The 72089-nt window shown below is 44.5% G+C and overlaps 1 protein-coding gene across 1 annotated transcript; it reads right to left on the reverse strand.

The window, feature by feature from the left end:
* Positions 1 to 21281: 21281 nt before the first annotated feature.
* LOC125509131 (3-ketoacyl-CoA synthase 17-like) lies at positions 21282 to 25177 on the reverse strand. Its single transcript, XM_048674020.1, has 2 exons — positions 24130 to 25177; positions 21282 to 21977 (listed from the first exon to the last, which is right to left on the reverse strand). Exons 1-2 carry the CDS (start codon positions 25077 to 25079, stop codon positions 21491 to 21493), a joined length of 1437 nt encoding a protein of 478 aa, XP_048529977.1. The 5' UTR covers positions 25080 to 25177; the 3' UTR covers positions 21282 to 21490.
* Between the last annotated feature and the right edge of the window lie 46912 nt (positions 25178 to 72089).

Genomic DNA, 72089 nt, shown 5'->3' on the forward strand with positions numbered 1-72089 from the left:
GCGGGTCAGACGATGCTATGGAGATGTCGTCGCCCGCGACGTCGCGACGAGCCGGCGTCCGCGGTACCGGATGGGGAAGAGGTGAATGCATCGTGGTCGCGGCGCCGCCGGCTTTTCCGCCACTGGTCCGCGGGACTCCATCGGAGCGTCGACCCGGGGGCCCCACCGGACTTGGTTCGTCTTTGTTGGCCACCGCAACAAGGCTTCGGATAGTGGCTCTCCATTCGTCGAGTTTCCCCGTAGTGGGAGGAAAGTCGAGGAGCAACTGCGCGCGCGCCAGGGCCTCTGCTGGCGTCGGTGGCAGCGAAACCTGCACGGATCGCGACGCGCTTCGACTTCTGACCATTTCAGAAGGAGCTCTATCATGACCCCGTGGTCGCATGCCGTTTTCACCAGTGCCTCGGTGAGTGGGCATGTCTTCTACGTCCCGGGAGTGGCGCTCGGGGCTCTTCCCGCGGCGACGCCCGGGATCTTCAGCATGATTACGCCGTTCGTCGCGCGCTGCCTGGGAGGAGCGCGCTGTTGGTGCCGGCGTGGGAGTCTTGGAGGCCCTTGCGTCACCTTCGGGCGGGGCGGCGATGACCCTGGAAGGCCCCGCTCCACCCGCGAAGGGCTTGGCTCCGCCTTTGGATTTGGCGACGTGTGGCCCGTTACCAGGCGCACAAACATCGCTGCCTCCCAAACTCCAGCTGCTGGGATGGTGTTGGTGTTCGCGATCAGCGCCCCGGGTCCTTTCTTCGACCGGTCCACTGCTCGCCCGCGTCGGGACGGGCTATCCGGCTTCCGACTGGCCAACCGCCACCGTCGTCTTCTTCTTGGGCGCCATGATGATGAAGAAGCGCCGAACTAACTGCTAAAGCCGATTCTCACAACTGCGCCCCCTACCTGGCGCACCAAAGATGTCGGTGGGAACGACACCTATGGGATCACAAGAATCCCTACTGTGGTTAGCGGGGCATGGGGTCGTGAGAAGAGCGGATCAAACAGATAGCACACGGTTCGTTTATCCAGGTTCGGGCCGCGAGGATGCGTAAAACCCTACTCCTGCTTTGGTGGATTGTATATATGTGTTCGTGAGCTAGCTATGGGGCGTGAGGAGCTCCAAAAAGCTGAATCCTTCCTCTGGTCGCCTCGGGCCTCCTTTTATAGAAAAAAGGGGTTGCCATAGTGGCACACAGGAGGTGGAAAGGGTACAGTGCTGCGAGGTTATCCCTCGCATCACATGACAAGGCGCATTTAATGCGTCTTGCTTAGGTGTCCTTGCTTTATCGGGGACAGGGGAGAAACCTGTCTCATCCGTCGCCGCTCCTTCTTGTGTCGAAACGGGCCCTGGCCAACGACGCCTACGATGCCATGTAGGTAGGCAGGCAGCTGAGGTGGCGCAGTGGTGGGTCTTCACGAAGATCTGCATGCCGCCACGCGGGTGCCTGCCCAACTGGTTGGGTCGGCAGCTGCATGTATGCGGTGGTGGAGGTTTAGTCGGTGTGGGCCTGATGGTGGCCCTGTGGGTGTCCTCGGCAAGGGTCTTGCCGAGGCGCCTAGTGTCATCCCCGACAAGGCGCTTGCCGGGGGTCTTGTGCTCTTCCTCGGCTGGGATCCCGCCAAGGGTTGTCGTCTCCTTAGTGCGTATCTGATCTCGAATGTCTTCACAAAGATCTGCCTGCCGCCACGGGGATGTCTCCCGAATCCTTGCCCTTTGGGGGCAGTGGACTCAAGGGTGATTTGCTCCGTAGGCGCGGGACGAGTCACCGCAGCAAGGGTCTTGCCGGGGCTGCTAGAACTGTCTCCCGGCAAGGATCTTGCCGGGGGAGTCCGCTTCGTCCCCTTTGCTCTTCGTGGTCTTGGCCTTGGCGTCGTTCTAGTTCTCTTGAGCTTCGGTCTTACCCTGGCTCACCTCCCTTGCCTTGCTTGGTGTGGTGGTATCCGCGGCTCAGACTGCCCGTGCACAGTTATAGGGGTACAAAAAGTGTACCCCTCTGTTGTACACCGATAGTCCCCTATTGAAAGGGTTCAACTTCTTCCCTGAGCTTCCATTGCCATTTCCATTCTGGGATTCAGGACATTCATTGGCATAATGTCCGGTCCTCTGGCACTTAAAGCAAGTGACTTGGCTCAGGTCCCTCTTGGCTGGGGTTGATGGGTTGGTACGGTTCTGGCCGTTGCTTCCTCCATTCCCATTACCATTCTTGAGGCCATTATGATTGTGCGAGCTTCCTCCTTCATGAGTATGCTGAAAAGGTCCTCCCGGTTTAGGGGTAAAACACGGCTTCTGCTGCGCTCCAGAATTGTACTTCCCTTGCCCATACTTTCTCTTACGGTTCTCAATCTGCTGTTGCTTCCCTTCAATCATAAGAGCACGATCTACCAACTCCTGGTAGTTGTTGAAGCTTGCTACCATCAACTGCATGCTCAACTCATCATTCAGTCCTTCCAGAAACTTATCCTGCTTAGCTGCATCCGTAGCAACATCATTTGGGGCATAACGTGCTAGCTTACTAAAGTCATCCACATACTGGCCAACTGTCCGTCCTCCTTGGCGCAAGTTGCGAAACTCACGCTTCTTCATGGCCATAGCTCCTGCTGAAACATGGGCAGTACGTAAAGCCTGCTGAAACTGGTCCCACGTGACAGTGTCGATAGGGTAAGTGGCCGTGAAATTCTCCCACCATGATGTTGCAGGTCCATCCAACTGATGTGCGGCAAATTTCACCTTTTCCGCATCCGTGCATCCTGTCGTGGTCAACTCCCTTGCTGTCTTGCGAAGCCAATCATCTGCTACTATAGGCTCGGTGCTACTAGAGAACACCGGCGGATTCAGCCTAAGAAAACGGGTTAAGTGATCAACATGTGGTGGTGGTGGGTTATTGTTGTTGTTGTTCCCTTGATTTTGATTCTGGACTAGCAACTGCATCAATGTATTCTACTGCTGGATCAACTGAGTGAGCTCCGGTGGGAAGGTAAATCCGGGGTCATGTCTCGGAGGCATCTGATGGGTTTAGAAAAGATGAGATTTAAGAATAGAGAGAGGTCTAGAGAGAAAACACTACCCATATGCACATGAGGCAATTGCAAACAATTCACTTCATTCAATCAAACAAGGGCATACAATCGGTCTAACTATCGCAAAAGTGCTCGGACTACTCTATTTACATGGTGGAATACTACTATTGATGGGCTGGTCTACTAGAAATATTCTTCGGTTGCAGACTCCATGATATCTGCTCCAGCTTCATCAACATAGTCATCATCGCTATCGTCTGGGTCCGAGTCGGTGTCGTCCATGATGATGTAGTCTTCCGGGTGAATCTCCTTGGGTTCTTCTCCTTCTTCTACTGGTGTAGGGCCTCCCATGAATATTCCGATCTTCTTAATCAGGTCGTCATTCTTCTCCACTACTACTTCGATTTCCTCCATATAATCTTCACGTGTATCCTTGAGTTCTTCCTCCAGTTCCGTGATTCTTGTCCTCGCCTTCTTCAGATCTATCATGTCTGCGCACATCTGGTTCTCCTGACGTCGAATGTGCTGGTTTAACTCCTGGACGAAAGTTGCAATTGATCTATCCTTCTTGGTGCTCATCATCTCCCAGTGCTCATCTCGGCGCCCACAAATCTGGTAGATAGTATCCTTGAGATCATTGCGGTAAATTTCTCCAATACGTCCCCTAGCGATGTGAGCTGCCATGCTCTTTCCTAGACTCCGGGTTGGTGCATCAAAGGAAAACTCTATGGGCTCAGTGACTGGCATGAACGTCCTTCCTGGAACTTGAACTTGAATCATCCAGCGCTCCTCTTCAGGTAAAGTGGCGTTGTAGGTTCTGGTGAAGATTGGTACTCCGATGTTCAGGTATCTAGTGACTTCCTTCAAGTGACGTCCAAAAGGTGTACCTTCATCTGGTTGCGTGAACTTGTTCCTTGCATCCGCCATCCTAAAAGAGTAGAAAAGATGAGAAGTCAGAAATGAGAAGAGTGAGTAGTGATCTAGGGCTTTAGCTTAGTGGTCATGTCCTACAGTCAGCGTGTGCTCTGATACCATCTTGTAGCGACCAGACCTCAAACAGTCTGATCTCTGCGCTTCAGTGTCATCCCTAGATCAGTAATGCTGACACGCATAGTACTTGAATGGATTTATAACAGAGTAGTAATCACACACTTAGTACATCGAATGTCTCAAAAAAGAACTTATTACAATAAAAATGGCTTAAGGCCATCTAATGACCATAAAAGTGGAAAGCTTCGAAGATAAGTGAGTCCATCAACTCCAACGGCATCACTGAGTATAGAACCATGACCTAAAGGCACCTTACTCGTCGTCTGAAAAGTCTGCAACATGAACGTTGCAGCCCGAAACGGGTCAGCACATGGAATATGGTGGCAATGTAACACATAGAGCGTAATGAAGGGATAAGGCTATACTACATGCATTTTTGGCTGGTGGAAAGCTCTATGGTTACAGTTTTGCGTAAAGCCAATTTTTCCCTACTGCAAAAGAATAAATTTTATTCAACTATCATGGTAGTTGTTAAACATTGAGAGTGTAGACACCCTCTCAATCCCAATTAAGCATCAACTTTAAAACCCAACAATATTAATTAGAGTAACATGATGAGATTCACATGATAATCCAAGTACTAGATACTCAAGTTGTCCATAATCAGGGACACGGCTAACCATGATTAGTTTATACACTCTGCAGAGGTTTGTGCACTTTTCCCCACAAGACTCGATCTCCTCCGTTGGGATTCTCACACTACCTGGTGTTTGAGAAACGGATGACCGAGACATAGTCTTTCAGAAGTGCTAGCACCTTACGAACGGGTAGACCGTTACACCTACTTTCCCCTACATCTGCTAGTCTGCCACTGTAAGAGTTCGCACGACTTAATCAACTATGCTAGAGCCCATAGTAGCTTGTGGCTGCACATGGAAGTTTCTAGTATGAATAATCTCAGGATCCCTTTGAGCCTGGGTGGCGGTCCATAAAGAAAAACATGCAATCGCTGGAATACCCAGGTGCCTCAATCCACCCAGATGTGTGTTTAAGTTGCCACCTTAAATAAACCATTAATTTAACAATCTCACATCTGTCATGGATACACTCACCCAATCCACGTCTACTAGCATAGCATGGCAATATAAGCAAACGTAGAAGTAACTCCCAAAGGTTTGATAATAAAACAGGTAATAGGTACTACCTCATCTACTTCTCAACCCACAATTTAATTAGATCCTAATCATGCAATGTTTGAGGATTGATCTAATGCAATAAAAACTGGGTAGTAGGAGGTATGATCAAAGTGTTACTTGCCTTGCTGATGATCCGCGAAACCTAGCGATTCGAAGTAGCAAGCGGCGCACTCCGGGTACTCTATCGCAAACAAACAAGCATACAATAAGTACTCATCTAATGCATGGGTAAAACTCAAATAAGAGATCTAACCAGAAAGTTCAACTTAAGAACTCCGGTTTGCAAAAAGAATCAAATCGAACGAAGCAACGAAAGTCAAACGGCGAAAGAAACAAGCTCCATTTACTAATCTGGATCTCAGCCAAATTTTACAGATGCAAAAACTTGTTTGAGTTGGTTAAACTGAAAGAGGGTTTCGAGACGAAACTCCAGGCGCTTGAATCGCCTGATTGCTATAAACGAGCGAAAAGTTATACTAGAACGAAAATCGGGTCAGGAATCGCGATCAGAAATAATCGCAGAAAATCCGAGATAAAGAAAAACGACGAACAGATTAACGAACAAACGATCGTTATCTAGAACTAAACGATGAACGTGTTCGTTAAAACAAACGAACGAGTGAACGCTCGCTAAATAAACTAACCCGAAAAAACCGATCTATCTAAAAAACGGATCAAAAAAACCGATCGAAAACCAGCAAAAACCGAACGGTTTTCTAGGAAAAACCGGCGGCGGCGGCGGAGTTAACCTCGGCGACGGCGGCGGGGTCAGCGGGCGGCGGCGGCGGCTCCGGCGGCGGGGTCAGCGGGCGGCGGCGTCGGGGCGGCGGCAAGGCGACGGGGCGACTCCGGGCGACGGCGGCATGTGGCGGCGGCGTCCGGCGGCGGCGGCGGCTGGGCGGCGGGGTTAGGGTTTTGGCGGGGGGCGGCGGCTTGGGCTAACGGGCTCGGGGTCGGCGCTATTTAAAGGCCCGGCCGGAGGAGTCCTGGCCGAACACAGCCCAAAGTCGGTTTCGTTTTTTTAAATAATTACGCGTAGAAAAACAAATAAAATAAATACTAAACGGACTCCAAAAATCCCGAAATAAATTTTCCCCGACTTCTAAAATCAAGCCGAACCGGATGAACATTTATTTGGGGCCTAAATGCAATTTTGAAAAATGCGCATTTTTCCTAAATTCAAATAAAATAGCAAATAACTCCAGAATAAAATCTTATTTGATTTTATTATTAAATCCTCAATATTTCTTTATTTTGGGAAAGTCATTTTATTCCCTCTCTCATATTTTTGAAATAGAAATAATTGAAGATAAAATATATAAATCAAATAATCCTATTTTCAAAATTTGAGAAAACTCAAATATGAAAATCATGAAATCCCCAACTCTCTCCGAGGGTCCTTGAGTTGCGTAGAATTCTAGGATCAAGCCAGAAGCAAAATAAAAATATGATATGCACGAATGATCTAATGTATAACATTTCAAATTTAAAATTTGGGATGTTACAGTATCCCTCCCAAATGATGTTGCTCCTATTACTCATTGTGATGATGATAATTGCTATACTATTGGTTCTATCCATACTATTAATGATGAGAATGATTATACTTATGATATGAAAAGGCTCAAGCTTGGGGATGCTATGTTTGATGAAGATGATGTTTTCAAGAATATATTTTCTGCAATTAATGTTTGTCCCAAGCTTGGGGATGCTACGTTTAATGAGGATGATATTTTTAGTCTCCCAAGTTTTGATATGCAAATTTATAATGATAAATTTATAATGATGATAGCATGCCTCCTACTTATGATGATTATATTGATAAAAGTGGGTTTGGAAGAGTTTCAACTTTAGGAAGAAATGATCCCACTATTTTGGAGGATGTTGAATCTTATTATGATAATTATGAAAGTGGATTTGGAGAGGTCATGACTTTATTTAGTGGTGATTCCACTATCTTGGAAGAGGTTTCAATCGATTATGATGAGAACAAAGTTGCTACTTATGATAATTATTGTGATGATACATATGCTATAAAAAGTAGTGATGATTATATTTATAAAACTTGTCATGATTATGATTACCCTTTCTGAACATTACTCTTTTAATGTGGAAACAATTTATAGTATTTGAGTTTCTTATGATACTCCCACTATTCCGAATGAGAGGAATTTTGCTTATGTGGAGAGTAATAAATTTTCTATGCTTGTAGATCATGATAAGAATGCTCTATGTGATGGTTATATTGTTGAATTCATTCATGATGCTACTGAAAATTATTATGAAGGAGGAATATATACTTGTCGGAAATGCAATAATATCAAGTTTCCTCTTTATGTGCTTAAAGTTTTGAAGTTATGCTTGTTTTGTCTTCCTATGCTAGTTGATTATTGTTCCTATAAGTTGTTTGCTCACAAAATCCCTATGAATAGGAAGTGGGTTAGACTTAAATGTGCTATTCATATTGTTCATGATGCTCTCTTTATGTTTCAATTCTTATCTTTTATGTGAGCATCATCGAAATCATCATGCCTAGCTAGGGGCGTTAAACGATAGCGCTTGTTGGGAGGCAACCCAACTTTATTTTTGTCCCTTGATTTTTACTCATGTTTAGTAATAAATAATTTATCTAGCCTCTGTTTAGATGTGGTTTTATGCTTTTAATTAGTGTTTGTGCCAAGTAGAACCTTTGGGAAGACTTGGGGAAAGTCTTTGCGATCATGCTGTAAAAAACAGAAACTTTAGCGCTCACGAGATTTGCTGCAAGTTTTTATTGGAGAGTGCTATTTAGTTAATTATTTTTGCAGATGATTAATAGACAAATTCCTCACGTCCACCAATTTATTTTAGAATTTTTGGGGTTCTAGAAGTTTGCGTTAGTTACAGATTACTACAGACTGTTCTGTTTTTGACAGATTCTGTTTTCTATGTGTTGTTTGCTTATTTTGATGAATCTACGTGTAGTATCGGAGGGTATGAACCATAGATAAGTCGGAATACAGTATATATTACACCAATATGAATTTAAAATGAGTTCACAACAGTACCTAAGTGGTGATTTATTTTCTTATACTAACGGAGCTCACGAGTTTTTTGTTAAGTTTTGTGTTGTGAAGTTTTCAAGTTTTGGGTAAAGATTCGATGGACTACGGAATAAGGAGTGGCAAGAGCCTAAGCTTGGGGATACCCAAGGCACGCCAAGGCAATATTCAAGGACAACCAAGAGCCTAAGCTTGGGGATGCCCCAGAAGGCATCCCCTCTTTCGTCTTCGTTCATCGGTAACTTTACTTGGAGCTATATTTTTATTTACCACATGATAAGTGTTTTGCTTGGAGCGTCATTTTATTTTATTTAGTTTTTCTTGATGCTTTAATAAAATACCAAGATCTGAAATTCTTAAATGTTAGAGAGTCTTCATATAGTTTCATAATTATTCAACTACTGATCTTCACTTATATCTTTCAGAGTAGTTTGTCATTTGCTCTAGTGCTTCACTTATATCTTTTTAAGAGCACGGTGGTGGTTTTATTTTATAGAAATAATTGATCTCTCATGCTTCACTTATATCATTTTTAGAGTCTTTAGAACAGCATGGTAGTTTGCTTTGGTTATGAAACAAGTCCTAATATGATGGGCATCCAAGAGGGATATAATAAAAACTTTCATATAAAGTGCATTAATACTAAGAGAAGTTTGATACTTGATAATTGTTTTGAGATATGGAGATGGTGATATTAGAGTCATACTAGTTGAGTAGTCGTGAATTTGAGAGATACTTGTGTTAAAGTTTGTGATTCCCATAGCATGCACGTATGGTGAACCGTTATGTGATGAAGTCGGAGCATGATTTATTTATTGATTGTCTTCCTTATGAGTGGCGGTCGGGGACGAGCGATGGTCTTTTCCTACCAATCTATCCCCCTAGGAGCTTGCGCGTAGTACTTTGTTTCTATAACTAATATATTTTTGCAATAATTATGTGAGTTCTATATGACTAATGTTGAGTCCATGGATTATACGCACTCTTACCCTTCCACCATTGCTAGCCTCTCTAGTACCGCGTAACTTTCGCCGGTACCATAAACCCACCACATATATTCCTAAAAACAGCCACCATACCTACCTATTATGGCATTTCCATAGCCATTCGAAGATATATTGCCATGCAACTTTCCACCGTTCCGTTTATTATGACACGCTCCATCATTGTCATATTGCTTTGCATGATCATGTAGTTGACATCATATTTGTGGCAAAGCCACCGTTCATAATTCTTTCATACATGTCACTCATGAGTCATTGCACGTCCCGTTACACCGCCGGAGGCATTCATATAGAGTCATATCTTGTTCTAAGTATCGAGTTGTAATCCTTGAGTTGTAAGTAAATAAAAGTGTGATGATCATCATTATTAGAGCATTGTCCGAGTGAGGAAAGGATGATGGAGACTATGATTCCCCCATAAGTCGGGATGAGACTCCGGATGAAAAAAAGAGGCCATAAAAAGAGAGAGAAAAGGCCCAAATAAAAAAATGAGAGAAAAAGAGAAAAGGGGCAATGCTACTATCCTTTTACCACACTTGTGCTTCAAAGTAGCACCATGATCTTCATGATAGAGAGTCTCCTATGTTGTCACTTTTATATACTACTGGGAATCTTTCATTATAGAACTTGGCTTGTATATTCCAATGGCGGGCTTCCTCAAAATGCCCTAGGTCTTCATGAGCAAGCGAGTTGGATGCACACCCACTAGTTTCTTTTGTTGAGCTTTCATACATTTATAGCTCTAGCGCATCCGTTGCATGGCAATCCCTACTGACTCACATTGATATCTATTCATGGGCATCTCCATAGCCCGTTGATATGCCTAGTTGATGTGAGACTATCTTCTCCTTTTTGTCTTCTCCACAACCACCATTCTATTCCACCTATAGTGCTATGTCCATGGCTCACACTCATGTATTGCGTGAAGATTGAAAAAGTTTGAGAACATCAAAAGTATGAAACAATTGCTTGGCTTTTCATCAGGCTTGTGCATGATTTAAATACTTTGTGTGATGAAGATGGAGCATAGCCAGACTATGTGATTTTGTAGGGATAACTTTCTTTAGCCATGTTATTTTGAGAAGACATGATTGCTTAGTTAGTATGCTTGAAGTACTATTATTTTTATGTCAATATTAAACTTTTGTCTTGAATCTTATGGATCTGAATATTCTTTCCATAATAAAGAGAACTACATGGATAAATATGTTAGGTAGCATTCCACATCAAAAATTCTGTTTTTATCATTTACCTACTCGAGGACGAGCAGGAATTAAGCTTGGGGATGTTGATACGTCTCCAACGTATCTATAATTTTTATTGTTCCATGCTATTATATTATCTGTTTTGGATGTTTATGGGCTTTATTATGCACTTTTATATTATTTTTGGGACTAACCTATTAACCCAGAGCTCAGTGCCAGTTTTTATTTTTTCCTTGTTTTAGAGTATCGCGGAAAAGGAAAATCAAACGGAGTCCAATTGACCTGAAACTTCACGGAAATTATTTTTGGATCAGAAGAAGCCCATGGAGTATCGGAGATGGATCAGGAGAGTCCCGGGCTGCCCACAAGGGTGGGGGCGTGCCCACCCCCCTAGGCGTGCCTCCCTGCCTCGTGGACAGCCCGGAGATCCACCGACGTACTTCTTCCTCCCATATATACCCATATACCCTAAAAACATTGGGGAGCACAATAGATCGGGAGTTCCGCCGCCAGAAGCCTCCGTAGCCACCGAAAACCAATCTAGACCTGTTTCGGCACCCTGCCGGAGGGGGAATCCTTCTCCGGTGGCCATCTTCATCATCTCGGTGCTCTCCATGACGAGGAGGGAGTAGTTCCCCCTCGGGGCTGAGGGTATGTACCAGTAGCTATGTGTTTGATCTCTCTCTCTCTCTCTCGTGTTCTTGAGGTGGTACGATGTTGATGTATCGCGAGCTTTGCTATTATAGTTGGATCTTATAATGTTTCTCCCCCTCTACTCTCTTGTAATGGATTGAGTTTTCCCTTTCAAGTTATCTTATCAGATTGAGTCTTTAAGGATTTGAGAACACTTGATGTATGTCTTGCGTGGGATACAAGTGGTGACAATGGGGTATTCTATTGATCCACTTGATGTATGTTTTGGTGGTCAACTTGCGGGTTCCGCCCATGAACCTATGCATAGGGGTTGGCACACGCTTTCATCTTGACTCTCCGGTAGAATCTTTGGGGCACTCTTTGAAGTATTTTGTGTTGGTTTGAATAGATGAATCTGAGATTGTGTGATTATCTAGGTGACATTAGGGTTTTGGTTGATTTGTGTCTTAAGGTGTTATTCTAGTACGAACTCTATGATAGATCGAACGGAAAGAATAGCTTCATATTATTTTACTACAAACTCTTGAATAGATCGATCAAAAAGGATAACTTTGAGGTGGTTTCGTACCCTACCATAATCTCTTCGTTTGTTCTCTGCTATTAGTGACTTTGGAGTGACTCTTTGTTGCATGTTGAGGGATAGTTATATGATCCAATTATGTTATTATTGTTGAGAGAACTTGCACTAGTGAAAGTATGGACCCTAGGCCTTGTTTCAACGCATTGCAATACCGTTTGTGCTCACTTTTATCATTAGTTACCTTGCTGTTTTTATATTTTCAGATTACAAAAACCTTTATCTACCATCCATATACCACTTGTATCACCATCTCTTCGCCGAACTAGTGCACCTATACAATTTACCATTGTATTGGGTGTGTTAGGGACACAAGAGACTCTTTGTTATTTGGTTGCAGGGTTGCTTGAGAGAGACCATCTTCATCCTACGCCTCCCACAGATTGATAAACCTTAAGTCACCCACTTGAGGGAAATTTGCTACTGTCCTACAAACCTCTGCACTTGGAGGCCCAACAACGTCTACAAGAAGAAGGTTGTGTAGTAGACATCAGTGTACTTGAGCCGGAGATGGTGTAGTCGGAGTGTTGACTTGAGCGGCTCCGTCTTGATGAGGATGAAGTGGAAGAAGAGCGATTGAGCAACAAAGCACGAATCTCATCCATTCTTGCATCATTCTCTTGCTTGTGGTCATCGAGCTTATTGTCGAAATAGTCTCTTGTACGTTGCTCGGAGAGTCGCAAGTTGGTGGCGAGGTTGTCCATGCGTTCGCCCATTGCTTGTTGCTCTTGATGCAAAGCACGTTGTGCACCAAAGAGGTGGTTCTTTGTGATGTAGGAGGACATATCGTCGTCTTGCTCGATGAGGAGTGGGTTGGTAGAAGTACTTGGCCTATCCATCATTCCAAACAAATATGTGAGTGGGAGAAAAAAAGAACTTATACCAAATGTACCTTGACCGATGTTGAAGATGGATCAATGATCACTCAATGTGGAACAAGGAAATAGCACAATTGGTACCAATTCTTGTCGATTTCTCGCACCTACACAAGTAAAAGCTTATGGTGGAGCTCGGTTAGGATGGTGGCACAAAATTTGATGCAATTGTTGTTGAGCTTCAATAATGTTGGAAAAGATTCACAAATTTGCAATGCAACAAGTGGACCAATAGCAAAATATGGTACATGGAAACTCACACACGGAGAGATAAATGGGGTCATGCAAGCAAGGATGAGTCAAAATGTGGAATCCACAAAAATGCTCTTGTTGCACAACACTAGAGAGACGCTAGCACGATTGCACAATAGGCGGATACGACGACTTGTGTACAACCTACTAAGCAAAAATGCAACGAATTCTATCCCAGGTATGCTCTATGTATGGTGTTCCGATGATATGATCCAAGATGATTTAGTATGACAATCTTAATGTTGTATGATGCTATGGTTCTTGCTTGCTTATCTTTCCCTTTTGCTTAAAAGCTTGTTTGGCTCTTTTTCTTTTGAGCTCTTTTCTCATGCAATATTTCACGAACCAATATAGCAAATGTGTATACGATGACAACTTTGTGACACAAGAGATGCTACCAAGATACGCAGCAATGATATGTATGTATGCTATGGGAAGTATGATCACTAATGTGCACAAGTGACGTTGCCGGCAATACTCAAAGGCTAGTCTCGATGGGTAAGATACGCAAAATTGGGCTATGTTGGCTATCAATGTAATGGCAAGAATGAATATATCACGATACCAAGATGAGGTTACCGATTGATGTTGGTTGTTTGTAAGCAAGAAACGGTTGACGGTGTCAAAAATGGTGAAGTAGTGGTTGTCAATGACGAATCCGTGGCAAAGATGAGCGGCGGTGATGTCGATGTCGAACCGTACCTAAATAGCCGAAACACAATAGGATACGGAACCACAACTCAAATTCTCAAGGCAAAATCCGGCAAAAATGTGTCGGAGTGTGAAGTGAGTCAGCGTAAGGTGGTTGCGGAAAGTGGTGGTGGTATGGAAATGCGTATGCGGAAGTGGGGCGGTGGCTGAAAATTTTCGGGGGGAGAAAAATTCAGTTTCGTCAGGGAATTACGGACGTCCGGGGAATTGCGGTCGTCCGGTCGTTGGACATCCGGAGGCTGTCGGACGTCCGGTGCCTGTGCGAGTTAGGGCACGGGATGAACTGCTAGGGTGCATCGAGGAGAGGTCGAAATCCGTCGAATCTGGGCGAGTTTGTGGATGAAAAAGGTGGAGACGAAGGGGAAAAGCTAGATCCACCCAAGGCAAAGCAAATCCATGGATCAAACCCAACAAAATTTCATCACACCAAAAAATTTGCGGCTATTTTTGTGGAGAATTTTCGAATTTAGGACTAAATCAACAAAAGAAGGCTAGAAAACACAACGGGGAGGCTCCGAAATCGTGATCAACGTGGCTCTAGATACCAAGATGATGTATGGTGGAACCCTATACGACCGATCTTTCACGAAAGGAGCGGATCCCAACGAGGAACACGAAGAACCCGAGGGAAAACACAAGAGGAAACAGGAGGGGAAACACGAGAGAATCACTCAAACCAACAAGAACGATCACACATATGCTAGATCCAAGTACACATAGAGATCACACGATCCAAAGTTGACACGGGACGATACATAGGGTAACCGGTCTTCTCCAAAGGAGGTCTTGATGGGGCCACCCAAAAGGGGGTCTTGAATCCAAGGGGATCTTCTCCGTAGAGGGGCCGCGGTCTCTCTCAAGGAGTAGATCCGTATGGATAAGCGGGGCTCTATCTCACAAATGAGTTATCACAACGCTACCCTAGCTAGGAGGAGGGAAAGGTCTATTTATAGTCGTAGTACAAAAGGGGGTAAAGTGAAGGGGTACATGGGCCTCAGCCCGCAATTGGACATAGCCAGGGGCCGGACGTCCGTAAGGCGTCGATCGTCCGGAGGCTCGTGGAGGTCCGGACGCCCGTAGATCTTCGGACTTCCGTAGTTTACGTTCTGTCATGGAGGTAGCGGACGTCCGTGGGAGTCCGGTCATCCGATCGCCGGTCGTATGGTCTTCCTCGGATTTCCGCTGTTTTCGTTCAGTTGCAGGGGTGCCGGTCGTCCGGAGATGGTTGGTCGTCCGGAGCCTGGGAGGTGTCGGACGTCTGGTCCTGGACGTTCGTCCGGCCACTGTAGACTCCGAAGGCCTGGTTTTCTTGGGCTGGTGTGGCCTTCAGGGGCCGGACGTCCGGTCTGGACCGGTCGTCCAGTGGCTGTAGTTTCCGTGGCAGCTCTTCTTCTTGTCCTTTGCACTTGGTGTCCTCGTCGTCTTGCCCGTTGGATGTAGCTGCTCCTTGGCCTTCTTCCAAGTACCCGATCACACATAGTGTTTCCGCTTGAGGTAGCAACCATGTCTCATGCATAGAAAGTGGTAGTTCGGAAAGGAGCGAGTTCACCTTATCGTCCATAGCCTTTGCTCGTGCTCTTGTCATTGGTCCAAGTGGTGTCGTGGGAGACGTAGGTAGGTCCATGGGGATGACCTCGGGATGCTCCGCATCACAACCCTTTGGTTATGGAGGCCTTAGCAGTGCGTGATGGTGTACACATGGCGACCGAAAGAGGCATCACTCGAGTTCATGTGGAAACATATGCTCAATGGGTGGTGGAGATATGGAATTGTTTGGAGTTTCAAAGATCCAAAATTGGAGGGATTCTGAGTGAGGTCAAGGAGATGAGTGCTAATTTCTCCTTGTTTAATCTGAGCTTTAATTTATAGGAAGGGATGCTAGCACGGCGGCTCATTGCTGTGATAAGCGACTAGTGAAGCTAGACGTAGATATTTATGGCTAAACTATGTGCCCCCTTTTCTTGTTGAGAGTCTTCAACATGATTTTAATCCTATGGAGTAATCAATAAATCTCTATGATTTGGAAAAAGATGCAACAAGAATGTTGTTAGGGGAAAATATCTTGTGCTACGGGAGCACCTAAACTTGGGTGCTCCAGCATGATCTCAGCCATGGATGTGAGATCCAGCAGCCAGAAACACACAAGTGAATAGTGGTATTTTATCTTTTGTATTTTTGTGACACTATTCATGGTGAGTTTGTCTTTTTGTCTCTTCTTGTTGTTTCAAATTTTGGTTTGAATTTTTTATAGTTTGAAGATACATATCTTGTGAACACTCTCAAGTTTTTTCGAAATTGTTTGGAACATTTAAATGTGTTCTAAAAAATGGTAGCATGATAGCATTTAACGTGTGGTAGCACATGATATTCTTCCATGTTGTTAGATGCAAAAGAAAATTGAAGAATCTGATTTGTACTACCAAGTAGCAATGTCTGCATCATATTTTTCATATTTATGGAGGAGAGGATGTATATATTAGAGTATGCTGAAAAACAAGCCTATGATTGGTTTGTGTAGTGGTTACTGTTAGCGCATGAGTATGAACTTTGAGTATCTCTTGGGTACATTAAAAACAATATTGTCTCCATTTTGCACTATTTTCATGTATAAAAAGCTTGTGAATCCATGGTTGTTTCTTCTCCATAGTCTTGGGAAGGAACACAATTTCTTGGACAACTATTTAAGTAACGGTTCTGGGATAATTATTTTATAAGGATTATTAATTGATACAAAAGCTCAAATAAATTATAATCTCCATATGCTGACATGTTACCACTGTATTACATATTTTGACTTTATGATGAACCATTGAATACAAAATAATAACATAGTGCAAACAAACATTGTGGTACAAGCTTTATCAATGGTATGATACATGGGCACGACAGAGCGCGCCAACCCTTCAAGTGCAAACTAACTTATGCAATTTTGCACTATCAGCTTGTCCATGCTAAGTGGATGGCTTATGGTCCAAGTAAACATTCCAGCCTGAACCGACCAGTCCATTACAAAATATCATATGAGACAGCTGCAACACCATTTCTTTCAGTCTCCCCCACACTAGTAGTTCCATCTACCCAAAATTTCACAACATTAATTCTTTTGCCTTCCATCTCACCATATCCCTTGCGGTCCTCGAGTAGCATGGGTGGAAGGTAACCAATTAGAGTCGAACCGGAACCCCCATTCCCCCCTGTACACCTGGACGGACAACATGGTCCATGCATAAAAACGCCACCCAACCGGACCCCCCATACCTAGTCCACCCGTCTGAGTTGCCCGACAACCCTCATACCCAGCCCATATATGGAGCAGATTTGGGGCTGCCCGGGCGCGCCTACCATGTTGGATCCGACAGGTCGGTCCCCCAACATCACTGCCCGCACTCCCTGCTCACCTTTCCCAACCAGGTGTTGGCTAGAGAAGAGCTCCGCGGCGGTCACATTTCCGCCGAGCATTTTTTTGCCACCATCCCTTCCACGAACCGTTGGTGCTCTCCGGCATCTTCGCTAACCATCTGACTATCCGATATGTGGTCTTCTCCGATCCGCAACCCTCATCTCCACGCACCGCCTCTACTATATGACCCGCCGCCTTCCACACTCTATCGTCGCTGTCGTCCACCATGGTCTCCTGAGTAGGGATGCAAGCGGACATGTCCGGAAGCAAAAAACTAAGCTAATCACTGCTACTTTAATAACTGTGCTAATGCAAAACTGATGAATGCGGACGCTCAGAGGCTTCGTGGGCGCGTTTGCCTGCATACCTACTCTTGGGACACCAATGGTTTACCTTGGCGGCAATAGGAACACCACCTCCTAAGAATCCGACACTATATGATTTCTCCTAAGGTTTGCTTTATTTCGCGAAATTATGCTGAATTGATTTGACTTAGACATTGTTATCTAGGATTCAATATATGACTGCAGTGTTGGGGGGGGGGGCTATGAAAATGGAGTTGAATAATTTTCTCAAATAAAAAATGTTTATTTTGGAAGATTGGAATGCACCATTGACGAAATGAAGAAGGTTGAAGAAAAGTTAGCACTAGATCAAGAGGCAGACCAGAAGATGGAGGAAGTAATGAAGAAGATTCAAGAAGGCAAGAAAGGATAGAAGAAGATAAGAAGAGTATTAAAAAAGATGGAGATGGAGTTGCATATTGCCCACGTCGTCAATGATCACAAGACCAAGATGGATGCAACTCGGTTGAAGAAGTGAAAGATCAAGACATTTTCCGCCGACAAGGAGATTTGCCTCTAATATGCATTTGGAGCTATTATTATCTTAGTCATGGCTAGCAAAAAGGCCCGTGCATTGCAACGGAAGAAAAAAAATGCATGCGCCCTCCTACGAGGCTTGAGAATGAGACTCTCCTTTCTCAATGGAAGACTCATTCATGGTGAATGGAAAAGTGTTTTCCGAGGTGGATGCACGATGTTCAAATCATAGCATGTTTATAAACACAAAAAATAACTTATTCTGGATTTATTTTGTGTTTTTTGAATTAGAATTATACAAAATACAGCAATGCACTTGTAAATATCTGAATACATATCAGTATACCACATTCGAGAAAAATGTTTGGAAATTTAAAAAACAAATGATACTCATGTGTGCTTGCATATTTGACATAGATGGTTGAATCTACCACACACAAATTCATTTATCAATTATCACTTACGATGTTTATAGGCTGTAAACATTTTTGCACGTACCAAACTCAAAATCTATTTCAACATTACAAATGTTATAGCTGACTCTGAACGAATATCATAACAACTATTAAGGCATCTCCAACCGCAACCCGCAAATTTCCTCCGCGACGACTTCGGCTTCAAGTGGCCTTCGCGGTTGCTGGACTAGAAGAAGAGAAACACGACGGCAACAAAATCGACTAGAACTCAATCTAATAAACTGGAAGCAAAAGACTTCCACAACCATACCAAAAACAGAAGCCACATGCCTATTGTTTAATTGCCGCACATGAGTCCGTGCCACCAGCACTAGCATGCTGCCAAAGCTCACACCAAGCCCAACAGAAACAGAAATGCTCCAATCCAAGCACAAGCAACCCCACCTGCGCATCTCTCCCCAGGCCTCATTGAAGGCCGGCCGCCAGCAACGCATGCAATATGCCATGCCGTGTCGGCCGGCCGATCTGTGGGAGCCGTCCATTCGTCCATGATCAATTGCATGCGCGCGGCCACATGCAGTGCATTACTACTACGTCTCGCAGATCCTCGCCGTTGCGACGCCATCAATGGCCTTCATCGATCCTACTTTAGGTACTACGCCGTTTATTTGAGCAACCTAACCATCGCTGTTGATGTAGGGTACATGCATTGCATTCGCTCCTCACTCTTTCGGTAGTAAGTGGAGAGCACAGTGCTCATATGATATGGTGCAGTAGCAGTACCGGACCTACATCTTTGTCTCTGATTGGACGGACGTGTGCCGCGGATCTAGCGATAGGGTTCGTGGACCATCTTCTTCTGCCTCGGCCGTACGTAGATCAACAAGATTCAAGAGGGCCAACTAACAGTCTGACAAATCGAAATTAGCTGGATGTCAGTCGCCTGAATCTGAAATTTAGGTCATTTAATTTTTTTTGGGAAGGAAGCAGCAGCCGCGCGGAGCACCGAGGCTGCCGACAACGGCGCCGGGGCAAGCGACAGCAAGGCCCGGGGACTCTGGCAAGGCCTCCGCCAGGAATGAGCCGTAGTCGGTGTCAGCCGACGGAAGCGAGTATGAAACTTGACGCTTCCGGGGTGGGGGTGTAGGGCTCACCGGAAAAATCTTGTGCTTCACTGGTTTAGAAAGATGCCCGCGGGGCTGGACGGCGAGGCTGGCGCAAGAGCGCCGGCGGCCGCGGGTGGCGGAAGTTGGCGGTTCGGTCGGTGGTACATGGGGCGGTTTGGGCAAGAAGAAAGGGAAGGCAGGCGGTTGAAGAAGGCCATCTGGCCGTTGGTTTTGCATCCGAGGGCTGAAAATGAATAGAATGACCCAAAATCAGTTTCCAGTCAACTGATCAGTGGTCAATCCCTTACTAAATCAGGTTGCCTCTCATTTGTTCGTAAATTTTAAGGGGCGTGTTACATGCCGGACGGCTAAACTTTTTCAAAGATCTGCCAAGTCGCGGCCTGCCTGATCGGGAGATGCTCACCATACAATTGTATCTGTGCGCTCATTTTCTCTATTTCGCTCATTGCAAGAAGACGCTTGTTGCAATTGCAACAAGACCCTCGTTGCAAAAAAGCATCATCTTCTCGCGGCCGTCAACATCGCCATTGCCAAAGGTTTGATATTTTTTAAATCTTTTGATACTCTTTTGTACTTATTTGATTAATGAAAATCGATGCTACAATTGTTCTACGGCCCTGAGCCTAAAAAAACATCACCAACATGACCCTTATTGAGCCATGTCTACGGTCATTGCAACTCTTGTTGCGATTGCAACATGGCTCATGTATATCCGTCCGTGGCCAAGTCCGTTGTGTGCTATGGTCGCAACACCGACAACATCACCAGAGTAGTCGTTGCGTTTTGCTGGCTACTGCTTGCTCCTCGCTGTCGTCGCCGCTGCCGCCGCTGCTGCTCGCTGTTGACAGAAGGAGATGAGGGATGGAGACGGAGGATCATAAGGTGCCACCACCACGTGGAGACTGTTCTAGCTTGGTCAGGTCTATGCGCTTGAGAGACAGTGACTCTATGGCCGGAATTTCAAGGCATCAACCTCCACAATGCCTCTCCCTGAGTGGGTCTGGATGGACAAGGCAAAATGGGAAAGAAGAGAGATAATATATGGACGGTGCGAGAGAGAGAGGGGGGATAAAAGGAGGGGAAATGTTCAACATCAACCGACTGAAAACAATCGACATGTTTGTCACCTCCTTTGAGCGCCACGTGCCCTCAAGGCCCCACTCAAGGAAACACGAGACATGCCTTTTTCTCTAGAAAACAACATGTTCCACTCTAAGTTTCTCATCTATATGTTTTCTACAACATTATCTATGTGGCAAAAGTTCTACCAAAACACTACCCTTGTTGTAAAAAAAAAGGAAGACAAAAAAAAAAAATCCCGCAACACAACCATGTTGCAAAAAAAAAAAATCCCGCGACACAATCTATGTTGCAAAACAAAAGTCCCACAACACAATTTACGTTGTAAAACAAAATTCCGCAACGCAAACTATGTTGCAAATGTTTCTGAAACAAGATCTTTGCTACAAAATAGAAGAAGACGTTCAGTCGCTAGATTGATCAGATATGATGTCCCACGAGACGACAAATCTTTTAAAAATATCCGCATGTCGACGCGTAGCAGGCTCCAGCATTAAGAAAAGACGCGTGGCGGGAAAGGAGGAGGTTGACACAAAAAATTGGTCGACACATAGCAGGCCCCATTAAGAAGAGACACGTGGCAGAAAAGGAGAAGGTTGACACAAAAAAATTGGCAAAAATGCTACGCCTACATACAACTTCTATGTAACCTACGCAATCCCCTCCCCCACTAATCAAACTGCCCCTGCCCTCCCCCCCCTCCCCCCCCTCAAGGGTGGGCCCGCGTCCCCAACTAATGGCCAATAAAAATCTGCCAAATCAGCTCATACGCAGGATACGTAACACACATTATGTAGGTTAGCATTGCTGAAAAATTGGGTACCGTCACGTGATCCCAAGCGTTTCCGAAATTTCAATTGCAGCATCAAAGTGTCCAGTTTTAGCACAACATAACTAGCTGAAACTATACGTAGCAAGGTTGAGACGGCCACTGAATCTGAATGTTTGCTTAAATAAAGACGTATTACGTGACTGGAATGAAAATACATCATCAGCGTACTTAGAAGAAGCATCTGGTCATCGATCGATCGAAATATGACTATGCAACCACTTAGATAGATAGATCACGGTGGAAACAGCACAATTTATTCTTGGCCGATGGATCGACGGCGACGTACGTACGGTACGGGGGTCGGGTGTCTCACTGCTTCTTCTGCTCCTCTTGCTGCTGCTGCTGCTGCTCGGTGGGCTGGGGCTGGTAGTTCTGCCTGCGCGGGGTGGGCACCGGCAACGCCGCGGGGTAGCGGTGCGCGCAGCCGTTCCAGGGGTTGTCGGCGTCGGGGCCGGAGTCGCGGAGCGCGCGCCAGACGACGCTGCAAGCCTTGAAGCCGGTGCCGAAGGCGAGCATCCAGAGGCGGTCGCCGGCGCGGACGCGGCGCTTGGCCTCGAAGTAGGCCAGCTCGTAGAAGACGAGGCTGCTGGAGGTGTTGCCGAAGCGGTGCAGCGTGGCGCGCGCGGGCTCCACCACCGCCGGCGCGAACCCCAGCAGCTTCGCCACCGTGTCGATCACCGCCTTGCCGCCGGAGTGGATGCACATGTGCTCGAACGCGCGCTGGAAGTCCGGCACCAGCGCCGCCGCCGCCTTGGGGTTCCCGCCGCTGTACGCCCACGCCACCCGGTACACGTACCTGCATGCCCAACCACCACGTGCCCACGCGTCCGGTGAGACCCCATGCACCGAAAAAAGTAAATGTTTGAAGCTTCGCACCATGCCGGATCGATCTTGATGAAATTCATGTCGATGCTCCGTGGTAAACGGACATTAAACAACGACCATACAGTGTCAACAAGAATGGGAAAAAAAATGACCGTGCATGGTGCATCCATTGAAGGCCAGGCTAGAGATTCAGAGTGCTCACGTACGACTCCATTAAGTTTTGCTACTGCTGCTCTGAAGATGCATGTGGGGTGTGGGTGTGGGTGTGCTACGCTTGCTATAGAAAACCTCAAGTACGTACTAGCAAGTATACGCCATTAATTAAGTTTGAAGCTATGCCTCATATGCCGAAACCAAAAGTCAAGTCCACATCTATACGTGTGTGCAGAATACCGCAGTAGTACTGTCTATGCAATTCAGGAAATGGAAAGCATCGTCCCAAAGCTCGGAAACTAAATTTAGGCCATAGCGCCAAAATCAGCAAGGAAATTAAAACCCTAAAAAAATCAAGTTTAGGCTATTTCTTCATTCGACAAACGCCAACTAAGCAATATAGGTCGAAATCAGTTCTTACTAATAGAACGAGAAAATGAGATATCTTCTACTACTCTTTTCTCTATCTTGTTTCCATCCGAATGCTTTTTTACTTTGGCACAATACAACGACATAACAACTAATTACCCAAGCGTCGCAACAAGGACGTACATATTCTAGTGGTTCAACATTAATCATGTCCGACATAAATCTTACACTCGTCATATTGATAAGATCTGGTTTGAGTATGGGTGGGTGAGGCAAAGGAAAGTTCTATTTTAGGTGAGGTTTTAGTAAGATTTGATTAGATTTGGGGGGAAGGCAAGGAAAATTTTGATTTATTTGAGGTTTTGATAAAATTTGATTTAATTAGATTGAATTAATGCACGACGCAGGGAGGGGGATCGAGGGGGAGGGAGTTGAACGTACCAACATTACAATTTCCAACTCATCTTTAATAGTGAAGATGTTTTTATCCGTGGTTATGTACATCAATCAATGCACATGCCAGTGACATCCCTTTTTCGAAAAAAAAGAAGAGGTCCCTGTTTCTTTATGAGGATCTCTAAGCTAGATGCCTAGAGGACTTTATTTTTTGCCCCAGCAACTGCATCCATGATTGAAAAAGTAACCCGACTATATGGTCCCATGATTGATCTTCTTAAGTTTCCCATGTTCTTTTGTTGCACAATGTTTCAACATGTAGTAGTAATTCGTTCCACAATGTAGACTCTAGCGACTAATTAAAGTGTAAAATGCCAATGTCATAGTCTTTAGTGATTCTACAACTTAAGTAGATCCACCCGCAAAAAAAAATACACCTTAAGAAGATCAATGGATACTAAGGTTATAGGCTCAACTCTTAATGGATAAGTGAGGGTGTAAATAGAGGCAACATCACCAAAAATGCAATGAGAGTGTTTAAAACGACCTACATTTTGGTTAACCTTGACAAACCTAAAAAGAATTACGTTTTGGGTGCGACTATAAGCCATGATGCCGTGGAGAAACACCCCTGATTTTTGGCCGCGTACTGTTTGTCGATGCTTGTTCGGTCATTCCTCACAAGGTCGATACATCCAATAGTTTTATGTTGCACAAAATTTTTGCGCGCATCTTTAGATCTAGAAACGTGAAACTGCCAAGAATGTACATTTGCAAATGAAAAATTACAAAGTTTCAATAATATGCAACCATCAAGTTAAGTTTGATATAAAAATATGGTTAGTCACTTACTACCTCTGTAACAGAGGTATTAGGGACACTGCCGAGCTCATATTGAATTTGTTAAAAAGAAAAAGGAACTCGTACTGAACAGTGATTTTTTTTCCTCTTCTTCTCTTCTTCTAAAAAGAGCATATGCATTAGATCATGGGTGGATTTTATTTCAAGGCAGGTAGAAATTAATACTGACGTAGGAGCATTGCTGTGTTTAGGTGAAAAGTTGTTTATACAGTGGCAGTGTTGCAGCGATACCACAGTAGTAATAAAGTTTTACTGGCCCCTGGAAAAATATGGACGGTGCAGTAGATATGTTAAATGCGCGCGCAGAGGTGGGAAGCGTCGCGACGTGGTAGCACGTACGGTACCTGAGCAGCTCCGAGACAGGGAGCACGTAGGGCGCGAGTGTGGCGATGTGGCTGCGGAGGCCGGCGCCGGCGACGCGCACGAGGTCCTTGGTGAGCGCCACGCCCACGCCGCCGTCCTCGTCCTCCATCTGCACGGCGGCGTTGTACGCCGCGTCGTCGGCGCCGTGGTGCGTCCGCAGCGTGCGCATCAGCTCGTACTTGGCGTCGGCCCGGCGCGCGGGCACGTCGGTGACGAGCGCCGCCGCGCTGCCGACGCGGAAGATGCAGTTGGTCACCAGCATGTGCTTGTTGTTGCCGAAGTACCAGTTGAGGCTGGTGTTCTCCGTCACCACCACCAGCGCGTACCCCGGGCGGCGTTGCACGCGCAGCTGGCGCGCCGCCATGTCGATGCCCACCGTGCCGGCGCTGCACCCCATCCCGGCGAAGCTGTACACCTTGACGTCGTCCCTCATCTTGAAGCGGCGCACGATCATGGACGCCAGCGACGGCTGCGGGGAGAACATGGAGCAGGCGACGATGAGGACGCTGACGTCGCGCGGGGAGACGTCGGACTTGGCCAGCAGCTGGGACACCACGGTGAAGAGGCCCTCCTCGGCCTCCTGGATGGCGAAGGCCAGCGTCTTCTCGAACTTGCCGGAGAAGATGAAGGGCGGCGCGAAGGTCTCCTGCCCGAGGCCGGACTTGCGGAAGATGAGCCGCATGAAGTCGGCGGTCTCGTCGGTGTAGCGCTTGGAGCGGAGGCCGAAGTACTCGCACACCTCCAGGTTGCACTGCCGGTCCGCGTCCGGAAGGTGGCAACTGTAGTTGAGCAGGTACACCGGCCGCTGCCGCCGAAGAAGGCGCCGGAAGACGGTGACGACGAAGGCGAGCGCCGAGGCCACGAGTGGCACGAGTGTGTGGAGTGGGAGGGCGCGGAACGACGACACGGCCGCGGCCATGGACGACGACATGGCCGAGAGCTAGAGGCGCGGCGTGGTAGGGACTAGGAAAGGACTCTGCTCGCAGGCTTTGGGTTTTGGAGTGAAACAACATCTCTTGTATTTATAGGCAACAAGCCAAAACCCATAGCATGGCAAGTGTAGTGTACTAGTGTAGACGCATATATATACTTGGTGTATTAGACCATATATATATGCAACTAGAATACAATCTGGATTTTAGGTGAATAGTTCCGTCCCCTGTTGGTGTCCATGGCGGATACCACGCCCAGTTGGTGTTCGGTGAAATGCTAGCGAGCTTATTCTGGATCACTTAGATCTGTCCTTGAAAAGGTACACTTAGAAGCGGCTCTAAATTCTGGATCACTTGGACCCTGTCCCATTTCGGTGATGACATGGGCATATCCTAACTATTTTTCCTATCCATGCAGTAATCCCACATTAGCAAGTCATGCATGTTAGACATAATCTTTTTTCACTTATATATCCATGTAATCATGCCACATCAGCAACTCATACTTGTCCGCCCTAAGTTATGCTTTTGCATTAATTTTTGTGTTGTCATGGATAATATATATGCTGGAGTCTTGGAGCATACCTTTGTTGTTCACGCTTCAATATTCTTGAGAATTTGATTCCATCAACTTAAAAAAAAGGTTCTTATACATCATTCTGCTGCATGCTTCCTATGTCTTACTGTTTTTTTTGCCTTTGCATTAGTCTTACTTATTTTTATAGCATCAATTTATGCATTTATTTTACGAAAACACTAACGCCCACACGTGTGGGCACTAGCCAACTCAACCACACGACTCCATCTCCGTTCAACAGTTTCTGCACGAATCTTGGCACGTTTTGGGTGATTTTGTGTGCCACATAGGACAACTCGCGTGTGTGGTGTGTGAGAGGGTTCGCCCACACGCCGGTTTCCTCTCCGTGGTCAACGGTTGCCACTCGGGGGCCTCTGGTGGAACTGCTTAGCGCCCGCACGACTCGCCCGGCTGCGGTTGCCGTCAACCACGTCTCGCACTTTGCCCCCCTTCCTTCACGGTTCCATTTACTCGCTCCACTTCATTACTCACCCAACCCACCGCACAGTTCATTCGATTGGAAGAGAAGCCGAGAGGAGAAGGCGGAGGCGGAGGCGGAAGAGTCGACGGCATTCGCGGCCGTCGGTGGGACTCGCCGGACCGGAGCGTCTTCGCCGGAGTGCCTGCAGATTGAAGGTAACGCTCCTTCACACGCTCACATTCCTTTGCCTGCATTCCCCCATCTCGTCCGTGGACAATGTTCCGCTCGAGATTCATCAAGATTCCGGTGGATTCGCGGTGCTCCGGTGTTCCAGTCGGTGGCGGAGTCCCGTGCTTGCCGTTTTGGGTGGTATCGCGTAGTTTCGTCGCCGCCACCGTGGCAGTCAGACCGGTATGGCTCGGCCTGTCCACAGCCACATCCTGGTTCTGCGTTGCGATTGAGCCGACGTTTAGTTGTTGCTAGTTATGTATTGCATCGAAATGCTATTTGCGATCACTGGGGGAAGTTTTTCATTGTTGAATTTGAGGTTATGATAGTTGCTAATGAACCCTAGATCTAGGTAGTTGTATTTTCAAAGTGCAGTATGAAGGCAGGCATGGCAGTTTCAGCAATTATCTGCACTGGATGGCAACTAATTTCTGATCAACTGTGTCATTTGCCACAAATATGCTTTCCATGTGGCAACTATTTTTGTGAACACACTATGGCCGTTGCCATGCTGCAAGTGTAGTATGAAGGTAGCCATGACAGTTTTCAGCAACTATATGCAATGGATGCCAACTAATTTCCTGATCAATTGTGTCAGTTGCCATCAAATATGCTTTATATGTGGCAAATTTTTTTGTGAGCACACTATGGCTGCTGACATGCTGTAGGCAGCATAATGTGGCAACTTTGCTATACTGTAGATTCAATTTTTGTGTTTTTAGCAATGCTGATTAGTGATATCTGAACGTATTTGGCTGTATTACACGACAACTCATTTTTAATATGAGGCCAGTGTGTGAATTGCCACATTACAGGTTGTCTAGTGGATGTTGTCAGCACTTTTTGAATTGTCTTCCATCTTAACATGGAAATTTCAACCTAGTACATTTTTCCTTTGAACATATGACAACTCATTTTTTATATGAGGACAGCGTGTGAGTTGCCACATTACATGTCTACATAGTGGAAGGTGTGCTCATTTTCTTTGTACTGTCTTGTGCTAACATGGCAACTTGAACATTTTTGTGTAAGTGCCTTATGATTTGTACATTTTTTCAAGTAGAGCCAATGTGTTTAGTTGCCACTTTTCTTGTTGGACAATCATAGGGGGGTGTGGGTATTCCTATGATATTGCCTAGTCTTTTTGTCACTTTTTCAATTTGAGGCATGTGACAAGTACATTCTGTTAGGTGGCAACTGCTTCATTCATAAGTTCATTTCACCCTGACATTTTGATTTTGTTCTTATCTCAGCACAATGGCTCGCAACGACCATCAAGACGATGATGATGACTTCATGGAGTTACCGCAACAGAATCGCGCAACTGGATGGACAAAAGATGGCGATGAGGTAACTTTCCACCCCCCCATATGTTTTTGAATGTCACATTGAGTTTGCAATCGTCTGTTAGGAACTAAATTTTCATGATACTGAAACATGGCAACAAATCATCATTTTTCTGTTATGCAGAAGAAGAAACATTGTCGCAATAGGGCTTCGCAAGAATGCCTGACCATAATGACCGAGGGCTTTACTGACGAGCAGAAGGGAGCTGCTGCTGAGATGGGGATGCAAGCTCTGATGGATGTTCGGTGCAAGAACCTAGTAAACCCTGTATGTGACTGGCTCGGTGAGACTTACGATCCTGCCTCCAGGGAATTTGTTATTCCGGGACGTGGAAGACTGCCATTTGATGAGGAATCAGCGTTCTTCACTATGGGTGTGCCCCGTGGAGAAATCAAAGTCCCGTATGAGGTCAATAATAAGATTGAGAAAATGTTGTTTGCCCGTTTGTTTCCTGGGATGGCATCCATGCCGAACACGACTGTGCTGGCAACTTCGCTGGAGGGCATGAAAACTCATGGCGAGGTTTTTAAGATGAAGCTCCTGATGTACCTGATATCAGCTGTTTTTGCGCCTACCACTTCTCTTTGCTCAAGCAACAAGTGCTTCCCCATCCTGGTGAATGATCTATCTCTACTCATTTCTTCCTTCAATCTATTGAATCTGATGTCGTCTGTAAGCTAGTCACTGCCAGTTTTTTGATGTTTTCCTCATTTTTGAATGCTGATGTGGCAACTTCTTGTCCTGAAATTTATGTCGTGTAGGAGAAGCTGAAAGACATGAAAAACATGAATTGGTGTAAATTCATTGCGGACTTCCTACATGACGCACTCTCAAACAAGATGTTCCAGAAGGGTTGTCGACTCCATTTAATGGTATTTTTTCCGTAGTCCTTTTTGCAAACACTCTTACCATGTTGAATGTTTTCCCAAATAAAACATGTGAGTTGTTGATTAGTGTGAACCGTACAAGATCATGCATGGAAACCCGTTTTGTTTTTTATGTGATTTTTGTTTACGTGTGAAGGCGACTTCTGTTTGATCCATGGCATCCGTGGTTGCTGCCTTCAATGCAATAGCATTTTTCAACAACACACACACAAAAAAATTTCATTTCATACATCCACTCTCTGTTTCATACAATATGCATGGCAACCATGATGTTAACCTTCTGGCAAGTATCATTATAACAGGGTGGCAACTGCCAGCATAGCATGTGGCAACTAACACATGACAACTGGATTTGCTGCACTACGTCACTTATATTTTGTTGCCATGTTGCATTTTTCCATTCGGCAAGCACATGGCAACTGCAGTTCAACCCACATGGCAACTGTAGTTGTTGCCACATGGCAACTGTAGTTGTCAACACAGATAGATGGCACCTCTTCATTTTTTCATCCCATTCAACTTGATGACTAAAGGAATATGCATTATCTACTCTTTTTCAACATAGGGTGATGGCAACTGACATATTGTTCTTTCAAATTGTGTACACCAGCTCATGTACGTGGATCGTCTTGATCTATCCACCGTTGATTTTACTGGGATAGGAGGCCCGCCACCTGCACATAAGTTTGTTGTCTCGGCGTGGACGTACAATGCTGTCAAGGCTGTGCTCGTCGCAGACAAGATAACTGATACGAAATATGGGAAACTACAGGTTAGTTCTGCCTCCTTTCTTTTTGCACGGCATTTTTCAATTTTTGATGCTGCATAACATATGAAAAAATACCCCATACGGCAACCATCTTGCGGCTAACAAGAGATGAATACCTTGTTAGCCATGTCTGTCTACGCATGCCACCCATGTTTGACGCCACATGGCAACTCCGCCATCCGTGTTGAAACTTCTATTATATCCCTCTTTTTTGCAATACATGAACCGTTAGTTAGTGTTCCTTATTCTCTCTCTTACATCCTAGCTGTTTTTCATTATTTCCAGCTGATGGCCAAGCATGCTATAGACTACAGTGTGTTTGGTGGGCCACAAAACTTTGACAAGTGGATGGATGTGCACTCAGCTCTATCTTGTCCTGCTGAGGTAATCACGGACTTTTATTTTTGTTTTTTCAAGTTGTTTTTCTCTTTCTTATTTTCTTTGTTGATATATCTCTATGGTTGTTTTGGTTTCTTTTGATCTTGCGCACGTGCCTCTAATATGGTTTGTTACTGTCACTTTCTTGTTTCGTGCGCAGGTGAGGGCACCTGTTGAGCATCTAATTGAGCAGTTTGCTTCCGGAATGACCGGCTTGCTTGGGAAGTTGGTTGAGGGTTGGACGTCCCTTAATGGCTCGGACAGCGACGCGGTTGCGAGGCAGTTCACTCCATTCGTTGCAGAACGGACACATCGGCCAACCGATTGCCGTGGCCGGTACGACTACAACAGCTCTCAGGAGCTTCCTGACACGCAAGATGATCTAGATGGAGATGATGGTATCGACAAGGATGATGGCGATAACATGGAGGACGTGCAACATGACCCCGATGACGATGAAGATGTTGAAGTTCGTGCAGGCGGTAAGAAGGACAAGGCTGCACCAGATGCCCCCCCCCCGGAGAATGTCAAAGACCGGACAGTTGCAAGAGACAAGGTGGTGTCGCCCTCAAAGAGGGGCAGGGCTCCAGAGGATGTTGGGCAGGGCTCTGCTGGCAAGAGGTCTAGGACCGATCCCTTAGCTGCTAGGAGGAGGTTCTACATCTATTTACTGTTTTGTTTGTCTCTCCTTTTTAAAATACCGACCCTTTTTTTCATTTGTTTGCTGAGCATGGCAACGATTTTCATGTCTGGCACTTGCTACATTTTTTTGCCATCTCTTTATACATGTAGTGAGGCGACAACTGGTGGACGAGCAGTTATGAAGAAACAAGCTCCAACGCCAACCCGTGTTTCTTCCCGATTGAACAAGGGTGCCCCCATTGCTGGTGACACCCCTTCCATTAGGTCGTCTCCTCGTACAACGACGTCCAACACCGGGGATCCTGTCGTATTGGCAAATGTGAGGAAGACAGTCAAGAAGTAGGTTATCCCTATTTTTTCATTGTCATAGTGCTACATTTTTGCCTGGTGCATTGTACATAATATACACCCTTTTTCAGTGGCAACTGTTGTTCTCTCATGATCTTTTTTACTACATGTCATCTCATGTTTGTTCTGCATGGCAACTGCTAGCTAGGCCACATGGCAATTCTTATTCCACTTACATGGCAACTACTAGCTAGGCCACCTGGCAATTCTTATTCCACTTACATGGCAATTCTTATTCTACATTGTCTTATGTGCTCATCCCATACCTAGTTCTGAAATGACAGCTCTAGCACATCACACATTTTTTCATTTTTCAAGATGGCTACCATGGCAACTATTTTGTTTAATTTTTAACAATGTTCACGTGCTTTTTTGCAGGGTGAAGAAGACTACCACACGCGTGACCAAGCAGAACCCCAGAGACCCACTCGAACGCATACACTCAAAGCTGTCGACAGGTGGCAACTCAGATTCTCATGAGGCGCGAGTCGACAAAGCTGCTGCTGCACCGTCCACTGCTCCCACTAGCTCTGATGCAAGCAGCCGACCATCTCCACCGGTTGCATATGTGTAGGATACAACAACAGGCATCCGTACATCTGGGAGTGATGAGTCCGTATCTGCCAGGACTGCCGAGATATTGCCCACTCTGCTAGCAATGAAGGATGCTGCTGTGAGCCACGCCACCCGATCAGCAAGTGTTGAAGTGGACGCCCCCGAGATCAACCTAAGCAAGGAAGATTCCTCCTCATCTGATACGGATTCCAAGCGCGTGGCTGATGGCACTTCTGCATCCACGAAAGAAGGGGCTGAGGCGACAGTTCAGACTGATATGCCATCCACAGGTGAGAGTCTTGGCACAACAGCTCCAACTTCTGGTGTTCCAGAGGTTGCTAAGGCGACCGTATCGCGAGCTGGTCTTCCACCTAGGCGTCGTAGCCCCCGCAAGCAATCTGCAGATATACCCAATGCACCAGTGATACGTCTCCATCATATCTATAATTTTTGATTGTTCCATACCTATATTCTACAACTTTCATATACTTTTGGCAATTTTTTATACTATTTTTGGGACTAACATATTGATCCAGTGCCCAGTGCCAGTTCCTGTTTGTTGCATGTTTTTTGTTTCGTAGAAAATCCATATCAAACTGAGTCCAAACGAGATAAAAACGGACGGAGATTTTTGTGGAATATATGTGATTTTTGGGAAGTGAAATCAACGCGAGACGATGCCCGAGGGGCCCACGAGGCAGGGGGCGCGCCCCTGACCCTCGTGGCCACCCCGTAAGGCGGTTGGTGCCCTTCTTTCACCGCAAGAAAGCTAATATCCGGATAGAGATCGTGTTAAAACTTCAGCCCAATCGGAGTTACGGATCTCCGGAAATATAAGAAACGTGAAAGGATAGAATCTCAGAACGCAGAAACAGAGAGAGACAGATCCAATCTCGGAGGGGCTCTCGCCCCTCTCATGCCATGGAGGCCATGGACCAGAGGGGAAACCCTTCTCCTATCTAGGGAGGAGGTCAAGGAAGAAGAAGGAGGGGGGCTCTCTCCCCCTCGCTTCCGGTGGGACCGGATTGCCACCGGGGGCCATCATCATTACCGCAATCTTCACCAACAACTTCATCGTCATCATCACCAACTCTTCCCCCTCTATGCAGCGGTGTAACCTCTCTCTTACCCGCTGTAATCTCTACTTAAACATGATGCTCAACGTTATATATTATTTCCCAATGATGTATGGCTATCCTATGATGTTTGAGTAGATCCGTTTTGTCCTATGGGCTATTTGATGATCAAGATTGGTTTGAATTGCATGGTGTTGTCCTATGGTGCTCTCCGTGTCGCGCAAGCGTGAGGGATCCCCGATGTAGGGTGTTGCAATACGTTCATGATTCGCTTATAGTGGGTTGCGTGAGTGACTGAAACACAAACCCGAGTAAGAGGGTTGTTGCATATGGGATAAATAGGACTTGATGCCTTAATGATATGGTTGGGTTTTACCTTAATGATCTTTAGTAGTTGCGGATGCTTGCTAGAGTTCCAATCATAAGTGCATATGATCCAAGCAGAGAGAGTATGTTAGCAGCAAGGCAAGTAACACTTTGATCATACCTTCTACTACCCAGTTTTATTGCATTAGATCAAACCTCAAACATTGCATGATTAGGATCTAATTAAATTGTGGGATGGGAAGTAGTTGAGGTAGTACCTATTACCTGTTTATTATCAAACCTTTGGGAGTTACTTCTACGTTTGCTTATATTGCTATGCTATGCTAGTAGACGTGGATTGGGTGAGTGATATCCATGACAGATAGATTGTTAATTAATGGTTTATCTAAGGTGGCAACTTAAATACACATCTGGGTGGATTGAGGCACCTGGGTATTCCAGGATTGCCTGTTTTCTTTTGGACCGCCACCCAGGCTCAAAGGGATCATGAGATTATTCATGCTAGAAACTTCCGTGTGCAGCCACAAGCTATCTATGGGCTCTAGCATAGTTGACTAAGTTAGTTGTGCGAACTCTTACAGTGGTAGACTAGCAGATGTAGGGGATGTAGGTGGTACGGTCTACCCATCGTAAGGTGCTAGCGCTTCTGAAAGACTATGTCTCGGTCATCCGTTTCTCAAACACCATGTAGTGCGAGAATCCCAACGGAGGAGATCGAGTCTTGTGGGGAAAAGTGCGCAAACCTCTGCAGAGTGTATAAACTAATCATGGTTAGCCGTGTCCCCGGTTATGGACATCTTGAGTATCTAGTACTTGGATTATCATGTGAATCTCAACATGTTACTATAAAATTAAGTTTGATGGGTATGTTTAATGATGTTTAATTGGGATTGAGAATGCTGTCAACCATTCTCAATGTTTAACAACCACCATGATAGTTAAATAAATTTATTTCTTTGCAGTAGGGAAAAATTGGCTTTTCGCAAAACTGTAACCATAGAGCTTTCCACCAGCCAAATATGCATATAGAATAGTTGTTTCATTCCATTACTCTCTATGTGTTACATTGCCAGCATATTCCATGTGCTGACCCGTTTTCGGGCTGCAACGTTAATGTTGCAGACTTTTCAGACGACGATTAAGGAGTTTTAGGTCGTGGTTCTATACTCAGTGATGCCGTTGGAGTTGATGGACTCACTTATCTTCCAAGCACAGAGATCAGTACTGTGTGGTGTCAGCATTATTGATCCAGGGATCACACCAGAGCACAGAGATTGGACCGTTTGAGGTCTGGTCGCTACAAGATGGTATTAGAGCACATGCTGAATGTAGGACACGACCACTAAGCTAAAGACCTAGATCACTACTCACTCTCTTCTCTTCTGACCTCTGATCTTTTCTACTCTTTAGGATGGCGGATGCAAGGAACAAGTTCACGCAACCGGATGAAGATACACCCTTTGGACGTCACTTGAAGGAAGTCACTAGATACCTGAACATAGGAGTACCAAGCTTCACCGGAACCTACAATGCCACTTTACCTGAAGAAGAGCGCTGGATGGTTCAAGTTCAAGTTCCAGGAAGGACGTTCATGCCAGTCACTGAGCCCATAGAGTTTTCTTTTGATGCATGAACTTGGAGTCTAGGAAAGAGCATGTCAGCTCACATTGCCATGGGACGCATTGGAGAAGTCTACCGCAATAATCTCAAGGATACTATCTACCAGATTTGTGGACGCCGAGATGAGCACTGGGAGATGATCAGCACCAGAAAGGATAGATCAATTGCAGCTTTTATCCAGGAGTTAAACCAGCACATTCGATGTCAGGAGAACCAGATGTGCACCGACATGATAGACCTGAAGAAGGCAAGGACAAGAATCAAGGAACTAGAGGAAGAACTCAAGGCTACACGTGAAGATTATGAAGAAGAAATTGAAGTGTTAGTGGATAACAATGCCGACCTAACAAAGAAGATCGGGATATTTATGGGAGGCCCTACACCAGTAGATGAAGACGAAGAACTCAAGGAGATTCGCCCGGAAGACTACATCATCATCAACGACACCGACTCGGATCTAGATGATAGCGATGATGACTATTTTGATGAAGCCGGAGTAGATATCATGGAGTCTGCAACCGAAGAATATTTCTAGTAGACCACCTCATCAGTAGTAGTAGTCCACCATGTAAATACAGTAGTCTGAGCACTTTTGCGATAGTTAGATCGATTGTATGCCCTTGTTTGATTGAATGAAGTGAATTGTTTGCTTTTGCCTCATGTGCATATGGGTAGTGTTTTCTCTTTATACCCCCTCTATTCTTAAATCTCATCTTTTCTAAACCCTCAGATGCCTCCGAGACGTGACCCCGGATTTACCTTTTCACCGGAGCTCACTCAGTTGATCCAGCAGCAGAACACATTGATGCAGTTGCTAGTCCAGAATCAGAATCAGGGGAACAACAACAACAACCCACCACCACCAGCACCACCTGTTGATCACTTAGCCCGTTTTCTTAGGCTGAATCCGCCGGTGTTTTCCAGTAGCACCGAGCCGATAGTAGCAGATGATTGGCTCCGCAAGACAGCTAGAGAGTTGACCACAGCAGGGTGCACGGATGCGGAGAAGGTGAAGTTTGCCGCACACCAGCTTGAAGGACCAGCAGCATCATGGTGGGAGAATTTCACAGCCACTTTCCCTGTCGACACTGTCACATGGGACCAGTTTCAGCAGGCTTTTCGAACTGCCCATGTTTCAGCAGGAGCTATGGCCTTGAAGAAGCGAGAGTTTCGCAACTTGCGCCAAGGAGGACGGACAGTTGACCAGTATGTGAAGGACTTTAGTAAATTAGCACGTTATGCCCCAGATGACGTTGCTACGGATGCAGCTAAGCAGGAGAAGTTTCTGGAAGGACTGAATGATGAGTTGAGCATGCAGTTGATGGTAGCAACCTTCAACAACTATCAGGAGTTGGTAGATCGTGCTCTTATGATTGAAGGGAAGCAGCAGCAAATTGAAAATCGTAAGAGGAAGTATACACAAGGAAAGTACAATTCAGGAGCTCAGCAAAAGCCACGATTTACCCCTAGACCGGGAGGACATTTTCAGCAAACCCATGGAGGAGGTAGCTCGCACAATCACAATGGCCCCAGGAATGGTAATGGTAATGGAGGAAGCAACGGCCAGAACCGTACCAACCCATCAACCCCAGCCAAGAAAGACCTAAGCCAAGTCACTTGCTTTAAGTGCCAGAAGACCGGACATTATGCTAATGAATGTCCTGAATCACAAAATGGAAATAGCAATGGAAGCTCTGGGAAGAAGCCGAACCCTTTCAACAGGGGACAGGTGAACCACGTTAGTGTGGAGGAGGTTGAAGAACAGCTGGATGCAGTAATCGGTAAGTTTTTGGTTAAGTCATTTACTGCACTCATTCTTTTCGATACTGGTGCATCACATTCATACATATCCAGGGGATTTGTGGATAAGTATAAACTGTCAACCCAAGCCCTTAGGTCACCCATGTTAGTAACCTCGCCTGGAGCAGAATATATGGCTAGTCTATGGTGTGATCGGTTACCATTAAGGATTGGTAACTATGTTTTTCCCTCAGACCTAATAGTATTGGAATCCCAAGGATTGGATGTGATATTAGGCATGGATTGGTTATCAAAGTATGAAGGGAATATTGAATGTGCTAGTAAGTCAATTTTGCTTACCACCCCAGAAGGAAGAAGGATCAAGTATGTATCATGACATGTGCCAAAGAGGACTCAAGTAAATTGCTTAACAGGAGTTGTGCAGGAGGAAGTACCAGTAGTAAAGGATTTCCCCGAAGTATTTCCAGAAGAGTTGCCAGGCATACCACCGGATAGAGATATTGAGTTTTTGATTGAGCTATTGCCAGGCACAGGGCCAATATCAAAGAGACCATATAGGATGCCTGCAAAGGATTTGGTGGAAATTAAGAAGCAAATTAAGGAGTTAATGGATAAAGAATATATTCGCCCAAGTTCTTCACCTTGGGGATCGCCAGTACTTCTAGTGGAGAAGAAGGATGGATCGTTAACGATGGTTGTCGATTATCGAGGATTGAATGAAGTAACAATCAAGAACAAGTATCCACTACCGATGATCAATGATCTGTTTGATCGATTGCAAGGAGCTAAGGTATTTTCCAAGATCGATCTGCGATCAGGATACCACCAGTTGAAGATTCGGGAACAGGATATACCCAAGACGGCTTTTACCACCAGGTATGGGCTGTACGAGTATACCGTTATGTCATTTGGTCTGACTAACGCACCTCCCTATTTTATGAACATGATGAACAAAGTGTTTATGGAGTTCTTGGATAAGTTCGTCGTAGTGTTCATTGATGATATCCTGGTTTACTCGAAGAATGAAGAGGAGCATAAGGAACATTTGCGTTTGGTTCTTGGAAAGCTTAGAGAACACCAATTATATGCCAAGTTTAGCAAATGTGAGTTTTGGTTGAAGGAAGTTGGATTTCTCGGACACGTTATATCCGGAGAAGGTATAGCAGTAGATCCCACAAAAGTTGATACCGTGACCAAGTGGGAAGCACCAAACACCGTGGGAGAGATCCGGAGTTTTCTTTGGACTCACAGGATACTACCGGAGGTTTATTGAGAATTTCTCAAAGATTGCGAAGCCTATGACGGAGTTGTTAAAGAAGGATACCAAGTTCATATGGACGGAGGAGTGTGAGGCTAGTTTCTAGGAGTTGAAGAAACGCTTGGTTACTTCACCAGTGTTGATTTTGCCAGACCAGACCAAGGATTATGAGGTGTATTGCGACGCTTCACGTCGAGGACTTGGAGCAGTGCTTATGCAGGAAGGGAGAGTTGTTTCATATGCCTCACGACAGCTTAAGCCTCATGAGTTGAATTATGCTACGCATGATTTGGAGTTAGCAGCCGTAGTGCATGCACTGAAGACTTGGAGACATTTTCTGATTGGAAACCATTGCGAGGTGTATACGGATCATAAGAGTTTGAAGTATATTTTCACACAGAAGGAGTTGAATATCAGACAAAGGAGATGGTTGGAGCTCATCAAGGATTATGATATGAGATTGCATTACCATCCCGGAAAGGCTAATGTAGTAGCTGACGCATTGAACCGTAAGAGCCATGTCAATACACTAATGACGGGAGAAATACCAAAGGAGTTAGCCGAGGATCTTCGTGAGCTATGTTTGGAAATAGTTCCGAGAGGCTATGTAGCAGCATTGGAGATTCAGTCCACATTGATGGATAAAATCAGAGAAGCCCAAAGGACTGACAAGGAGATTGTTTCTATTAAGGAGAAAATTAGCAAGGGAAAAGCTAAGGGATTTCGTGAGGATGAGCACGATACCTTATGGTTTGAAGACCGTGTCTATGTACCAAATGATTCGGAGATTAGAAAGCTCATTCTGCAAGAGGCCCATGATTCACCATATTCGATTCACCCAGGAAATACCAAGATGTATTTGGATTTGAAGGATATTTTCTGGTGGACCGGAATGAAGAAGGATATTGCAGAGTACGTAGCAGTTTGTGATGTATGTCAGAGAGTGAAGGCAGAGCATCAGAAGCCAGCAGGATTGCTACAACCATTGCCGATACCCGAATGGAAGTGGGATAAGCTAGGCATGGATTTTATTACAGGATTGCCCAGAACATGTTCAGGCTACGACTCGATATGGGTTGTAGTCGATCGTTTGACAAAGGTAGCTCATTTCATTCCAGTGAAGACTACCTATACCAGTGCAAAGTTGGCAAAGATATACATGACCAGGATCGTATATCTGCATGGAGTTTCCAGGAGCATTGTATCAGATAGAGGAACCCAGTTTACTTCAAAGTTCTGGAATCAGTTGCATGAGACTTTGGGAACCAGACTAGAGTTTAGCACAGCTTTCCACCCGTAGACAGATGGACAGACTGAGAGAGTCAACCAGATCTTGGAGGATATGCTAAGAGCTTGTGCGCTAGATTACGGATCTAGTTGGGATGAGAATTTGCCATATGTAGAGTTCTCTTACAACAACAGCTACCAAACCGGTTTGAAGATGGCCCCTTTCGAAGCCTTGTACGGAAGGAGGTGCAGGACCCCATTGTCCTGGGATGAAGTTGGAGATCGCCAGTTGTTTGGACCAGATCTGATAAAGGAATTTGAACAGAAAGTGAAATTAATTTGTGACAGACTAAAGGTAGCTCAATCTAGGCAGAAAAGCTACGCAGATTCTAAACGCAAGGAGACAGTTTACGAAGTCGAAGACCGAGTTTATCTTTGAGTATCCCCACTTCGGGGAATAAAGCGCTTTGGTGTTAAGGGAAAGTTAGCGCCACGATTTGTAGGACCATACCGAGTATTGGAATGTATGGGAGAAGTGGCCTACAAGTTGGAATTGCCCGAAGGATTGTCAGGAGTTCACGACGTGTTTCATGTATCCCAGTTGAAGAAGTGCCACGCGGAGATGGCTGACATACCGCTGAGAGATACGGTACCACTGGAAGCAATTCAGTTGGACAGTGATTTGACCTATGAGGAGAAACCAGTTAAGATTCTAGAGTATGCCAGTCGAGTCACCCGCAGCAAGGTTATCAGGTTTTGCAAAGTTCAGTGGAGCCACCACACGGAGGATGAAGCCACTTGGGAACGAGAGGAAGATTTACTGAAAGACCACCCTCACCTATTTTCTAGCCAACCCGAATCTCGAGGGCGAGATTCATCTTAAGGGGGGTAGGTTTGTAACATCCCAAATTTTCAATTTGGAATGTTATACACTAGATCATCATTGCATATCATATTTACTGCATTTTGGTTGATCCTAGAAATTTTTCGCAACTCAAGGACCCTCGGAGAGAGTTGGGGATTTCGTTATTTTCATATTTGAGTTGTCTCAAATTTTGAAAATAGGATCATTTGATTTTATTTATTTTATATTCAATAATTTCTATTACAAAAATATGAGAGAGGAAATAAAATGACTTTCCCAAAATAAAGAAATATTGAGGATTTAAAAAAAATCAAATAAGATTTTATTTGGTTTTATTTGCTATTTTATTTGAATTTAGGAAAAATGTGTGTTTTTCAAAATTGCATTTAGGCCCCCAAATAGATGTTCATCCTGTGCGGCTTGATTTTAGAAGCCGGGAAAAAATTATTTCGGGATTTTTGGAGTCCGTTTACTATTTCTTTTATTTGTTTTTGTGCGTGGAATTAATTTAAAAAAACGCGAACCGACTTCGGGCCGTACCCGAGCGGGACTCCGCCCGAGGGGCCTTTATAAGCCGCCCGACCCGAGCCACCGAAGCCCATCAGCCGCCGCAGCCCGCCCCGCGCCCTAACCCTAGCCGCTGCCGCCCGCGCCGCTGCCCCGCCGCCCGCACCGCCCGCCGCCGGAGAAGCCGCCGCCGCCACCGACCACACCCCGAGGTTGACCCTGCAGCCTTTTTTTTAGAAAAACCGCTCGGTTTTTCCGTGGGTTTTCGTCGGTTTTTTTTAGTTTCCGTTTTTTATTAGATTGGTTTTCTTTTCGGTTTAGTCTATTTAGTGAGCGTTCGCCCGTTCGTTCGTTTTAACGAACATGTTCGTCGTTTAGATCCAGTTAACAAACGTTCGTTCGTTAAATTGTTCGTTGTTTTCTTTTTCTCGGATTAAATCCGCGATTTTTCTGATCGCGATTTCTGATCCGATTTTCGTTTTAGTATAACTTCTCGCTCGTTTATCAGAATCAGGCGATTCAAGCGCTTGGAGTTTCATCTCGAAACCCTCTTTCCGTTTAACCAACTTAAACAAGTTTTTGTTTCTGTAAAAATTGCCCTAGATCCAGAATAGTAATCGAAGCCTATTTCTTTTGCCGTTTGTCTTTCGTTGCTTCGTTCGATTTGATTCTTTTTGCCAACCGGAGTTCTTAAGTTGAACTTTCTGGTTAAGTCTCTTATTTGAGTTTTACCTGTGCATTAGTTGAGTACTTATTGTATGCTTTTTTGTTTGCGATAGAGTACCCGGAGTGCGCCGGCTGTTACTTTGAATCTCTAGGTTTCGCAGATCATCAGCAAGGCAAGTAACACTTTGATCATACCTTCTACTACCCAGTTTTATTGCATTAGATCAAACCTCAAACATTGCATGATTAGGATCTAATTAAATTGTGGGATGGGAAGTAGTTGAGGTAGTACCTATTACCTGTTTATTATCAAACCTTTGGGAGTTACTTCTATGTTTGCTTACTATTGCTATGCTTTGCTAGTAGACGTGGATTGGGTGAGTGATATCCATGACAGATGTGAGATTTTAAAATCAATGGTTTACCTAAGGTGGCAACTTAAAAACACATCTGGGTGGATTGAGGTACCTGGGTATTCCAGGATTGCCTGTTTTCTTTTGGACCGCCACCCAGGCTCAAAGGGATCATGAGATTATTCATGCTAGAAACTTCCGTGTGCAGCCACAAGCTACTATGGGCTCTAGCATAGTTGACTAAGTTGTGCGAACTCTTACAGTGGTAGACTAGCAGATGTAGGGGATGTAGGTGGTACGGTCTACCCATCGTAAGGTGCTAGCGCTTCTGAAAGACTATGTCTCGGTCATCCGTTTCTCAAACACCATGTAGTGCGAGAATCCCAACGGAGGAGATCGAGTCTTGTGGGGAAAAGTGCGCAAACCTCTGCAGAGTGTATAAACTAATCATGGTTAGCCGTGTCCCCGGTTATGGACATCTTGAGTATCTAGTACTTGGATTATCATGTGAATCTCAACATGTTACTATAAAATTAAGTTTGATGGGTTTGTTTAATGATGTTTAATTGGGATTGAGAATGCTGTCAACCATTCTCAATGTTTAACAACCACCATGATAGTTAAATAAATTTATTTCTTTGCAGTAGGGAAAAATTGGCTTTTCGCAAAACTGTAACCATAGAGCTTTCCACCAGCCAAATATGCATATAGAATAGTTGTTTCATTCCATTACTCTCTATGTGTTACATTGCCAGCATATTCCATGTGCTGGCCCATTTTCGGGCTGCAACGTTAATGTTGCAGACTTTTCAGACGACGATTAAGGAGTTTTAGGTCATGGTTCTATACTCAGTGATGCCGTTGGAGTTGATGGACTCACTTATCTTCCAAGCCTTCCACTGTTATCGTTATTAGATGGCCTTAAGCCATATTTATTGTAATGAGTTCTCTTTTGAGACACTCAATGTAATAAGTGTGTGATTGATACTCTGTTATAAATCCTTCAAGTACTGTGTGGTGTCAGCATTACTGATCCAGGGATGACACCGAAGCACAGATATTGGACCGTTTGAGGTCTGGTCGCTACAGATAGCTAGCATGATGTTTTCATGGCTTGTCCGTTTTTTAATGCCATTGCTACGCTAGATCATTGCACATCCCGGTACACCGCCGGAGGCATTCATATAGAGTCATATCATTGTTCTAGTATCGAGTTGTAATACCGAGTTGTAAGTAAATAAAAGTGTGATGATCATCATTATTAGAGCATTGCCCCAGTGAGGAAAGGATGATGGAGACTATGATTCCCCCACAAGTCGGGATGAGACTCCGGACGAAAAAAAGAAAGAAAAAGAAAGAAAAAAAGAGAAAGGCCAAAAAAAGAGAAGGCCCCAAAAAATTAAAATAAAAAATAAAAAATGAGAGAAAAAGAGAGAAGGGGCAATGTTACTATCCTTTTACCACACTTGTGCTTCGAAGTAGCACCATGTTCTTCATATGGAGTCTCTTGAGTTATCACTTTCATATACTAGTGGGAATTTTCATTATAGAACTTGGCTTGTATAGTCCGATGATGGGCTTCCTCAAATGCCCGAGGTCTTCATGAGCAAGCAAGTTGGATGCACACCCACTTAGTTTCAGTCTGAGATTTCATACACTTATAGCTCTTAGTGCATCCGTTGCATGGCAATCCCTACTCGCTCACATTGATATCTATTGATGGGCATCTCCATAGCCCGTTGATACGCCTAGTTTATGTGAGACTATCTTCTCCTTTTTGTCTTCTCCACAACCACCATTCTATTCCACCCATAGTGCTATGTCCATGGCTCACGCTCATGTATTGCGTGAAAGTTGAAAAGGTTTGAGAACGTCAAAAGTATGAAACAATTGCTTGGCTTGTCATCGGGGTTCTGCATGGCAACTGCAAGCTAGGCCACATGGCAATTCTTATTCCACTTACATGGCAACTGCTAGCTAGGCCACCTGGCAATTCTTATTCCACTTACATGGCAATTCTTATTCTACATTATCTTGTGTGCTCATCCCATACCTAGTTCTGAAATGACAGCTCTAGCACATCACACATTTTTTCATTTTTCAAGATGGCTACCATGGCAACTATTTTGTTTAATTTTTAATAATGTTCACGTGCTTTTTTGCAGGGTGAAGAAGACTACCACACGCGTGACCAAGCAGAACCCCAGAGACCCACTCGAACACATACACTCAAAGCTATCGACAGGTGGCAACTCAGATTCTCATGAGGCGCGAGTCGACAAAGCTGTTGCTGCACCGTCCACTGCTCCCACTAGCTCTGATGCAAGCGACCGACCATCTCCGCCGGTTGCAGATGTGTAGGCTACAACAATAGGCATCCGTACATCTGGGAGTGATGAGTCCGTATTTGCCAGGACTGTCGAGATATTGCCCACTCTGCTGGCAATGAAGGATGCTGCTGTGAGCCACACCACCCGATCAGCAAGTGTTGAAGTGGACGCCCCCGAGATCAACCTAAGCAAGGAGGATTCCTGCTCATCTGATACGGATTCCAAGCGCGTGGCTGATGGCACTTCTGCGTCCAGGAAAGAAGGGGCTGAGGCGACAGTTCAGACTGATATGCCATCCACAGGTGAGAGTCTTGGCACAATAGCTCCAGCTTCTGGTGTTCCAGAGGTTGCTAAGGCGACCGTATCGTGAGCTGGTCTTCCACCTAGGCGTCGTAGCCCCCGCAAGCAATCTGCAGATATACCCAACGGACGAGTGATACGTCTCCATCGTATCTATAATTTTTGATTGGTCCATGCCAATATTCTACAACTTTCATATACTTTTGGCAACTTTTTATACTATTTTTGGGACTAACATATTGATCCAGTGCCCAGTGCTAGTTCCTGTTTGTTGCATGTTTTTTGTTTCGCATAAAATCCATATCAAAGTGAGTCCAAATGGGATAAAAATGGATGGAGATTTTTTTGGAATATATGTGATTTTTGGGAAGTGAAATCAACGCGAGACGATGCCCGAGGGGGCCACGAGGCAGGGGGGCGCGCCCCAGGGGGCAGGCGCACCCCTGACCCTATGGCCACCCCATAAGGCGGTTGGTACCCTTCTTTCGCCGCAAGAAAGCTAATATCTGGATAGAGATCGTGTTAAAATTTCAGCCCAATCGGAGTTAGGGATCTCCGAGAATATAAGAAACGGTGAAAGGATAGAATCTCAGAACGCAGAAACAGAGAGAGACAGAGAGACATATCCAATCTCGGAGAGGCTCTCGCCCCTCCCATGCCATGGAGGCCATGGACCATAGGGGAAACCCTTCTCCCATCTAGGGAGGAGGTCAAGGAAGAAGAAGAAGGAGGGGGCTCTCTCCCCCTCGCTTCCGGTGGCACCGGAGTGCCACCGGGGGCCATCATCATCACCGCAATCTTCACCAACAACTTCACCGTCATCATCACCAACTCTCCCCCCCCCTCTATGCAGCGGTGTAACCTCTCTCTTAACCGCTGTAATCTCTACTTAAACATGGTGCTCAATGCTATATATTATTTCCCAATGATGTATGGCCATCCTATGATGTTTGAGTAGATCCGTTTTGTCCTATGGGCTATTTGATGATCAAGATTGGTTTGAGTTGCATGGTGTTGTCCTATGGTGCTCTCCGTGTTGCGCAAGCGTGAGGGATCCCCGATGTAGGGTGTTGCAATACGTTCATGATTCGCTTATAGTGGGTTGCGTGAGTGACTGAAACACAAACCCGAGTAAGAGGGTTGTTGCGTATGGGATAAATAGGACTTGATGCCTTAATGATATGGTTGGGTTTTACCTTAATGATCTTTAGTAGTTGCGGATGCTTGCTAGAGTTCCAATCATAAGTGCATATGATCCAAGTAGAGAGAGTATGTTAGCTTATGCCTCTCCCTCATATAAAATTGCAATAATGATTACCGGTCTAGTTATTGATTGCCTAGGGACAAATAACTTTCTCGTAACAAAAAGCTCTTTACTAAAACTAACTTAGTTGTGTCTTTATCTAAACAGCCCCTACTTTTTATTTACGTAATCTTTATTATCTTGCAAACCTATCAAACATCACCTACAAAGTACTTCTAGTTTCATACTTGTTCTAGGTAAAGCGAACGTCAAGCGTGCGTAGAGTTGTATCGGTGGTCGATAGAACTTGAGGGAATATTTGTTCTGCCTTTAGCTCCTCGTTGGGTTCGACACTCTTACTTGTCGAAAACTGTTGCGATCCCCTATACTTCTGGGTTATCAACCAGCTATAGCCAGGAGCAGTAGAAATGACTCTGGTTACGTGCCTGCGGCCACACTGTTCCCACCACCTGCCAAAGGCAATGTTATGGAGAAAACGGAAGACCGGAGTACAACTGACCCAGGTGACAAGTCGGGCACGACTGACGGAGGTGAACATCCGGAGCAGACTGCGTCTTTACCCATCATGGACGACCCCAGCTTAAATCTGTGCACTTCTAAGCTCCCAGTCAACATTGGTGTCCCCTACAGCCCAAACAAGAAGATTGGCAAGAAAGTTGTGACTGATACCGCTGACAACACGCCCCTCCCTACCAATAAGCTTGATGATTCTGCAGCAGACGAGGCAGAAATGTTTGTTGATCTTTCACCCCTAGATTCTGCCCTGCAAGTTGTTCGTGGTCCGGCTAGTAGGCATGAGAGGCACCCAATGGCCTTCACCCCACCGAGCTTTAGCCTTGGCATCAGGCAAGATCAAACAGTGGTGCACGATCCTATGCCAATTGCCTTTGCTTTCCCGGCAGGCATGGCCCCAGTGATGGCGCAGCCAATGGCTGAGGGCAGGAAGGCTGTGAAGATTGCAGAGCCGATTGTGCAAGGTACATTTTTTCTGTGTTTATCATTTTGTTGTACACATTTTTTTAGTCTAAATTTTGTCCCAATCTTTTTTTTGGCTTCTCACTGGTGATGGCAAATGTTATCTGATGAACATGGCAACTGAATTTTGCTGCACAATGTCACCTACATTTTGTTGCCATGTTGCATTTTTCACTCGGCAAGCACATGGCAACTGATAGTTGATACAACATGGCAACTGCAGTTCAACCCACATGGCAACTGTAGTTGTTGCTACATGGCAAATACAACACACTACACATGGCAACTGGAGTTGCCTCTGTGATAGCCTGGCTTAATAGGGATGATAGACTACTCATATCAATAAGGAATTCCTTCTTTTCCGGGAGCCCATTCGGACAGAACTCCAAAGTTAAGCGTGCTCAGCTTGGAGTAGTGTCAGGATGGGTGACCGACCGAGAAGTTGCTCCTGGGTGCGCACGAGTGAGGACAAAGTGCGCAGAAAAGACTAGTATTGATCTGTGGAGCCAGTCTAGATCCCGCCAAGAGTAACGACCATCGACGGGTGTGGCCGGGGCGTTACATGTTGGTATCAGAGCCGACCCTCGCGGTTACACGGATGTTTGCGGACAGGTGCGCGGTCATGTTGTTCATGACGTTTGTGACCCGTCGTGGCACACGACATGGCACATGTACCGGACTGGATGCACAGACGGTTGTGCCAAGAGGGAACGTTCATGTGGCCCGACGAGGATGTCGGTTCCTCTGAGTGGGGGTGTATGTGATAGCCTGGCCTAATAGGGATGATAGACTACTCATATCAATAAGGAATTCCTTATTTTCCGGGAGCCCATTCGGACAGAACTCCAAAGTTAAGCGTGCTCAGCTTGGAGTAGTGTCAGGATGGGTGACCGGCCGGGAAGTTGCTCCCGGGTGCGTACGAGTGAGGACAAAGTGCGCAGAAAAGACTAGTATTGATCTGTGGGGCCAGTCTAGATCCCGCCAGGAGTAACGACCACCGGCGGGTGTGTCCGGGGCGTTACAGCCTCCACATGGCATCTCCCTACTCTATGCACATACATTTCACATTCTACACCATTTCTTTGCGCACTAAACTTGTTTTATTTCCTAGGTATCCTGGCCCACTTTTTTGATCCTTGCAGCCACCCCTGAGGAGATCACACCATCACTTGATGAAGCTTACTGCAGGATTGAGGAGGAAGCATTGAAGAGGAGGTCGTCACAGGGTCAGGGGCAATCAAGTTCTAACGTGCCTGCTGAGTCGGTATCTGAGGATACCGTTAGAAGTGCCACCCCTGGTTCTGTGAGGCAGCATAGGGTAGTTCACGCACCACCCGCGGATGACTATGAGCCAGAAGTCAAGGCCACAAAGGATCAGAACCAGCTGTACGATATTGTCAAGCGCTTTGGAAATGCGAGGTCCAACAGCAAGCACATGAAGAAACTGAAAAGCGTAATGACCACACCGCATAACCCCTCATTTGTTTTCCTCGTTACTTTTCTTCATTTTTGCTACTCTATAGATGCTCTGTTTATGATTTATTTCTTTTTTACTTAGTAGACATGATTCTTTCATATTATATCATTTTCATACAGCTCATGTTTGGACAGAACCAAGATCATACAATGCGATGCGACGTACGTTGACCTCGATGATCTTGCCAAGTCTATGAGGCCACTCGGCAAAATGTCGAAGAATGTAGTTGCATGTGGGATTGACTTCATCTACAGGCATATGGATATGTCTGCTACCTCTTGAGCACTGCTTTGGTTTTCCCTTGAAGACGAAAGGGTGATGCAGTAGAGCAGTGTAAGTATTTCCCTTAGTTTTTGAGAACCAAGGTATCAATCCAGTAGGAGGCCACGCACGAGTCCCTCGCACCTACACAAACAAATAAACTCCTCGCAACCAACGCGATGGGTTGTCAATCCCTTCACGGTCACCTACGAGAGTGAGATCTGATAGATATGATAAGATAGTATTTTTGGTATTTTTATGATAAAGAGAAATAAAGATGCAAGTAAAATAAATGGCAAAGGAAATAACTAAGTATTGGAAGATTAATATGATGGAAAATAGACCCGGGGGCCATAGGTTTCACTAGAGGCTTCTCTCGAGAGCATAAGTATTACGGTGGGTGAACAAATTAATGTTGAGAAATTGACAGAATTGAGCATAGTTATGAGAATATCTAGGTATGATCATGTATATAGGCATCACGTCCGAGACAAGTAGACCGACTCCTGGCTGCATCTACTACTATTACTCCACACATCCACCGCTATCCAGCATGCATCTAGAGTATTAAGTTTAAGAGAACAGAGTAACGCTTTAAGCAAGATGACTTGATGTAGAGGGATAACCTCATGCAATATGATATAAACCCCATCTTGTTATCCTCGATGGCAACAATACAATATGTGCCTTGCTGTCCCTACTGTCACTGGGAAAGGACACTGCAAGATTGAACCCAAAGCTAAGCACTTCTCCCATTGCAAGAACGATCAATCTAGCAGGCCAAACCAAACTGATAATTCAAAGAGACTTGCAAAGATAACCAATCATACACAAAAGAATTCAGAGAAGATTCAAATATTGTTCATAGATAAACTTGATCATAAACCCACAATTCATCGATCTCAACAAACACACCGCAAAATAAGATTACATCGAATAGATCTCCACAAGAGAGGGGGAGAACTTTGTATTGAGATCCAAAAAGAGAGAAGAAGCCATCTAGCTAATAACTATGGACCTGTAGGTCTGAAGTAAACTACTCACACTTCATCGGAGAGGCTATGGTGTTGATGTAGAAGCCCTCTGTGATCGATACCCCCTCTGGTGGAGCTCCGGAAAAGGCCCCAAGATGGGATCTCGTGGACACAGAAAGTTACGGCGGTGGAATTAGGGTTTTGGCTCCGTATCTGGTAGTTTGGGGGTACATAGGTATATATAGGAGGAAGGAGTACGTCGGTGGAGCAATGTGGGCCCCACGAGGGTGGAGGGCGCTCCTGGGGGGGTAAGCGCACCCCCTACCTCGTGCCTTCCTCGTTGATTGCTTGACGTAGGGTCCAAGTCCTCTGGATCATGTTCGTTCCGAAAATCACGTTCCCAAAGGTTTCATTCCGTTTGGACTCCGTTTGATATTCTTTTTCTGCGAAACCCTAAAATAGGTAAAAAGACAACAATTCTGGGCTGGGCCTCCGGTTAATAGGTTAGTCCCAAAAATAATATAAAAGTGTATAATAAAGTCCAATAATGTCCAAAACAGGATACAATATAGCATGGAACAATAAAAAATTATAGATACGTTGGAGACGTATCAAGCATCCCCAAGCTTAATTCCTGCTCGTCCTCGAGTAGGTAAATGATAAAAACAGAATTTTTGATGTGGAATGCTACTTGGCATAATTTCAATGTAATTCTATTAATTGTGGTATGAATATTCAGATCCAAAAGATTCAAGACAAAAGTTTAATATTGACATAGGAATAATAATACTTCAAGCATACTAACTAAGCAATTATGTCTCTTCAAAATAACATGGCCAAAGAAAGTTATCCCTACAAAATCATATAGTTTGGCTATGCTCCATCTTCACCACACAAAGTATTCAAATCATGCACAACCCCGATGAGAAGCCAAGCAATTATTTCATACTTTTGGTGTTCTCAAACTTTTTCAATCTTCACGCAATACATGAGCGTGAGCCATGGACATAGCACTATATGTGGAATAGAATGGTGGTTGTGGAGAAGAAAAAAAGGAGAAGATAGTCTCACATCAACTAGGCGTATCAACGGGCTATGGAGATGCTCATTAATAGATATCAATGTGAGTGAGTAGGGATTGCCATGCAACGGATGCGCTAGAGCTATAAGTGTATGAAAGCTCAACAAAAGAAACTAAGTGGGTGTGCATCCAACTTGCTTGCTCACAAAGACCTAGGGCATTTTGAGGAAGCCCATCATTGGAATATGCAAGCCAAGTTCTATAATGAAAAATCCCCACTAGTATATGAAAGTGATAGCATAGAAGACTCTCTATCATGAAGATCATGGTGCTACTTTGAAGCACAAGTGTGGAAAAAAGATAGTAGTATTGCCCCTTTTTATTTATTCTCTTCTTTTGGGGGGGCCTTCTTTTTTGGCCTTTTTTTTCTTTTTTATTGGGACAATACTCTATGAATGATGATCATCACACTTGTATTTGTTTACAACTCAATGATTACAACTCGATACTAGAACAAAGTATGACTCTATATGAATGCCTCCAGCGGTGTATCGGGATAGCAATGATGCATGAGTGACTTATATGAAAGAATTATGAACGGTGGCTTTGCCACAACTAAAATGTCAACTACATGATCATGCGAAGCAATATGACAATGATGGAGCGTGTCATAGTAAATGAAACGATGGAAAGTTGCATGGCAATATATCTCGGAATGGCTATGGAAATGTCATGATAGGTAGGTATGGTGGCTGTTTTGAGGAAGGTATATGGTGGGTGTATGATACCGGCGAAAGGTGCGCGGTATTAGAGAGGCTAGCAATGGTGGAAGGGTGAGAGTGCGTATAATCCATGGACTCAACATTAGTCATAAAGAACTCACATACTTATTGCAAAAATCTATTAGTTATCGAAGCAAAGTACTACGCTCATGCTCCTAGGGGGACAGATTGGTACGAAAAGACCATCGCTCGTCCCCGACCGCCACTCATAAGGATGACAATCAATAAATACATCATGCTCTGACTTCTTAACATAATGGTTCACCATACGTGCATGCTATGGGAATCACAAACTTAAACACAAGCATTTCTCAAATTCATAACTACTCAACTAGCACGACTCTAATATCACCATCTCCATATCTCAAAACAATTATCAAGTTTCAAACTTCTCATAGTATTCAACACACTCATAAGAAAATTTTATTATTAATCCTGAATGCCTAACATAATTAAGGAAAATTGCCATGCTGTTTTGTAGGACTCTCAAAATAATCTAAGTGAAGCATGAGAGAACAATGGTTTCTATAAAACAAATCCACCAACGTGCTCTAAAAGATATAAGTGAAGCACTAGACCAAAAACTATATAACTCAAAAGATATAAGTGAAGCACATAGAGTATTCTAACAATTTCCGAATCATGAGTGTCTTTCTCAAAAAGGTGTGTGCAGCAATGATGACTGTGGAAAACTAAGAAATAAATAATTAAATAATATAAGACGCTCCAAGCAAAACACATATCATGTGGTAAATAAAAATATAGCTCCAAGTAAAGTTACCGATAGAAGTAGACGAAAGAGGGGATGCCTTCCGGGGCATCCCCAAGCTTTGGCTTTTAGGTATCCTTAGATTATCTTGGGGGTGCCATGGGCATCCCCAAACTTAGGCTCTTGCCACTCCTTGTTCCATAATCCATCAAATCTTTACCCAAAACTTGAAAACTTCACAACACAAAACTTAAAGTAGAAAATCTCGTGAGCTCCGTTAGTGAAAGAAAAGAAAACACCACTTCAAGGTACTGTAATTAACTCATTATTTATTTATATTGGTGTTATACCTACTCTATTCCAACCTCTCTATGGTTTATAAACTATTTTACTAGCCATAGATTAATCAAAATAAGCAAACAACACACGGAAAACAGAATCTGCAAAAACAGAATAGTCTGTAGTAATCTGTAGCTAACGCAAGATTTGGAACCCCCAAAATTCTAAAATAAATTGATGCACGTGATTAATTTATATATTAATCATATGCAAAAAGAATTAACTAAATATCACTTTTCAAATAAAAATGGCAGCAGTTATCGTGAGCGCTAAAGTTTCTGTTTTTTACAGCAAGATCAAAAAAACTTTCCCCAAGTCTTCCCAACGGTTCTACTTGGCACAAACACTAATTAAACAAAAAAACACAACCAAAACAGAGGCTAGATAAATTATTTATTACTAAACAGGAGCAAAAATCAAGGAATAAAAATAAAATTGGGTTGCCTCCCAACAAGCGCTATCGTTTAACGCCCCTAGCTAGTCATAAAAGCGAAGATAGATCTAGGTATTGCCATTTTTGGAAGGCAATCCATAAGTGGCTCTCATGATAGATTCATAAGGTAATTTAATTTTCTTTCTAGGAAGTGTTCCATGCCTTTCCTTAATGGAAATTGGAATCTAATATTCCCTTCCGTCATATCAATAATTGTACCAATCGTTCTAAGAAAAGGTCTACCAAGAATAATAGGACATGAAGGATTGCAATCTATGTCAAGAACAATAAAATCCACAGGCACATAATTCCTATTTTCAACAATAAGAACATCATTAATTCTTCCCATAGGTTTCTTAATAGTGGAATCTGTAAGGTGCAAGTTTAAAGAGCAATCATCAAAATCACGGAAACCTAGCAAATCACACAAAGTCTTTGGAATCGTGGAAACACTAGCACCCAAATCACACAAAGCATAACATTCATGATCTTTAATCTTAATTTTAATAGTAGGTTCCCACTCATCATAAATTTTTCTAGGTATAGAAACTTCCAACTCAAGTTTTTCTTCATAAGATTGCATGAAAGCATCAACGATATGTTTGGTAAAGGCTTTATTCTGACTATAAGCATGAGGAGAATTTAGCACGGATTGCAACAAGGAAATACAATCTATCAAAGAGCAATTCTCATAATTAAATTCCTTGAAATCCAAAATAGTGGGTTCATTAATATTTAAAGTTTTGACTTCTTCAATCCCACTTTTAACAATTTTAGCATCAAGATCTAAAGACTCCGAATTTTTGGAACGCCTTCTAGGTAAAGGTGGATCATATTCAGTCTCATCATTATCAAGATTCATATTACAAAACAAAGATTTAATAGGGGATACATCAATAACTTTTAGATCTTCATCTTTATTATCATGAAAACTAGAAGAACACGCTTTTATAAAGCAATCTTTCTTAGCACGCATCCTAGCGGTTCTTTCTTTGCACTCATCAATGGAAATTATCATGGCTTTGAGAGACTCATTGATATCATGCTTAGGAGGAATAGATCTAAGTTTCAAAGAATCAACATCAAGAGAAATTCTATCAACGTTCCTAGCCAACTCATCAATCTTAAGCAATTTTGTTCAATCAAGGCATTGAAATTCTTTTGCGAGGTAATAAATTCTTTAATATTAGATTCAAAATCAGAGGGTATCTTATTAAAATTTCCATAAGAATTGTTGTAGGAATTACCATAATTATTAGAGGAATTACTAGGATACGACCTAGGATTAAAGTTTCCTCTATACGCGTTGTTACCAAATTATTCCTACCAACAAAATTCACATCCAAAGATTCATTATTATTCTCAATCAAAGTAGACAAAGCATATAATTAGGATCAGAAGAAACACTTTTATTAGCAAATAATTTCATAAGTTCATCCATCTTACCACTCAAAACATTAATTTCTTCTATTGCATGCACTTTCTTATTAGTAGATCTTTCAGTGTGCCATTGAGAATAATTAACCATAATATTATCAAGGAGTTAGTTGCTTCTCCTAAAGTGATTTCCATAAAAGTGCCTCCCGCGGCTGAATCTAAAAGATTTCTAGAAGCAAAATTCAATCCGGCATAAATTTTTTGTATAATCCGCGGAGGAAGGAGTACGTCAGTGGAGCAACATGGGCCCCATGAGGGTGGAGGGTGCGCCTGGGGGGTAGGCGCGCCCCCTACCTCGTGCCTTCCTCGTTGATTGCTTGACGTAGGGTCCAAGTCCTCTGGATCATGTTCGTTCCAAAAATCATGTTCCCGAAGGTTTCATTCCGTTTGGACTCCGTTTGATATTATTTTTCTGCGAAACCCTAAAATAGGCAAAAAAAACAGCAATTCTGCGGTGGGCCTCTGGTTAATAGGTTAGTCCCAAAAATAATATTAAAGTGTATAATAATAATGTCCTGTTTCCAAAACAGGATATAATATAGCATGGAACAATAAAAAATTATAGATACGTTGGAGACATAGCAATGTCTCCCGACAAAACAATCATGCACTACAACGTGACCTGCAAAATATGGGATGGTGACTTCCACCATAAAATCCTGAGGAAGCATTTTGCCGCGCATGGTGATTTCAAGCTCACAATGAAGAAATGTGTGAGTATTCCTTCCTCCTTTGCATATTTTTTGTCCCATGTTATGTTTTTGTCAGTAGCTATGCTTCACATGTGGGCTACATACTGCTTTTTGTGACAGATGTTTCATGTGGAAACAGCTGCCACGTAAAATAAGTTTGACTACTTTTTTTAATGCAACTTATGTGGCAAATTCAATTAGAATAGTTGGCAACTTGTTCATACATGGATGGCAACTTCTTTCAATTAAACATGGCAAATAAACATTCTTTGCGGGCGCATTTTTTTGGACACTCGCTGCTTTGTCATTCATTTACCTCCAATTGCATCCGACAATATCTTTTTAAATCATTGTTCCTACTACATCATTTTGCTGCTTTTTGATTTCAACTCTGATTTTTTTTCTCTTTTTTTACTTTTGCAGGTACTGTTCCCCATGTTCCAAGAGCTTGCACCACATGACCCACATGACAAGTGTGGTCACCACTACGCGATTTGCCTTGACATGAAGAACCAACGTTTTGAGGTGCTTGATTCAATGCGTTCAGAAGCTGATGGAGACCTTACTGCCCATGTTGAATACTTCATCAACAACCTCAAAGAGACATGGAACCGTCACTATGAAAACTCAAGGGTCTAGATCGGTCATTTTCCAATCGAGTATGCCGCGATGAAGCAAGGAAAGCGGTAATTACTCTCTTTTTTCATGTGTCCTCTACACCAATCCCTAAACCCTTTTTGTCACCTCTGCATTGAAGTTGATGATTATCTGTGTTCTCTTTGAGTTGACATGATTATTTTCTTTTTATAGCCATGACTGTGGCTTTCACATGTTGGAATACCTTGCAAAGTGGGAAGGCCGATGGGTCCCTGTCGTCACAACTACAATGGTCGTTGGCTCCGTAAAATATTCACATGGAATTGGTTGATGAATGAAGATTTCAACACGTGGTCCAATGCACGAGAGTTCATAGAGGAAGCTGTCAAGAAAGCCAACAAGAAGTACAAGTGATCACGTGGTGCTCCATACCGCACACCCACCTTACATTCTGTTGCCGAGGAATGTAAGGTATTACCTTGTTTTTCAAAACTATGTCCGTGTGCTAAGTTATGACTGCATCTCCCCGTAGCCTATTATATAGTGGTGGTGTGTGAGCGACATTTGAATTTTTTTTGTAATATATGTGTGGATGTGAACCTACTTAGGTGTGACAGCAGCTACGTTTATGTTTTTTCAGTATTATCATGTGTTCGTGGTTGGTAGTACCAGTTTGGTGTCTTGAATGCGTCTATGATGTCTGAAAACATGGCAAACGTAGTTGATCAGACACGGTTAGTGAAAGTTATCGTTCTTTTTCGTTTGGCTTTTTGGTTTTTTTGCATTGCTAACTATATCGGTTAGCATGGTAGTTCATACACAGCGGTAACCATGTGGTTTTTGCACGTGATTGTTTCAACTTGTTTTCCATAGTTTGCACATAATACAACATGTGTGGACTAAAATGCGTTGACTGAACACGGAAATCTACGCGATGGCAGACGCAGTATAAATAACATGGCATATTCAGTAGAACTAACATGGCAGATTCAGTGGAAAAGGCATGGCAGATTCGGTGGAACATGCATGGCAGATTCAGTGGAAAAGGCATGGCAAATTCAGTACCACACACGGGGCAATTGCAGTCATTCATTCATGGCTTTTTTTCCTTCAAAATATGATGCCCCTCCAAAGTCATTCTCACATTTTTAAAAATTTAGAACATCTATCTTACAAAAAATTTCACCAACAAACCAATCCACAGTGCTCCAATGTTGCTTACGGATTGCCCGTCTCTTTCTTTGCTTTCTTGTGTTTTGCTTGAATCTCCAATCCCGATTTGTATCTTATCTTTTTTGGACGCCCTTTTGTGATGGAACGGGGCGGGTTCCTGACCTGGGTTTGTGTGCTTGCTGTTCCAGATCCTACCTCCGAGTTTTCAGATGATGGCCCCGTGGACGAAGGCACACTTGTGGTACGGGGGAACCTGTGTAAGGTTTCCTCAGCTTTCCTCTTCTTGATCTCATCAAGCTCTCTTTTCAGGGTCTTCCTGTGTTTTTCTGCGACCCTCGCTGTATCATCGCTCTTGCACGCTTCATCTATTAGCTCGGCATAGTTCTTTGTCAACACAACATGCCTCACGGCATCCATGGTTGACTCTGGTCTCTCATCATGCACAGCCAAAACTGCATTTGATGTTTGCGGCCCCAATGCGTTGTCAGCGTCCCAAGTCCATCGCCGCCGTATGAAATGGCGGGGCATTCATGTCACCGCATTCATGTCCATTACTTTCAGTATGTGACAACACACAATCCCGTCCCGTTCAAATTTGCAGCATTGGCAGTAGTATTCGCCTTCGCTTATCAAGGCCTTTATAATGTAGTTCCTCCCCTTGTCTAGTCTTCAGGTTCTGAATCCAACATGCCCATGATAGAACACACCTTGAACGTATGTTCGTCCACCTAGAAAGCCGTGTACATGCTGGCACGCTTTATTTCTTCGTGGAATCTGCAAGTTTGGTGTGGTTTTGTTAAACTCTTTGTGTGATTTTTTTGTAGCACCTTATGTTGTTGTAGGCTGTAACGTAGGAAAGACATCTAAAATGAATGATGGCTATGGCATCTGCATGATATTTTTTTCACATGGCAAATGCATAACATTTTTAATTGGCATGTGCATTCCATACCATCGTGGCCAATGGAAGTACATTTCGTTTAAACATGGCAACTGCAGTTGAGTAAACATGGCAACTGCATTCCATTAAACATGGCACTGGAGTTCATTAAACATGGCAACTATAGTTGAGTAAACATGGCAATTGGATAACATCTTTAATTGGCATTTGCATTCCATACCATCATGGCCAATGGAAGTACAGTTCATTAAACATGGCAACTGTAGTTCATCAAATATGGCAACTGCAGTTGAGTAAACATGGCAACTGCAATTGAGTAAACATAGAAACTGTAGTTGAGTAAATATGGCAACTGTAGTTGAGTAAACATGGCAACTGTAGTTGAGTAAACATGGCAACTACATATCATGGTTACTCTGTACTCAATGGCTACTTTCAAAAAAACATCATTTTCAAATAAGCTTTTTCAACTGCATTGCATTCTACATGGCACCTACTACCTTCATGCTTGTGCAAACAAGATTGTAACACAACTGACTTACTTGTTAAAAATCTTGTTGGTGTATATCTTGCTCATCTACCTCTCCATCGGTAAATACGTTAGCAATTTTGGTTGCTTGAGCACAGTGTTCGCTTCTTATTGTAGCTCAGATCCCAGTATTTTTTGTTGCAAAGCGGAGTATTGCTTGGCAAACTGCAGCAATGAGTCGCCAGGGCTCACGTACCGCTTCAAAACAGCATTGAACCCCTCGCTGCCCTGCGTAGTCTGCAGAAATGGAAAGAAGAACTGCATGAAGTAGGCCGGCACCCAGTACATTCGCTTCTCCCACAGGCTAGCAAGCGCCTCGTTGTCTTGCACTTGATATGTTTCAATCATAGCCATCCAGCTCCTTTCAAACTCCTCCACCGTCAAGCTGTGGTCCACGCACAGCTCGAATGCCTTGTGCAGCTCTGGACGGTTAGCAAAGAACGGTCCTAGCGTCTCCTCAGCCTTCTTTATAATGTGCCACCTGCAGTGCCTATGCACTGCCAACGGAAAGACCTCCTCTATGCCTGCACGCATGCTAAAATCCTGGTCTGTTATTATGTTCATCGGAGCAAGTTTACCCATGCACTCCAAGAAGGTCTTGAACAACCAAGTGTACCCATCCGTGTCTTCATTCCGAATGAGCCTGCATCCGAACTGCAATGGTTGATTGTGGTTATTTATTCCTATGAATGGAGCGCATGGCATCTTGTACATATTAGTGAGATATGTCACGTCGAACGAAATGCAATCTCGGAAATTTTTGTAGGCTCTTCTTGCAGCACCATCCACCCAATACATGTTCCTGACACGGTCCTCATCGTCCAATCTTATCCCGTAGAAGAAATTTAGATCTTCCTTCGCTTTCTCATGGAAGTAGGCTATCGTGTCTTCTATGTCAGCCAACCTGCTCTCTCTACGGTACTTTGCCGTTAGGTTTGTGACGTCTGCTGGTATGTAGGGCATGCTACTCAGAGTCCTATTTTTGCTGTGGATGAGGGATAGTATCTGGACCATTCTTGATGGACCGACGTTACAATCATGTAGCAGCTTTATGAATTTCTTCTCAAGGGGGTTGAATCTTCTGTGGGCGGTCAGAAATTTTACCAGGTCAAACTTCTTTATGAGTTCGTGGTTTGATGTCTACTACACAACCTTCTTCTTGTAAACGTTGTTGGGCCTCCAAGTGCAGAGGTTTGTAGGACAGTAGCAAATTTCCTTTAAGTGGATGACATAAGGTTTATCAATCCGTAGGAGGCGTAGGATAAAGATGGTCTCTCTCAAGCAACCCTGCAACCAAATAACAAAGAGTCTCTTGTGTCCCAAACACACCCAATACAATGGTAAATTGTATAGGTGCACTAGTTCGGTGAAGAGATGGTGATACAAGTGGTATATGGATGGTAGATAAAGGTTTTTGTAATCTGAAAATATAAAAACAGCAAGGTAACTAATGATAAAAGTGAGCGTAAACGGTATTGCAATGCGTTGAAACAAGGCCTAGGGTTCATACTTTCACTAGTGCAAGTTCCCTCAACAATAATAACATAATTGGATCACATAACTATCCCTCAACATGCAACAAAGAGTCACTCCAAAGTCACTAATAGCAGAGAACAAACGAAGAGATTATGGTAGCGTACGAAACCACCTCAAAGTTATTCTTTCCAATCAATCCGTTGGGCTATTCCTATAAGTGTCACAAACAGCCCTAGAGTTCGTACTAGAATAACACCTTAAGACACAAAATCAAAAAAACCCTAATGTCACCTAGATACTCCAATGTCACCTCAAGTATCCATGGGTATGATTATACGATATGCATCACACAATCTCAGATTCATCTTATTCAACCAACACATAGAACCTCAAAGAGTGCCCCAAAGTTTCTACCAAAGAGTCAAGACGAAAACGTGTGCCAACCCCTATGCATAGATTCCCAAGGTCACGGAACCCGCAAGTTGATCACCAAAACATACATCAAGTGGATCATAGAATACCCCATTGTCACCACAGGTATCCCACGCAAGACATACATCAAGTGTTCTCAAATCCTTAAAGACTCAATCCGATAAGATAAGTTCAAAGGGAAAACTCAATCCATTACAAGAGAGTAGAGGGGGAGAAACATCATAAGATCCAACTATAACAGCAAAGCTCGCGATACATCAAGATCGTATCACCTCAAGAACACGAGAGAGAGAGAGAGAGAGAGATCAAACACATAGCTATTGGTACATACCCTCAGCCCCGAGGGAGAACTACTCCCTCCTCGTCATGGAGAGCACCGAGATGATGAAGATGGCCACCGGAGAGGGATTCCCCCCTCCGGCAGGGTGCCGGAACGGGTCTAGATTGGTTTTCGGTGGCTACGGAGGCTTCTGGCGGCGGAACTCCCGATCTATTGTGCTTCCCGAAGTTTTTAGGGTATATGGGTATATATGGGAGGAAGAAGTACGTCGGTGGACCTCCGGGCTGTCCACGAGGCAGGGGGTGGGCACGCCCCCCACCCTCGTGGGCAGCCCGGGACTCTCCTAGTCCGTCTCCGATACTTCGTGGGCTTCTTCTGGTCCAAAAATAAGTTCCGTGAAGTTTCAGGTCAATTGGACTCCATTTGATTTTCCTTTTCTGCAATACTCTAAAACAAGGAAAAAAAAAGAAACTGGCACTGGGCTCTGGGTTAATAGGTTAGTCCCAAAAATAATATAAAAGTGTTTAATGAAGCCCATAAACATCCAAAACAGATAATATAATAGCGTGGAACAATCAAAAATTATAGATACGTTGGAGACGTATCATGGTTGTGCTCGTTAAAATATTCAGTGACCACCCACCATGCTCCATCTACGTTCAGCTTATAGCGGACAGGGCATTCCGTCTTGACAATGATACCTCTCTTTCATTCCGGAACGACAGGCGCAACACCTTTCCCCTTCTTGTTCCTTCGTGCCTTGTAGCACCTCATCTCACCTCTGCTATACTCGTTAGTTTTTTTAATTTTTCTATGGTATTCGGTGTTGACCGCAAACCCATGGAACTTTGCATATGTCTGGTAGAATTCCTTTGCATCTTCAAACGAATCAACTTTGCCCAACATACAGTGGCTGAGGTACCATGATTTCTTATTGCCCACCATCTTCATCCTCTTGTGCTTCGTCATTAGTTTCATCATTCACTTCAGTATCGGCGGCTGTTTCATGTGCTTGAGTGTTGCTTGTGTTGGTGTGCAAAGGTGTGCTTGTCGGCATTCCTGGAATGATTGCCATTTCCGGTACTAACTCGGCATTATTTGTGTCATGATTGTTGGCTGGCTGGTGGAATGCGTCCTCCATGCGCTCAGAGCTCCCCGCGGTAGATGTCCCCACGCCGCTGTTGATTGTAGTTGAAGGTCCTGCAATAAAAAAACAGGTACAAGCGTAAGCTTTTGCTTGAGTGGCATGTTTATCGTAACGGAGTACAACATCTGCATGTGATTTGGCATGACATCATTGACACATTAAGTCGTGAATCTGCATATGGCCATGCATGGCAACTGTAGTTATCTAGTCATGGCAGCTACAGTCCAACAAACATGGCAACTAATGTTGCCAATGCATGGAAACCAGCTTCTTTTAGCATCAAAACTTGGATTCTACAGCCATGTCAGCTACAGTCCAACATACATGGCAACTACTGCTGCCACTACATGGCAACCAGTATATTCCAGCATCGAAACTTGTATTCTAGGCTTGAGCTCACAAGGCAAATGCGATCAATCATGAATGGTGCACACACTCTTATAGCAACTGGCAAATCCCGAAGACAATAGATGACTCTTTTGCACACGACCACTTGGTAGCATTCTTTGTTTGTTTTTTCCACCACCACCGTTACAAATCTACTTTTCCTCACATGCTATTCCTATAAAAGTAAATGCATTACTGTTTTCTGGTTCACATTTTTTTACCTTGTTGTGCCGCATGTGCCGATCTTACATGGTCTGTCATTCCAATTTGATGTGCTCTATCTGCAATAGCGTTGTCCTGCATCTGTGAAGCTTGCCATGAGACGTTTGCCGATGTGGTTCCACCGTAACAACCAGTGATCATGGTAGCAGTTGGTCATTGCATGGCAACTGTAGTTTGTTCAACATGGCATATGTAGCGGTGCATCCATGGCACACATGTTTGTTCACACGTGTCATCCACATTTGTTTTAGACATTTGCAATCACATTTTATGACACATGACAACTCTAGCTGTCCAGGCATGGCAACTGCAGTTGTCCGTACATGGCAACTGCAGCTGTACAGCCATGGCAACTGCAGCTGTTAGCCATGTTCCTTTCTCCTAATTCACTGTAGACAACTTCACTTCATGTACTCACCTGTGTACAACGTTGATGGCAGGTACATGGTTGCCGCCTGATGCCACGTGCTGCATGAATGTCCTAAATTTTTCCGATGTAACTCGTGAGTCTTTTGCCATCCTTGCAAGTTTAATTTCATGTCCACAACAGTAAGTTTCTTTTTCGTATGCGTTACCTTGATTTGTCACATTAGCTACTTGAAGTTGGTTGCCCATACATTTGTCAGCGTTAGCGCCCTGGGACTGAACTTGCCATGGTGCCCCCCTGACTATGGTTTGGTCATAAGAACTTGTGAAAAATGAGATTGTAAGACATAAGTAGAATGACATCTTCGTCGTCACGAACATGAAAACTGTTTCTTTTTTGTTTATCATGCATCGCACCGATGCCCGCGTACTGCTCCAGTAGTGGCAGCAAAGGCCCTGCAGAAATGAGTTGATTGTACTCTGCTGCATCCCATGGGGGCGTTTCCGGCCTTTGAGAAAACCAAGGATCATTGTCGTCTTCGTAATTAATTCTTCCGCTTTTTTTTCTACCAATGTGTTTTCAGTCACTGCATGAACAAGAACACATCAACAATCCGCAAAATGCATTCTTGTTGTTTGCATGTAGAAGATAACACGGCAATCTTATCACATTTCCTGCGTAGGCAAACAACACATCATGGCAAGTAGGACATGTACATTCATTCTCTTTTCTGAAATCTGGATGCCAGCTATCATTTTGAGCGATGGCAACAGCCAATAAAATAGGATGGCAAGCCACAAGACAACATGGTGGCAGTTAACGGCAACGATAGGTAGCAACTAATGTTAGATACAAGTGGCAATTATTTTTCCTCCCTCCCTATGCCAAATTTCTCCTTTCTCTCCCTATTTTTCAATGATTCATGCGCATCCTTCATTACCAACTGCTCACACCAAGCCAACCTAGAAGCTTAGCTCAACTCTAGCATAGTATATGGCAGATCTAGTGTATGTTGGTGGGCAAATGCGAATACACACAAATCCGTGGGTTGTTTCCCCTGATAGCATGGATCCAGTCGCCATCTTCCTGGGCAAATTTTCCAATTTCAAATTTCTGGACATAAGAAGGACGAGAAACAGAAGGAGATCGGAGATCGACCTGCTTTTTGCTCGTCGTCTTGGGAGGGTGGGTTGGGGTGGGGGGTGGGTGGTTAGCGGTGGGAAGGCGCTATGGATCTGCTCTGGTTGCCATGACAACCAGAGAAGGAAGGCGATGGAGGTAGGGGATCCAGAGGTAGGAGAGGACGGCGGCAGGTCAGACTGGGGATCGAAAGGAGGCCGGGACGACTGGCGTGCTGGGTCGTGCGGGCAGCGCGGTCGTTTGCCCGGACATGTGGGCGATTTTGCCACACACCGGACGTGCGGGTTGTGGTTGAGTGCGCTCGGACGCGGTCGTGTGAGCGGGGTCATCTCCGTGCCACACAGGGCGTGCGGCACAACCAACCGATACACCACACGTATGGCAGTTATCGGCGTCCTTATTTTAACGTAATTCTCGCAACAATACGCAGGGTACCATCTAGTTGTCCAAGTCTGCTAGCTGCCCCCAGTTTCCATTTAAACATTGCCAATTCAGTCCATAAATTACTTCCGTAGCATCTTCCCGTAGGCCTAGCAAAAGTTTAGAAAAATATATGAATAGGAAAGATATATGAATGGTGTGAACTATCTAGTGAAATCCTATGTGAGATAGTGAAATAAGGAATTTTCCATTAAATTCGACTTAATGTTAATTTTCTTGCAAAACAAGTTTCAGTAGGGTGCAATACATTTTCGTTGGGGAAAGGTCTGAGCTGCCTCCCAGGTCGCTCTTGGTGGCTCCGGAGCCACCCCCCGCCACCACCTAGCCACCTCACCCCGCCACTCCCCCTGCTCTCGCCTTCGCCAGATGAGGTCGCCGGGCTAAGCTATGCATGACGTACGGCGGCGGCATGGTCCTGCCCTCTCACGTGGTGAGTTCCCTTCCCCCATCCACCTCCAGATTCGTTTCTACCCAATCCCTCGGCATCCGGTTGCTTTATCCCACTACCAGCCTCCATCGCATGTTGCGGCTAGGCCATGTACTATTCCGGTGGCCGCTCCTTTTAGCGGCTCGGCCCAGCCCCTCTTGTCGCGTGTGATGTGCTGGCACGAGGTGCATGGAGGCTGCCGGACCGTGACGTGGGGGGCAGATCCAGTCGGGGCGCGCGGGCCTACCCCTATGTTGGGGTGCATGCAGCTCTCCCGGTGGTGGTTGATGTGTGGCGGCGTGCGCTTCCCTCCCTCTGAGTCGTTGGCAACTTCTCTCCCTCATATACAAACACCAACAAAAGTGCTTGGCGATGGATCCTCATGGTGCGGTGCAAGGGCGTTGGTGCAACGATCCTGATGCTCATCTCCTCTATTTTGGGCGGGCTAGCTATGGTCAGTGCTTGCCAGTGCTCCTTTTCATCGCCAGCCGCCAGATACGACTCTCCTTCCCACAACTGTGGCCCAGGATGGTGCCTCCCATCCTCCAGTCTGCGCTACTCCAATGGTCTTTGAGGGTGTTGGACTTGGCCGGGGCGAAATCCCCGCTCGGTGGTTGCTGATGCAGACAACGACAACGCATGTGGGCATCGTATCCTTCTTGGAGGCGTTTCCTTGACATGATCCACTTCCTTCTTATGTACCAAGGGAAACCCTAGATCCAGTTTGTCTGGCCATGCAACGGCAGCATCACGATGTCGTCTCCTCCATGGAGGCGTTGCGGGGAATTCTATGAAGCCAACCAGAGCGAATGATGGAGTTTGGCGGCGAGGCTTAGGGCGGTGCACTCTACTGGTGGTCACCGCCATGGACATGAGCCTTTGGGCTGCAATGTACTCCATCATTTGCGCCTCTCAAATGACGTCTTCCTCGTGTCTGGCTGGCTCCTGATGTTCACTTGTCGTTCCTTGGCGCTTTCGGTGGAGGCTGCTTGATCCAGTTCGGCTTGATGTCATGGTCATGCCATCGGAGTTTCCGACTTTGGTTGTGACGCGACCTTCGTGCTCTGTGTCCTATCTCTTTGCCATTTCTGGCTTGAGGTTGTCTAGGCGAGTTTAGCTAGCTTGTTCGAGGGCTGAGCACCCCTTGTTCTGCTCATTCTCACACCTCTCGTGTGGTGTTCTCTTTTCAAATTTACTCTAAGTTGTTGTTATTGTCCTCTTCTGCCTATCAATCAAAAGATACACAAGTTTTGCTTATTCGCAGAAAAAAAGTTTTAGCGGGATTGGTTCATTAGATATGAATCAAACATCATCTGCAGAAAAAATCCCAAAGAGTCTCGATCCTATAAAATACCTATGCAAATCTTGTAAATGACAGGAGGCCTGGTATAAAGCTGGGAGCTTCTCATCCTTGTTCGGCATGCACACATTTGATCAGGTGTATCGTCACTCATGCTTCTTTGGCATTGCTTTTTTTTTACACGGAGTGCTATTGAAATGTATCAGCGATCATTCGATGAGAGGAGCATTAGGGTCGTTGCACCAACGCCCTTGCACCGCACCATGCGGCAACGGTGGAGCTATGTGTATTCCTGAGGGTGTTGTGGCCCCAGCGTTGAACCCCCCCCCCCCCCCCCTCCCCCCCCCCCTCTCAAGCACATTTCGTGTAGCTCCGCCACTGCCATGCGGTTCCATCTACAAGCTCTGTTTTTTAGCATTGGCTTCTTTAGCATCCTCATGAACCATAAAATCAATAAAATGGTAAAAATTCTGATTTTTGTTGGCAACAAACATTGTTAAAGGCACAATAGTAAACAATTTGTTAGAAAGTAAGAAAACAAGACAATTCTTTGGGAGTGGTCTTAAGGGACAATAATGTATAGTCCATTATAATTCATTAATTGTACGTGCATATGTCTTGATTATTATTGAATGGGAGCAGCCATTGCATATGCATCGGCTTTCATCTGGAGTAGGTGCACTTCGTGCATGCATGCACATGGGTCTGGGTCGACGTGGCGACTGGCAATAGATCCAATCCCCTAGGCACGAGTACGTTAATTAAGACGGCTTTTACAAGTCTTGAGATTCAGTCAATCATTATGCTCCTCCACACCCAGAGTGTTCTCCCTTTGTGTACACTGTTTAAGTTATCATAGTTTTCTTTAAACTAACTAGAGATTTATATACATATACTACCCTTGTCATGGTTTATTAGTTCCCCTGTATTTTGGGTCAAACTTGACCTTTGATTTAACTATAAAAAGTAAGCTACATACTAAAGAAATAGTATCACCGAAACTTCTTTCAAATATGAATCCAACAATATAAGTTTTATGACATGCACCTAATATTTTGTTGGTTAAATCTGTGGTAAATATTTGACACAAAATATGAAGGGCACTAATAAACCCGGACCAAGGTAGTAACAGCTAGAGATGTTAAACAAAAAGTGTGCGTGTTGCTCCTTCCCAAGGCGACACATCAAACGGCAACATTTGGCCTCCTAAGCCTCTACCTCCTCCTTCCTATCGCTGTTGCGGTAGCCTCCGCCGATGGCGGAGGGGCCTGTTTCGCCTTGGTGGGTAGTTCACTCGTGAGAAAGAGACCTTAGAGCATCTACAGTCGCAACTTACAAATCTGGCGGACACCGACCGGTCACCTCTTAAATTTCCACTTCCATGTCTCTTATTTTTTCCCTATACGTCTCGTCACATGCATGTGATTGGTAGAGATAAAGTGAGAGAAAGAAAAGAAAGAATAAGCAAAGAGAAAAGGTGGGCCAAATCATATGTGGCAGATGCAGGATCACTGGCCGGACAAGCCCGGGAGCACCTCATACTCATCCCATATATGAGGGCAATATAAGGAGTGGCGGAAAGCCCGGGCATTTAAGGAGGCTATCAGGGGTCCAGTTGGGTCAACTTTTTTCCTTCTCTCTCTCCTGTCCGGTTAGTGGTCCCTGCGCCCGCCCGGTCAATATGAGGAGTCCGGCTGTAGATGCTCTTGCAACATTGGGTGGCCGACACATCATCGTTCATGGGTCGTGTTTGGTGCTCCTCCTTCCTATCGTTGTCGTGGTAGCCTCCGTCGATGGCGAAGGGGCCTGTTTCGCCTCGGTGGGCAACTCACTCGTGAGAAAGGGACCTTACAACATGGGGTGGCAAGCGGCACACCGTCATTCATGGGCCGTGTTTGGTGTTACGATGGAGGTCCATCATTAGTTCGTGGATCTTTGGACGGAGCCTCCTAATATCAACCTCAATGAGAACATTACGGATGCCATCATTTGAAACAATACTCTGTCGAGCGAGTACTCTACATCTTCGGCCTACCTAGCCCAACCTCATTACCAAACTAACTCCCCTTTGAAGTCGTCGGTGTGAAAATTTTAGGCCCTTCCAAAGCATAAGTTTTTGTGTGGTTCATTATTCAAGACCGAGTGTGGACGGCGGACCGGCTTCAACGGAGGGGCTGGCCAACTTGTGGATTTTGTCAATTGTGCAAGAGGGAGCCGGAGATGATGAAGCATATTTTGTTCAACTGTAGGTACTCAAAGCGCATTTGGAGCGAAATTGCAAGATGACTTGGCATGCTGTGGACTTCGACGAGTGGAATAATTTCAATTCGGTCAAGGAGCGGGGGATCCCCACGGTCAACGCCAATGGCGACACAAGAAAAGGCATTGGCTCGCTTGCTATGCTTGTATCCTGGAGGTTTTGGCGTTCAGTTAATAAAATCCACCCTTTATCAAAAAAAAGCTTTGGCATGAGAGGAACGGTTAGATTTTTAGGAATTTCTCATTGATGCCGAGCACTGGTGTTATCAAGGTTAAATCTGAGGCCGCTTGAGGCTGGACAAATGCTTACTTCTGCCAACTCTGCGTCAGAAACCTGGAGTCCTCGCGCCACCTCTTCTGGAGCTGCCAGGAATCCGGACGGGTTTGGGCCGAGCTGGGACAGTGGCACGGCTACTCAGCTCTCACCCCGGCCGAGAGTTGGCGCCAAAATAGTTCCACCACGATCGCGCAAGGCATCCTGGAGCAGACCCCCCACCAATGGCGAAAGGGAGTGCGGACGCTGTGCTGGCTAGCTTGCTGGGAGATATGGCAGGAGAGAAACCACCGCACCTTCAGGCAGCACCTGCCGTGCGTGGCAAGAATCATCAAGCACATAAGAGACATCATCGAGCTATGAAGAACCACGGGAGCTGCATGCATAGAGAGCCCCTCCAGGGACCCCCCCCCCCCCCCTTGAGAGATAAACCCCCTTGTTCTAGGGGATTGGCCGTGTGTGGCAAACCCTAAAACTTTGATCCTAGGATCTTCACCACCATTGTTGTTTTTCCACTGCTTTCTGTTATGATCAATGAAAACACCAGCAGTTGCTGGATCTTTCAAAAAAAAAAAATCTGAGGCCGCTCTTTGGGGTTTGCCAGGTGCAAATCATCTTATATCTTTGACGCCGCGAGAGTAGTATACTTATTCATAAACTCTCTTTTCAATTAATGAGACGAGTCAAAACTTTAACCTCCGTTTTGAAACATGCATGATAGCGTAATGATGAGACCATGCGCACTGATTGGAACAAACCAAATACAGTATAAGAAATGGAGGATCGATGTGGACAAGGTATGCATCATCAGATCTTTCCTCTCCACCCCCTTGGTTCCGGATAGTGCACTAGAGCTAGCGGTGGTTGATGGTTCGGCGTCTGATGAATATGCACCCATCCACAATCAGTACACGCATTGATAGCCGTCGCTTCTCGCTGCCATGGCCATGGGTGGTGGCCGGTGGGGTGGGGGTCGTGCGGCAGCCCATGCCTGCCGCATGCATGTGTGGGTGCGCGTTCTCGGGGAGCAGACAGGCCCCGGCCCCGGCGCCTCGCCGGCCTGGATGTCCGTGCCTGTGCTGCGACCGGCCCGCGCGGAGCTTGATGGGTAAGAAGTCATGGCTAGGGCGCCACGGCAACGACCAGCTCAGGTGGGCACGAACACAGCTGCTGCACTGAGCCAACGGTCATTGGTGCTTGACACGTACCGTACGTAAATGCCACGTCGAAATATTAATATTTGTTCCACCGTCCACAATTAAGTCGCTAGTAAAAACAAATCAAAAAGAGAGAAGTACACACTTTATTTTTAGTATATGGTCTGTTTATCTCTAAATCGGTAATTGGAAAATCACGCTTTCATCCGGCTGCTGCAAATTACATTTCTTTTTAGATTTGTTTTTTTTTTGAGACAATCTTTTTAGATTTTTTGGTTCTCATCCAAATGAGAATTTGTTAAATCGCATCTAACTTCGTTGCCGTCTTTGGGCCGGCCCATTGCGGGGTGGGCGCTCATATTGATTTCATTTGTTTTTCTTCTCTATTTTTCCTTTAAAAATTGTTCGGGATTTCAAAAATAGTTCTGAATTTCAAAACATTATTCATGGATTTGAAAAAATGTTCTTCAATTTTAAAAAATAATTCAAAATTTTCATAAAATGTTCTCATATTTCGAAAAAATGGTCACAATCTCAAAAAATGTTCATGCACTTAAGAAATGATCATGATTTGAACCATTGTCAAATTGAAATGTTAGCAGAATTTTAAAACGTTCACAAACTCAAAAATTGTCCATGTTTTTTTAGAAAAAACACAATTTCAAAAAAATAATCAGGAATTCAAAAAATGTTCATGATTTCAAAAGATGTTCAGAATTTCAAAAAATATTCAGAATTTTAACAATCTTGATAAATTTAAAAAAATCACGAATTTGAAAGATGATCGCAAAATGAAAAGGAAATAAAATGAAAAGGAGAAAAGGAGAAGAATACCCAAAATGAAAAAAATGAAACATAATAATTAAAAACCGGTGTGGGAAGGCTCTGGAACCTTCCCAAAAATCGGAACATGGAGTATGCCGAACATGAGAACTTTGGTCGGCCCAATGTTGTGCGTAGTGATCGCACGGGGATGCGATTGCTCGCTACCCAGCGACTTGCGTCGGGGATAGGGTTCGGCCCAGTCGGGTGCGCCCCTATGCGCGGCCCCTACAATTTGCCGCAACGCGCGCCAAATTGGGTTTCCCTTGGAGGAAGATTGCAGATTTTTCTGGCTAGTCTATCTGGAGACAAGGCCAAGCACAAGGAACTCCAGGAAGATGTCGTTGTGTCCAACTTCCATGGTAGGTTTCGTAAACCCATCGCCTCCCTGTTGCCAAGGCTGATGGTGAAGCGCGCCAGGAAGAAGCACATCGCCCAACAAATGTTCGCCACGGTGCAAGGTTGTAGGTTCACTATTGTTTCCACCCGTGATAGGTTAAGATAATATATTATTGATTTAAAAGTAATAATTCATATAGATCATCAAGCTCTAAAGGATCTACTTACTAAGAAACATGTAAAACCCGGCTTTATTCGTTAGGTTTTATTAGTTCAAGAATTTGATTTGCATATTATCAATTACAAGGGCGAATATAACCAAGTTCGGTTTAATCTTATATTGCTCAACCACAACATAATTTTGTGCAATAGGTGCACATATAATCATTTTTGGGAGAAGTGAACTCCCAAGCTTCTTGGTAGCCATAATGGTAAATTACTGAGTTTTCTTAACTTGCAAAAAATAGGCTAATGACAAAAACTAATTAAAACTAAAGCGCAAATAGATAACAAGTACTCTGGTAAGCTTACCAGGAAAAAAATACTTCCTTGGCAATGGCGCCAAAAAAAAAGGGTTGATTACCGTCGATCCAGTTTCGGATGTAGATATAGCCTTCTTCCCTGGAGATCCTACAATTTATCGAATCCAGAAATTGATGATGCTTGATACAAAAATATCTACAATACTTGTTATTTCAAGACATTTGAGTACACCTAACAATTCCAAGTAAATGGATGGACTAGGATTTGGGGGCTCCTCTACTATGGAAAGGTAAATTGGCGAACTCCAAAACTCCCAAACTCCAAAACTCTTGGGACTCCTCGAGTTGAAGGGTTTTCCTCTCCTTTATATAGTGCAAATGGATGGACTAGGATTTTGGGGCTCCTCTACTATGAACCAGAACCTGGTCCTTTTGTGAAAGTCGTCGGGGATGGTGTCATCGAGGCGGTGGCAGGCAGCACGAGTAGCAGTATGACCAGTGGTGGTCGTACCATGCACAATCTTCTTGTTTGGAGACTCTAGTGCATGCCGAGTCGAATGGCAATGATCTTCATGCTCATTATATTCAATATATGACTTGGATTTTCACGTAAAATCACCCATTTCTTCAAGGAACAATATATACGAGATTTGTAATCCTTTGAATTTATTACTCCCTCTGTAAACTAATATAAGAGCGTTTAGATCACTAAAGTAGTGATCTAAATGCTCTTATATTAGTTTACGGAGGGAGTAGTCATTAGCAGGCAAATCGATGTGATTATCACAAAATAATTCAAGAAAATCCAGTTTAAATACGAGTGAAAATGAGTGAAAAATCCACTCATCAGCACGCAGCGCTAGAGTTTCACTGTTGCCACGTCAAGTTTAGTCGCCGGTTTTGGGGCAGGCATGTTTGATGAAATTGATAGCAATTGACTAGTAGCACCTTCGGTGCGAAAGTAGGCAACATTGCAGAGACGAGCAGGTGCGGCTACCTAAAAGATCGGCCATGGCGATCAGAAGCCTGGCAACAAATTGTATAGCAGCAACTAGCCCCCACCCCGGTTAAGGAAATGTTCTTGGTCAACACCACCCACATATTTTGCAAAGGATAACTTTGATGCTTCTTTTGATTGAAGACAATCTAAAGGGAACCATTGGAGTTGTTATCAGTGACAAGAAAGGAAAGTTCATTGTTGCAAAGAATTCAAATATAGAGCTTGTCCATGATATCCTTCAGCCGAAGTAATTGCAGCCAAAGAAGGCTTGTTAGTTGCTGAATCTTTAGAATGAAGATACCTTTTCAACGGGAATTGCAGCGGCACTGTTTAATGATTTCTACTATATATTGAGAGAGTTTGCCAAAGTAAGTTTCATACGTGAGTTCAAATAAGCCAACCCTGTCTTCGGTTCCAGGCCGCCGGGTTTGACCCCCCGGGTGTGAACATTTAATTATGTTTCTCATTCTTGTATAAAAATATGCCGAGGGGTGCTTGCCCCTCTAGTCTCAGCTTTTATTTTTGGCATTGCAAAATACCAAGACATCCATACTTGGTTAGATGATCCTCCTCCACCTATCATGTACCTCTACTGGTGAAGGATGTAACCTTAAAAAAAATTGAGGGAAACGCCATCATGTCTCACTTTATTGAAAATTAACAGAAGCTTATATCATTCACGAGCGCACTAAGAATAACATCAGGAGGTTCATCAACCCAAATACAAAAGGAAGAATTCTGAAAGCTACACTTTGCTAACTCGTGTGCAGACTGATTAGCTTCCCGCAAGCAATGAAAAAATTTGACGTTCCCAATTGAGGCCATTAAATCCATGCAATCGGCAAATATAGGTGCTGCTTCACTCCAGCAAGTACTTCGAGTACATGCACTGACAACATCTATAGAATCTAATTCTGCAACAATCCTACTAAATCCGAGATTTGCTGCCAAAGTGAGGTCATGCTTCATGGCCATTGCTTCAACAGTAGAAGCTTCAGACGCATAAGGAATAAAGGTGCATGATGCTGCTACAAATCTGCCATGGTCATCT

The sequence above is a fragment of the Triticum urartu genome, chromosome 5 (assembly GCF_003073215.2).
Source record: "Triticum urartu cultivar G1812 chromosome 5, Tu2.1, whole genome shotgun sequence".
NCBI classification, from domain to species: domain Eukaryota; kingdom Viridiplantae; phylum Streptophyta; class Magnoliopsida; order Poales; family Poaceae; genus Triticum; species Triticum urartu.

Coding starts and splice junctions, on each gene's coding strand:
- LOC125509131 (XM_048674020.1), bottom strand. CDS start 25,079: ATGTCGTCGTCCATGGCCGCGGCCGTGTCGTCGTTCCGCGCCCTCCCA. Junction 21,978..24,129: donor CCTGTCTCGGAGCTGCTCAG/GTACCGTACGTG, acceptor TTGGGCATGCAG/GTACGTGTACCGGGTGGCGT.